Here is a 72,089-nt window from a genome sequence, read left to right as displayed (position 1 = left end):
CACTACTTGCCACTAAGCCACAAGGCTTTTTGTGTCACAATTTCTCCAACAATATTCTTAAGGCCTACCTACTACACCCAGGGTTTGATTCACCTTAAACCAAAATTTTTGCTAGAGTCCAGGTTTGAACCCAGGACTTCACCAACACTTCTCAGCACACTTAACCACTAAAACAAGCCTTCAACTACGAAATTTTCACGCACAACAAAATATTATAAGCTGCCTTCAACCACTCCCATGCTCAAGGCCCAAAACTTCTAGGCCCAAATTCAGGGTGTTACACTCAATTTATTATTTTTGCAATTTAGCCCTAATTACTCAAATTCATCAAAAACTCCAATACAAAAATATTAATCCAAAACATATCTTTCATAATTTATCATCAAACATCACAAAACACAAATATTCATCAATGGCATAACTCAAAATATTCATCAAAATCAGAAATTCTAGCATGGGTCGGATAGTATTCGAAGCAAAGATATCAAAAACGTAAAAATTATAAAAAATCGAGCTAGTTACATACCTTGATCAAGCTTTGTTTTGGCCGAACCCTTGAAGGTTACAAAACATATTAATCCAAAACATATCTTTCATAATTTATCATCAAACATCACAATACACAAATATTCATCAATGGCATAACTCAAAATATTCATCAAAATCAGAAATTCTTGCATAGGTCGATAGTATTCGAAGCAACGATATCAAAAACATAAAAATTATAAAAAAATCGAGCTAGTTACATACCTTGATCAATCTTAGTTTTGGCCGAACCCTTGAAGGTTTTGTTTCTTAACCCTTGGAGGTTTTGTTTCTTTTCTTTCTTTTTATTTTTGGCAAGAACAAAACAATATGAAACCTTATTTTATTTTTTTATGTTTTAATATAACATATGTATTATTTCATAAATTACCTTATTAACCTTTGTTAATTAATACAAAACCAATATATATTAAGGTCATGACCGTCCATCACTAACTCCAATGGTCAATTTGCAACATAAATACCTCAATTGAAAAAGATAACAACAATTATGCCCTTTTACAATTAACCATCAAATTTTCATTTTACGCGATTAAGCCCTTTTATTAAATTAAGCACACAAACGATCAATTTTTCATACGAAACTTTCACACATGCATATTCACATATAATAAACACAAAAAATAATATTTAAATATTATTCTGACTCAAATTCGTGGTCTTAAAACCACCGTTTCGACTAGGGTCTAAATCGGGTTGTTACATGGTCGAATACTCCAAGGTCTAAAAATGGTGGTTTGATGATGGTAAGAAGAAAAAGATGAAAATTGGAAAATTTCCTTTTGTTTATGTTTTAATCCAATTTAAATAAATGTTTTAACTTAATTATAACTTCAAAATTAACATATAAATTGTTAATTATCATGCTTTAACCATCCACTAGAGTTTGAAATGGCTTAGTTGCCATTTTGGCCTTCGAACAAATACAAGATAAACATTTTAGTTAACAAAAATCAATAGCGATAAAGTTTACAATTTTTACTATTTAGTCCTTGTACCTTAATTAATCATTCAAATCATCAAAATTTTTGGACCAAACCTCAATTCTCCTATATAGTAGATCCATAATTATTTAATAGAAATATTTATGAGCTCAATTTACAAGAATGAGATCCTAATACTTCATTTTCCAAAACCACTGATTGTCGATACAAACCACTTGTATAATAACTAATCATTCTACAAGTAAAAATTATGAGATCAAGATTCACTATATCATTAGGTTTGACTCGTAAATATTAATCAATAATATTTACGGACTCACCGATCAGAATTGTTGTCCCAAAACCACTATTTTTGACACCACTGAAAATCAGGCTACTACAACTCTCCCTTCCTTAGGAAATTTCATCCTCAAAATATCTTACCAAAGAATAGGTTCAGATATTGAAATTTCATAGATTCTTTTGTTTCATGGATCAAATCAATCTTGACAAGTTGTCTTTTACTTAGTTCAAGCTAGTATAACGGGGTTTTACATTTCCGACCATACAAAGCTTTAAACGATGTCATTTTTATACTCGAATGATAGTCATTATTGTAAACAAATTCTATCAATGGCAAATATTTTTCCCAGTTACTTTCAAACTCTAATACACAACATCATAACATACCTTCGAGTATATGTATTACTCACTCGGATTGTACAATTTTCTGAGGATGAAAAGTTGTATTGAATTGTAGTTTTGTTCCCAAAGCCTTGTATACCTTACCCCAAAATATGGAAGTAAATCTCGAATCTCTATTAGAAATTATAGATAGTGGCACGCCATGTAATCAAACCACCTTTGAAATATATAATTCATTTAACCTCTCGACTGAGTAATCATTTCTAAGCGGAATAAAGTGTGCAGACTTCGTTCATATATGAACAATCACCTAGCTAGCATCTCTCTTTTTTGGAGTCAATCACAATCCCAATATGAAATCCATCGTAACTTGCTCCCACTTCCATTTAGAATCATCACAATTTTTAGTAATCTCGACAGAACTTGATGCTCAGCATTTACTTACTATCACACGAAACATTTAATTACAAATTTAGAGATTTCTCGTTTCATACCTAGCCACCAGTACATCTGTTTCAAATCACAATACACTTTGTTACTGTCTGGATGTATCGTATAAAAAATTATTATGAACTTCACTCAAAATGTCTGGTTTCAACTTTGAATCATCAAATACACACAATTGGTTACAAAAATATAAGTTTTCATCTCCATTAATACTGAACTTTGTAGTTTGTGAATTCTCAAATAGACTTCGTTCTAATTGCAACAGCGAATCATGCTTTTAGAGATAATGAATTCTTTGTAAAAATAATGGTCTTACTTTTAGTTCAGCCAAAATAGAACCTGTAACACCCCTAACCCGCCTCCATTGTTGGATTAGGGTTACAGAGTATTACGACACATGTCATAACAATTACTAACATTTAACCATTCAAATATCAAATTAAATAACAAAATATCAAAATCAAATGTCATTCTTAGCATAATTACAATTATTGACCTTAAACCAAGCCTACTAGGCTCTAAAAATAGCTCAGGGACATTCAGCGATCAATTTGAAACAAAATAGAAAATTTTGAAAATAAGGGTCACATGGTTGTGTGGTCAGGCCGTGTGACACAAGGACATGGCCATGTGGCCAACCGTGTGGCAGGCCGAGTAGCTTTCGAAATAATTTCACATGGCTGTGTCATAGGCTATGTGCCAGATCGTGTGAAACTTGCACCTAAAAACAAAAAAGATGCACAACCGTGTGGGTTAGCCACGACCATCTGACTACCCGTATCCCATGCCATGTGTGTTGGGAAATCTGCTCATATTGTAAAAAATATATAACTATTTTCTATTTATTTGAATGATGAATAAATAAATAAAAGTTAATTTCATATTTCACTATTATATCTTTTTTATTTTGTTTTTCGTATTTTGCATGCATAACAAAATTATTGTAACAGTCCGATTTTGGGCCTAGTAGGAACAGTGGTTTTGAGACAACAAATCCGACTAGGAAAATTTTATTTTTATTATATCTTTATGGCCTACAGTTTTACGAAATTATTTCGTGAAAATCTCGTTCGAAAATTTTGATGTTCGAGTACTCAAATTAGTAAAAAGGACTAAATCGTAAAAAATGCAAAACTTGAGTTCTAGAAACTAGAGGTATTAAATAGCTATAGAATTTTTAGTAGAAGTTCTTATGTGATAATTAGCCCAGTAATAAGTTAGTGGAAGATATTTCTTTGGTATTTTTGAAATTTGTTTGAAAAGAAAAGGGCAAATTGGTAATTAATTTAATAAAGGCATAATAAGACAAAAATTTAAAAGCTATCATCTTTCTTCTTTCTTCTTCAACCTTTGATGAAGAAAATGGGCAGCCATGGATGAGTAAACATTCAGCCAAGCTTTTATGGCTCATCTAAGTAAGGTTTTTGTCCCGTTTTTAATTATTTCTACATTTTTGGAGTCGTGGTAACTCAATTTAGCTATCTCGTACCTTCGTTTTCAAAACTGTTAAAGTTTGTAAATTTTTTCATTGATGAATATATGTGTATTTTGATGCTTGATGATGGAAAATGCATCCTTGTTGTTAAATAAATGACTTTAACTAAGTGATTTTTGGTGAAAACGTCTAAAACGACCATTTTGTAAAAGTTGTAAAAATGGTATAAAAGTGTGTTTTAATGAGAATTTTAGTTTGCTATAGTTATGAAAATGGTTCGGCTAGGCTTAAAGTACAAAGAAATTGAGTGCATTTCATTTTACGAGTCTAGGGAAAAAGTGTAATTATGATAAAGTTTAGGGGCAAAAATGTAATTTTTCCAAAATATGATTTTCGGATCACATTGAATAATGTGACTAATAATTAGACAAAATGTGATATTTTAGATCAAGAAAAACAAGATTTGGACTTAGAACGAGGGAAATCAAAGAATATGACGGTTATGTCCAATTGCTGATTTTGTGTCAAGGTAAGTTCGTGTGATTATAATAATGCAATGTTATAATTTAATATTAAATACTTTGTTGTTATTATTATATAAATTGTATGATTTGATTATACGAATATTCTTAATGAAGATCCGACAAGTAAGTACATAAGCAAATAATGTGATGTTGTAGCATATTTTAATGCTTTGATACACTACAGCAAAATAGGGTTTTAGCGGCGTTTTTAGCGGCGCGAGGACCAAAACCACAGCTATAGATCGAGCATTAGTGGCGCTTTTTGAAAAACACCACTATAGGTCGACCATTAGCTGCTCTTTCTGAAAAACACTACAAAAAAATTAAGCACAACGCCATCGTTTTATGTGAGCTTTAATGGCATTAGCGGTACTTTTTAAAAAATGCCATTATAGGTCGAGCATTAGCATCGCTTTCTGAAAAACGCCGCAAAAAAATTAAACACAACGTCGTCGTTTTCTGTGAGCTTTAGTGGCATTAGCGGCGCTTTTTGAAAAACACCGTATAGACCAAGCATTAGCAGCGCTTTTTGAAAAACCCCGTAAAAAATTAATTTAGTTTATGGGTTATGGTTTAGTATTTAGGGCTTATAATTTAGGTTTTTTGGTTTATGGTCTAGGATTTATGGTTTATGGTTTAAGGTTTGGGGGTAAATATGGTGAACTACTTAACTTGTGTATCTTGTATTTTTTTATAATATAAATCTAAATAAGATAAATATAAATTATTATTTTTAAAAACTATATATATCAAAATGGGTTAAATCCCAAAAGCATACATGAACAATGGTTTAGTGCGCAATGGGTTAAATCCCAAAAGCATAAATTATGAACACAATTATTGATATAACATCATTTTATATTTATATATTGCATACATAATTAAATATTTATATTTATTCATATAAAATATATTGATGTATTTATTTTTAAAATGTGTATGATTAAATCAAAATTCAACTATATATTTAAACCACAATTAGAATTTCATGTCTACAATTACACATTAAACCGAAATTCATATATAATTCGAGATGTATCTCTATCAAAATTTAGGTGTATACATATAATTAAATATTTAATTATGGTTTAAGGGTTGGGGTTAAAGGTTTATGGTTTAGGGTTTAGGTTTAGGGGTAGGGGTTATGATGTAATCTTTATTGTTTTGGGGTTTAGGGTTTATGATTTAAGATTTAAGGTTTAATGTCCATGGTTTAAGGTTTAGGGTTTATGATATAATGTTTACTATTTTCGGTTTAGAGTTTTTGGTTTGGGGTTTATGGTTTAGAGTTTATGGTTTTTTGTTTTATAGTTAAGGTCGTAGTACTGTTCATGGTTTTAGGGGTTAGGCTATTAAGGTTTAAAGGTTAGGGTTTTTGATAAAATAACAAAAAATTAAATTATTTTAGGGTTTAGGTAAGCAATAAGATTCTTTTTTAATTACTTTTATCCATTGTAATATATATATTTAGGGTGTAGGTTTATGGTCTATGGTTTGAGGTTTAAGGTTTAGAGTTTACTATTGGAAAATTGAAGCAACATTTGGATTTGGTGAGAAAAATTTTGAAAGTAAAACATAGAAAATACATGTCAAAAATGAAAAAAATAAAATACTATTAATTAAAAAAATTTAAAGTTTTTTTGGTATATGATTTGCTTTTTTAATTTATATATTAATTAATTTCTTATATAATTGTAAAGAAGATAATATTTATTTTAATATATTAAAATTATCAATATTGTTTAAATTATTTAAGAAATAATGATAAAGTTTATATATATTAAAACAAAATAAGTGATTTTTAGCGGAGCAAAACGACATCATTTTGTGTAAAGGAAAATGACTTTTTGTGGCGTTTTTATTAAAAACACGGCAAAAGGTAAGCAATAGAGGCGTTTTTATAAAAACGCTGCAAAAAGCGTTACACAAAACGGTGCCATTTTGTTACCCAAAATACCTTATACTTTTTCCCAAAATCGGTTCCCCCCTTCCCCCCGAAACCCCAAACTTTGACATGAAATCTTTCTTTTTTCCCTCCTTTCTTTTTGCCAAAATCGGTTCCTCCCCACTCCCCAAAGAAATCCTAAAATTTCACTTGAAATTAGTAGAAGCAATGAAGTTTATGTTACCTTCTCTATTTCACTTCTCCAATAGAAAGAGAAAAAACCCTAGCGGCTACACTCTTCCCTCACTTTCTAAACTAACAAAAGAAAACAATCACGGAAATGGAGTTTTCTCAAGCTGACTTCGATCGCCTTTTAGTCTCCGAACACACTCGTAAAATCTCTGAAGTTAACTACGCCAAGGACCCTCTTGATGCTGAGGTTCCTTCTTTATTTCTTTTCCTTTCAATTTTTTTATAATTCGTTTCTTTTTTTGCAGTTACTTTCCTCTGTTAATCGATTTTAATAGTAATAAGGTTATAATTCTTTTATTCTTATTTTCTTCTTTGGTTTGAGGTTTTTTTTAAAAGAAATTGTTTTACGTTTCCTATTATCGGTTAAAAATGTTGCAAAATTTAACCAAATGGGGAGGGGCTTTACTCGAATTAGCTCAATTTCAGACTGTTTCAGATGCAAAGCAGATGATAAATGGTACTCTACCATGTTCTTGAGTTTATTCCTATTATTAGTCATCCATTAACATATATACTTAAAATTTGAAACAGTGTAGTATTCTACTAAAATTTGCTCACCAAGGATGATTCTAAAATGAAGTGAAATGAGGAAGCGTCATCCAATTCCAAGATTGGATAAGTATTGAAGAAAATCCAAATATCGTAGGAGACTAACGTGGCGGTTACTTGGTTAGCAACCTAGCCCAGTTGGAGGAGAAATGCCCCCAAACTAAAACAAATCTTATATAAACACCTATTTTTATCATCTTCTCATTCATATTAATCTTCAAGACAACAACACCTCATCCATCGTTAGTTGATTTCTTCATCATCTCATCTCTTTGTTTCAATTCAATCCTTACAGCCTTTTCTATATCTGCTGAGCTAAAAAAAAAGAAATCTTGAATTCTTCTTCTTTTGGTTTCTCAATATCAAATATGATTTGGGTTTCTTCTTCTTCTTCTTCTTCTTTTTTACTGTCTTGAATTTATGATGATCAGATTCTTATTTCTTATTTCTTTTTTATTTAATTTGGAATTAAAGGATATCTTAAATTGAATTTGAATTGTTGTCCTCCTTTAAAGTTTGTGGTTTTTGTCTATGGTAAGGTCTAAAAATAGGGTATTAGCTGACTTTACATTATGATGGTTCTATAGTGATATATCAGCAGATATGACTAAAAGCAGCTTCAAGATTGAGCATGATTTTGGTATGTTACTGCTGATCATGTATTAGCTATTCTTTGGTTGCTTTTCATTAATTTATGGATTTTTAATATCCAGAGAAAAGGCGTGCTGAGGCTACCAGAATCAGGGGAAAATACCCTGACAGAATTCCAGTAAGAATTCATCCTTACCCTTGTCTTTTTCCACCCTTTTGACTTTTTTTTCCTCTCTTCTTTGCTGATGTTACAGAATAATTATGATTGTTCCACCACTTGTCTACTCTTTGTGCATTCTGTTGCTTCTTGATTTTTTTCTAGGTATCCATTTTAATATTTATAATTGATTTTTGTACAAATGAAGGGTCAAATGATTCAATTGGCTAATTTACTGAAAAGTCTTGTTTTTGTTGTGTTGTAAGTTCTTCTCTCGTCTACAAGCTTTAGAGTTTTGAGCCTAAATCAAGGCTTTGCACTACCTTCACCTATTTGCTTGTCTAACTTTTGCTTTAAGTGTATATGTTAATGGATGACTTTTTTCTTAAGACTTGTCGTGGTGTCTTTGCGGCATTTTGATATATATATATATATATATATATATATGATTATATTGGCACTTGTTCAGTTCCTATCCAGATAAACTTGCTTATTTGTTTTTACCATCATATGTCATCCGGACACATGGAATAAAACAACAACGTAAAATTGTTAAAAGAACTCCAAGGAAGCAATTAGAGCTTGTTTTTGAGGTTTGAAATCGTTGAGATTTATATTTATATCTCTATGTTCTACACTTCCAAGTGTCTGCTTATTTCATTTAATTTAATATGTAATTACATATTTTATTCATTTTATGAATATTTATTAAATATTATATTATTATTTTTATATAAGATTGTTGTTTTAATTATATAATTGTATAAATGTATAAATTTGAGCTTAAAAAAGAGAACAGTTCTGATAAATTATTGTTACTCACCAACTTTATATCACTATTCAGTATAGCCTCTTGTTACAATGATTCTATTATTTCTCATGCATCAGGCCCTGGATACACTGGGAAACACCAAATGGAGGATAAATAGAAGGATTCTTGGAGTAGTAGACAGATTATGGGTTAATGGAGGCCGTCTTGCAGACTTGGTTGAGCGTGAAGATGTTGGTACATGCCAAATATTTGAATTTGTCCGCTGCTATAAGATTTGATGCGGGCTTATTTAGTTTTTTTTTTTACTTTAGCCCATACACTTGGACTATCATATTCCCATATCTATGCCTGAAAATGTGTTCAGCATGGATGTCAAACACCGACCAAAGAGTCCCAACAACTTAGCTATAAAAATTAAATTACTAACTTTGTACTGCATGTTTCAGTCAAGTGTGTTTCATTCCCAACCCAAATCTACCATAGGAGCCCCAGTGTACATTGCACCAGAGGTCTTGTCTAGGAAACAATATGATGGGAAGATAATTCTTATTCGTACTTTTTGGTCTATAAGACATACTATTCCGAGTTGAGCTGAGTAGAACTTCATATGAATGAAAACTTAGAGACTTTTTGGAAATATCTAGATTGTAGATATTTGGTCTTGTGGGGATACTTAGATAACTTTTTGTGATTTTTTGTTGTTAGTTTTGTGTTATAATTTGTTCTAAAGTTAGATTTCAAATCCTTAGATTTATAATTAGGGCTTATTGGATTTATTGGTATTTTTAGTCAAATCTAACTGCTCATCGGACACGATATTGCCTTTTGTGCTTGTAATTTTAGATATTAGAACTAAAGAATAATTTCTATATAACGTTAAACAACAGTAGTGCAGCATGTTTCTGTTCTACTTTTTGCAAATTAATACTATTGTTCCTTGTTAAATAACAGAAGCATTCCATTGTATTGTGAAACCTCTAGTTTTTCTTGATATGAGTTAACTATGGAATATTATTTTTATTTTCTCATATATATGTATTTGGTGATGCATTTATTGCATACAATTGAAATTCTTTCAACAAAAGGATATTCTTAGATATGGAGGTTAGTTCATTTAATTCCCTCTTGCTCCTGAGCCTGTGCAATTATGCTGTTCAGTTTTTTTGTTCTATCCGGTTATCAGCAACAATGTTTTATTTCTTTTGTTGAAACAAATTCTGATTCTTGCTTTATGGTGGCATTATTAAAAATTTATCTTTCCATATCATAATTCAAAGAGATCAGTTAATGTGCTTTGACATATGAGGCTTTGAGGGTTGACTAAGTGATTTCATTGCTAGCCTGACTTTGGCTTTCTGTTCCGGTGTTTTGGATTCTCTGGCGGTTGAAATGAAAGCATCAAAGGAACTCTCTAAGTCATATGCAGGCATTGCAATACTTTGGCTTCATCTAAGCTTGAACCAGCCCTCTGTTGTATATTGTTTCTTCTTCTTTTCTGATCTTTTTCCTTTGATTAATGAGAGGTGATGATGATTTGGCATTCTTTTCTCACCAGGATGAATTTTGTTTTAGAAATAGTAATACTTTGTGAGTGCCTATGCGCGTGTGTGTGTGTGTTTTATGTATTAAATTACATATTGAATCAATGTTTATGTATTAAATTTAAATTCATTAATTTTATATTTAGTTTTAAAGTTAAAATTTTAATAGAAAATTTAATTTAATTTAATTAATATTTTTATTTATCCTTAAAAGTATATAGTTTAAAGTTCAAATTTTAAAATTAAACATAATATAATTTATCATAGAAATAAATATTATTTAATTAAAATAATTTTTTAAAGGTCATGTTCTTTAGCGGCGTTTATGAGAAAAGCACCGCTAAAGGTTTGTTCTATAGCGGCGTTTGTGGGAAAGCGTCGCTAAAGGTCATGTTTTTAGCGGCGTTCCTAGGAAAAGCGCAGCTAAAGGTCATGTTCTTTAGCGACGTTTCTAGGAAAAGCGTCGCTAAAGGTTATGTTCTTTAGCGGCGTTTGTGGGAATGCGCCACTAAAGGTCATGTGCTTTAGCGGGGTTTGTAGGAAAGTCATGTTCTTTAGCGGCATTTGTAAGAAAAGCGCCACTAAAAATCATGTTCTCTAGCGGCGTTTTTTTCATAAACACCACAAAATGTTAGCGATGTTGTCTTTAGCGGCGTTTAGCGATGTTGTCTTTAGCGGCATTTTTTGCGACTCTAGTAAAAGCGCTACAAATAGTTTTAGCGGCGCTTATAAGCACTGCCATAGGCCCAAAAAGATGCCACTAAAAAACTATTTTGTTGTAGTGATAATATGTGCATTTAAATGTTTTATTATTATCATGAAAGTATGAAATGTATGATGGAATAACAAATGACATTATGAGCAAGTGTGACGACTTTGAGCTAGAAAAGAAATCCAGTTTGAACCTCATGAATAGTATAGGATACATGAGATATGTCATGAGAAATAATGTGGTCTAAACTCATGAGTTGTATCTGAGTTCATGAGATAAGTGATATATGTAATGTGGGTCCGGGCACTAACTTTGTGTATAAATTCGTGAGTAGCTCAATGAGCGGGCATTACATGATAATGCTTTGGGGCCCGGGTGCTGACTTTGTTTACAGACCCGTGAGTAGCTCAAATGCGAGCATTACAAAATATGTGGTAGCTTTAGCTATATACGTTATGCGCTTTGAGTTGGTTTTAGATGCATATATGGCACTATGTGCAAGTTTTTGTGTATCCATTAGTATTCTGAGTGTTCAACGGGTAATTCAAGGAAGGATTTGATGATGGTCCCAATGAGGTATGTCATTGATGAGAACGAATGTGAGTTACGTTACGAATGAGTACAGGTATGTACAGAAACTCAATTGAATATGAAATCCATGAATGGTAAGTACATGAATAGTGTGAAATGATGTTGTATTAATTTGGTGGACTATGATATATGTTTATAAATGCATAGATTTCTAATTTAAAAGAAATGAAGGTGTGATGAACTTAGTTATCATCATTTTTGTACTAAAACTGTTTTGGACAGTAGCTATTGTCCAACTTTGAAAATTCACCAAAAATTGAGTAAATTGAATTTGAGGCTGAATAAAATATGAAATTAAAGCTTATTGAGCCTAGTTTCACATAAAAAAAATGGTGTAATATTTGAATTTTCTTGAGACAGAGTCAGAATGTTTTCGGCATCCCCTATTCTGATTTGGGAAAATCATCAAAAATTGTAAAAAAAAAATTATGGGTTATAATTTATATTCCTATAATCCTTAATGAGTCTAGTTTCAATAGAAACAAATGGGAACATCATCCAGATCCTGTATGAGAAGTTAATTAATTTTTAGTGAAGAAGGGTCGGAACTGTCAAACAGCATAATAGGGGTGACTTTGAAGAATAAACTGTTCTAATTGGATAAACCAAAAATTTTAAAAATTTTATAGTGAGGAGATATGTAAGTCTAGTTTCAGGAAAAATTTTCGGAACTTAATTTGGAGTTCTGTAGCTTAAGATATAAATAATTTTAGTGACTGCGACTCAAGTAGATAGCTTAACTAGGATTTGAGCAAATAGTGGAATAATGTGGAAATATGATTGTGATACCTTGATAAAATGTTATAAGAATTTGGAAAAAGCATGTAAATAAATTGCTTATTGTTTTCATATGAACTTACTAAGCTTTAAGCTTACTCCCCTTCCTTTCCATCTCTTATAGGTTTATTTAGCTAGCTCGGGTTGGAATCACCGGAGATGCTATCACACTATCAAGCTACCATCTGGGGTATAAGTATTCAAGTACTCGATTTTATGGCATGTATAGGAATTATGTCTTTTTTTATATTAGTCATTACTATTAGGCCAAGTGTGTTGGCCTATAATGAGCTGTGATTCAATTTGAATATGCAAAGCCATAAATGATGGCTTATGATAATCATATGCTTAATCATATGTAAATGACATGTTATTGCATGAATGTGGTTAGTTTAAATTGCATTTATATGCTTGATAATGTGCCATGTGATGTGATATGAAATTGTGCAAGTAAGGGTGACAAAATGGCTTGGAAAATAGCCTTGCAATCATCCAAACGAGTAGACCCACGGGCGTGTGTCTAGGCCATGTGTGACGCATGGTCCGCCCCCACAAGCGTGTGTCTTAGCCGTGTACCCCTAAATGAAAGAAGACATCATAAATAGAGAGTTACACAGGCTGAGGACATGGGCGTGTCCCAAGCCACATGGGCGTGTGTAACCACACGGCCTACTCCACTCAGGCGTGTGACTCTCTGAAAATGGAAAATTTCTTAAGTGTTGTAAAATTTCTGAAAATTCTTGGTTTAGTCTCAAATCATATCCTATGTATGTTTTGGGCCTTGTAGGCCTGTATAAGGGACGATATGCATGTGTATGAATGGTTTTAAATTGAATGAAATTCTATGGCTCTATTTTGTACGAATGTTTATGTTTAAGTCCAGTAGTGCCTCGAACCCTATCTCAGCATCGGATGCAGGTAAGGAGTGTTACAATTGTGACAAGAAAATATTAGCTCATAGATTGTCTAAATTCAAACTGAAGATAAGTGGCATTGTAAGAATGTTTAAATTGGAAAAAAGACAATTTACTTTAGTAGATAATCTGAATGAGTCTGTAATCCCGGAAAAGAATCAAAGTGAGCATTTGATTTAAACGCTGAGAAGGATTATTATGTCGTCTACAATTCCAATTGAGGAGATGACTAGTAATTGACTCCACAGGCAGAGACAGATGTATTCATTGGTATAATGATACATTAGGCTAGACCCAAGATGAATTAATTCTGAACCTTTTTGAGAATTAATTCACTTGTGACGGTCATGGTGTGATTTACCTAAATCCTGAGTTAGTCACTGACCATACGTATGCAACTCATGTGCTATGATATAAGTGGAGGCTTATGATCTAAAGATAATTGAGCCCATATCCTGTATGTTGGGTACATGACTTGTGTATGGCATGGCTTTACTAGAAACAGTGGAATTCATAGCTCAATTAAAGAGTTAATGATATCCTCTCATTGGTGTTGTATGGATTGATAAATATGGAACATGGTCACTGGTTGCTAGTTCTCGAACGAGCAATTTATCACAATCATTTTTTGACAGTGATTATATTAATAATTAAGAAAACACAATGGTGACAATGAAATAAAATAGGATTGTATTGCGTGAACAGATTTAACTAAAAGGAATTAAGGATATCATACGAGAGTAACACACACATGACGAGGTTATTGGACAAAGCAATTGGATGAATTGCTTTCGTAATAAAGAGTCTTCAACCATGGTACTTCTTGTGGGCTAGCTCCATGATTAAGTAATTGTAAATTATCGAAACGATGCTTCTAGACATAATTGCAATTACTAGATCCTAATTGAATATGTTTGATTGGTGTCTCTGCAAGCTCGATCGGACTGCATTTGAATCAAAAAAAATTTCTAGGACTGTGGAAATAATTTAATTGAGTCGATTTATTCGATGTGGAATTAAATTAGGTGATCGTGTGAATTGTTCAACTAGAGAATTTAATTAAAGAATTTTCTTGAAAAATTAATTTCAAAAATCTAAGTGATTTTTTTTGGAAAAATTAATTTTAATCAAGTAAAATTAAATTAATCAAATTAATTAAAATTAATTTGATATTTTTTGAAATTAATTTTCAAGTCAGATAATTCGTCCAATGGATAATTGAACTTGAAAATTGGACCTGAGATCATAAATTGGACCCGGGAGCCTAAAACTGAGACCAAGACCAAAAAACTGATCGAACCGGGCTTGGTATATGAAATCGGGTCGACGGTCCAACCGATGGCTAGACTGGACCAGTCGAGTCGTCACTGACCCAAACCAAACCGGCAATAGCCGAGCTAGCTCGAGGTGTCGTAAAGGTTTCACATTGACATCACCGGACACGACAATGCCGGTGACGTTTCGGTGGCCTACGACTATTGGTCTTTGGTGGTTGCACAGTAGAAGAGTTAAACTCCTACTAGGACTCCAGCAAAGAATTTGATTTCAGATTAACTATTCCAAAAATAATATTATTTTAATAGTTTAATATTAAATTTAATTGAATACTTATTTTAATAATATTTTATTAATTTAATATTAAAGTGATTATCTTATTATTAAATTTAATTTAATATTTATCTTGTAAATAAATATTCTATTATTTTAATAAGATTTAATATTAAATTTAATCTAATATTTATCTTAATAAATATTATATTAATTTAATATTAAAGTGATTAAGTTTAATATAATTGAACTCTTTCAACTCTCCCTATATAAAGAGAGTCTTGGGTTAATATTTTACACACACTTGAATTTAATAGAAAGTTGTGGAGAGAAAATTCTCTGAAGAGATTATTTAAGAAAATTTCTAGATATATTTTTTTAATTTACAACTTGACCCAAAACTTTAGAGAAATTATGAAATTACCACATTGGTAATTTTTGTGAAAAATTTTCTGATTCAAAGTGAGTCCAAACATGAGCTTGAGGATAGTAAAGAAGACTACTCAATCAAAGCGCTCATCCTAGACGAATTGAAAAGGAACAATTTTGGTTAATTGTTTATTACTTTAGATATCACAACCAAGATCTTGTTTTGGAAAAAGTTTTAAAACTTTGTTTTCCCTAAGTTTATTTTTCACTGCGTTTTCCAAACCTGTTTTTCCAACAGTGTGTGCCTAAAATAGCTTTAAAATAAGTCAAAACATAACCTATTTCTTAGGTACCAAGACAACCCAAATACACATGTTTACAAGCCTTCAAAGCACTTTCAAATAGACCAAAATTATTCAACTTATGTGCCTAACCAATGTGCTCTCATTAACACCATAACTCAAATATCCAAACAAGTTGCATTTCAAGGTTTACATGATCACGTTTTAACACAAGCCAAATATACCATTCATCCACAACATTCAAATTCATTTTACTATAGGATAGTCCTTTACTACTAGCATAGAACAATATGAAACATCACATACTTATGAACATTTACCCAACAAACATCAAAAACCTATTCACATGTACTAAAATCCATCCAAAGACAATCATTCAAGTTTAACAAACTCCATAAGTCACAAGTAACCAACATATTTACAAAACACCTTTTACAAGTGATATAACCAAAAAGGAACATTCAAAAACTACCAAAAGGTTTCTGGATATTGTGATTTCTACAAGTTGATTCGATCACCTGATTTCCACGAAATGCTATCTACAAGGAAATAAGATAAACAACATGAGTAAGCTTTTATAAAGCTTAGTAAATTTGATGGTTAAAACAATAAAGCTTACTGAAATAACACAAAAATTTTAACAACAAGATTAATAGTCAAAGTTTCCTATCAACCACAATCTATAACAGGTAAGTTTATACACAAATTAGTACAAGATACATTCGAATATAATTATGTGAAATCATTTAATGTCAAGTCACAAGGATATTAGGGATTCAAAAACATTCTTCCAACAAATTCAATAATAAGTCATTTAACACTAGAAACATTGTTCGATGAACGATATATGGATATGAGCACACAATTATCCATCTGAAACATGCCAAACGCTAAAACAAGCTAATCCAATCGAAAACACGCCTTGGCACCAAGTGCCTAGCCCTTGGGCTAACTTCCCTCCAAAAACACGCCTGGGCACTGAGTGTCAAGCCCGAAGGCTTTACATCTGCCCCCAGTAACACGCCAGAATCACTTGAATATATCACGATAGTTCACAACTGTAACAACCCAATTTAGACCCTAATCGAAACGGTGGTTTTGAGACCACGAATTTGAGTCAAAAAAATATTTAAAAATTATTTTCTGTGCTTATTATGTGTTAATTTATATTTATGAAATTTTCGTGATTTAATTTTGTCGTTTGAGTGTCTGATTAAATAAAATGACTTAATCGCATAAAATGTAAAATTTGCATGCTAATTATTGAAGTGTCTAATTGTTGTGTTCTTTCAATATGGAGTATTTATAATGCAATTATACCTTTGAATCTTTGGATGGACACATTCGGCCATTAGTAGGTGGAATATAAATAATTTAAACTAAGGTTAAAAAGGTAAACCATGTGATAATAAGTATATAATAAAAATAAAATTAAAATATGCTTTCATATTAACATGTTCTTGCCGTAATAACAAAGTAAGAAAGAAAAGAAAAAGAAACTAGGGTTCGGCACTTTGTAAAGCTCAATCAAGGTAAGTTTTAGCTCGGTTTTTGATAATTTTTATGCTTTTGAGATTTGCTTCGAGTATTACAAAACCCATGCTAAAATTTTTTATTTTGGTGAATATTTTGAGTTATTTCATTGTTGAGATCTTGTGATTTTTGTTGTTTGATGATGAAATATGAAAGATATGTTTTAGATTAACATGTTTTGTATTGGAGTTTTTGATGATTTTGAGTAATTAGGACTAAATTGCAAAAATAATAATTTGAGGGACTAAAATGTGAAATAAATGAAACATATGGAATTTTATGAACACTAGGAATATTCGGCCAAACATGGGTATAGGGAAATTTTGCATATTTTGTGTTTTGTGCAATAGGGACTAAATTGTAAAAAAGTGTAAATGTTAGGGGTAAAATGGTAATTTGGCCATTTATGTGTTTTTGGACTAAATTGAATGAAAATATGTTTAAATGGGCTTAATTTGAATATGTTTAGATCAAGAACCAAAGAAATCGAATTTGGATCGGGGGAAAATGAAAGTTGTCGACTAGTTGTCCCGTTTCGTTTTACATTGTCCGAGGTAAGTTTATAAGAAAATAGTCATACTCAATTTTAAATAAATGCAAAGTATATATGCTAAATTGATATGTATGAATTATTATATGCTATAGCCGAATGTGAATAAGCTTGATTACTATGTTTCTGAATTCGTTTTGACCGAGTTACGAAGTCCAAAAGCCCCGTATGAACCTTAGGAATAGCTAGGATACATATGTCATGACATAGGATTTCGATTTATGTGTGCGAGTAAGACCATGGTGTCGATATGTGTTTCCGATATTTGTATACGAGTAAGACCCTGTCTGGGACAGTGGCATCGATATGTGATTACATGTAAGACCACGTCTGGGACGTTGGCATGGTACAACTTATGTGTGATCATTCGAGTGTCCTATCCAATTTAGATCGGTTCATCGGGCAAAGACAAGTTGTGTTTGAATGTGTAAGATAAGCTAAATGGCCAGGTATGAATTGGCTTGTTGTAGATTTAAAATAAGGTAAGTGAGTAATTTGGTACTTATTTCAAATTATGCATAATGCAATTGAAGGTTACATGTGAATTATGTAAGTGTACTCAGCCTTGTGAATAGTATTAAAATGAGTTTAAATTATATGTATGTATGAATACATGTATTCGGCTACATAACTAAAATACATATGAAATTATATGATGACACATGAGTTTGTGTATTTGTGTGCATGTGAACTAGGTTGATATTACTTATTTTTGGAAGTTAATTAAAAATATGATAACATGGCTATATAAGCATACGGTCAAAGTGACAAATATGAATGAATATATATATAATATATAGATTTTAAATGTTTAAATCTAAATGTTTATAATAATGTGCTTTGGCTTAGTTTAATTAATTGATGATATTTTTGGGTTATTCATTTGTTTATGACTTACTAAGCTATAAATAGCTTACTCTATGTTATGTGTATTTCTGTTTTATAGATTTTGGAGTCAAGCTACGAGCTCGGCGATTGTCAGCAAAGTTTCATCACACTATCAGCTATTTTGGTACCTTTATAAGTCAAATCTGAATTATGGCATGTATAGGCTGGGTTGCGTTTTGAAATGATGGATTTTAGTTTTGTATAATTTGAGCCATGCGAAAATGGCTTAATTCCCCATAGATGATTTCGATTATGTTTACTTTTGGTTGAGTTTGTTGTAGTTATGGTATTTGCTAAGGATGATTATTAAGTGTGATATGTGCTTTGTTGTGCATTGAAGTTGATTGATGATTCAGATATGGTAGGAATAAGTTGGTCAATATAAATATATATATATAAGCATGTTTGTTCAATTTGAATGCGGTTTATATTAAGTAAAATATTATATGTAATTTAGTTAATCTATTAGATTAAGGTGATATAATTGATTTGGTAATAAAAGATGTATTGTAATGACCTAATATGAATGAAGATATTTTGTATAGTTTTTCATATGGTTCGTGAAAATTGGTGTCTTGAATGTGTATATATGTTTATAATCGGTGAATGTTTTACCTTTGGAAAGTACATTTTATATTATGATTTGGTACTAAGAAGTATTCACTATATTTTAATGTGATTAGGGTTATTATGGTGTATGTATTATATGAAATGTTTGTGTTTGAAAATGGCACATTAATTTCGGTTAGCATTGATATGAAATGAATATAAAATGTATATAATTGTGATCAGGTATTACCTGTTGTAATTCGGTTATAAAAGCAAAGTATGAGTATATATATATACATAGGTCATAATTACTAATGTTGTGATTTGGCTAAGTGAAGACAAGTTGGGTATATTAGCTCGACTTATTTATGCATTACTTAAAAGGTTCGGTTAATGTGATAAGATTTGGTCACTAAATATTTGTTTATATGCTCATATTACAATTATGCATTATAATAATTGTGGTTAAATAAGGTATGTTATAATGTTAGGTAATATTTGGTAAATGAAATGGACATTGAGATATATGTGCTATTTTATATAGCATTATGATATGTGATATTATTAGTTTAAGCTAGTGAGTTGAAATTGCAAGTTGACATATACATTCATATATGTAAACCATTTGTATGTTTTGCATGTCAAGTTTGTACATTTCATTCGGATATGAAATGAATTGTATTGGGTTATAAGTTAAGCATTAGATTCCTATGTTTATTTGTTTGAATTGAATTAACAAATTCGAATAATTAGTTAAATAGTGTATCAAATCAGGTGGTTTGGTTTTCTTCTTTTTTTTAAAAAAAAATTATGATTTACTTTGTTATGAAAGTTGTTACGAAATGTAATATGAATGGTAATACCTTGTGACCCTATTCCGGTGACGATTACGGGTTAGGGGTGTTATATCAACAAATGTTGAACCTCGGTATACTCACTGTATAAACACAAGTCAGATGTCATCACCTCATCAAACATCAATCCCATATAGTGCACATTATAAACTATTGGCATGCGAATCGTACTCTATCCTACATTCATCCGGCTCAAAAGATATCATCACTAAACAATTTCCAACAATTTTCTTCTTCAATTCACTCTAATTTAACATCAAACATTCAATTAAACATTCAGCAACCAATTTCTCAATCAAATTTACTTTAAAATAAATTAAACTAAATCGAACGAACTTACCAGGGTTAAACTGCAGTAATGACAAAAGTTCAAGGACTATTCTGTAACTTTCCTTTTTCTTCGATTATCAACTTTATCTTGATCTATAATATAAATTATTTCAATTATTAGCCTCAGTTTCATATACTACTCAATTTAACAAATATAACTTCTTATTTGCAATTTTGCACATTTGCCCCTAACAATTACATTTTATACAATTTAATCCTTAAACCCAAAAATTACAAAATTAACCTTATTTAAACACATCTCATGTCAGCCGAATTTCTACGATCTCAAATACAACTCTCTATTTAACATAATTTTACAACAATATCTTGAAATTTCACTATTTACACAGTTTAATCCCTTAACATTAAAATCAACAAAAACTACTTTACAAAATAGTCTAATTTAACAATCAAGTTTAACAATTTATCATAAAGTCCCACAAACTCCTCATACTCATCCATGGCATAATCCAAAATATTTAACAATTTTACAAATTAACCCTCGGTTAGTCAGACTAAGTTAAGACGATTACAAAAACATAAAAATTACTAAAAACAAAACTAAAAATCAGTTACATGCATAGACAATAGGTGCCAAATATTCAAGCTACAATCATGACTTCTCTCATCTACAATTTTGGCAAAGAACAAAAGAAAGATGATGATTTGTTTATTTCTTTTAATTTTTTTTAATGTTTAATTGTCTAATTACTAATTTACCCTTTAATTAACCATCCAACTTAATTAAAAATCTAACCTTAACCGTCTACTACAATTAAAATAGGTATTTTTACCATTTAAGGCCACCATTTCGTAGCTATTTAATACTTTTAATTAATAGATTTTAACTTTCATAGCTTTTAAAATTTTGCCTTTTTAACCTAATTAACTACCTAAACGATAAAATTTCTTAGCCAAAATTTAATACAACACTAATGACTTCATAAATATTAAATAGCTAATTTTTACGAATTGTTATGTCAGAATTGTTGTCCTAAAATCGTTGTTTCTAACACCACTAAAAAAAAAGGTTGTTATAGAACCATCTTGTTCTAAAGTCAGATTTCATTCATAGCTCTCAAAGCAAACAAAAATTTCCAACTTAAAGTATCAGCTACTACATTAGCTTTCCTCAGATGATAATCAATCACTAGATCAAAATCTTTTAGTATTTCTAACCATATTCATTGTCACAAGTTCAACTCTTTCTGAGTCATCAAGCATTTCAAACTTTTATGATCAATATAAACGTGACATTTTTCACTGTAAAGATAGTGACGCCAAATTTTCAAGGAAAACATAACAACTGCTAACTCAAGATTGTGAGTCAGACAATTCCTTTAGTGTAGTTTTAACTGTCGGGAGGCATAAGCAATTACTTTACCTTCTTGCATTAGAACACAACCCAAACAACACAATGAAGCATCATTGTTTAATAAACTCTTTTCCAAACTCAGGCTATGCCAAAAATGAAGCTTCTGTAAACAAAACTTTCAGTCGATCAAAACTCTATTGACACTTCTTTGACCAAACAAATTCAACGTTTTTTTTTTTTTTGTAAAAACCTAGTTAATGATAGTGTAATCATTGAGAAATTCTTCACAAAGCGTTGGTAATAACCAACTAAATCCAAGAAGCTACATATCTCAGAAACATTTCTTGAAGCTTTCCAATTCACAATTGCATATATTTTAGTAAATCAACACGAATATCTTTAGCAACAATCACATGCCTAAGAAAACTGACTTCTTGAAGCCAGAACTCATATTTCCTATACTTTGCATACAATTATTTCTCACGCAAAGAATATAATACAGTTCTCAAGTGTTGAGTATGCTCGAACTCATTCTTCAAATATATTAGAATGTCGCCAATGAATACAACAACAAACCTTTCTAGATACGACTAAAATATTTGATTCATTAAATCCATAAATGCAGCATGGGCATTGGTCAAACCAAACGACATCACAAGAAACTCATAATGATTGTAATGAGTTCTGAAAGTTATTTTTGATTCATCTGGCTCTTTAACTTTCAACTGATAATAACCAGATCTTAAGTCTATCTTCGAGAACATTGTGGCTCCTTTCAACTGATCAAACAAATCGTCAATTCAGGGTAGTGGGTATTTATTCTTTATAGTAACTCTATTCAACTGTTGATATTCTATACGCAATCTCATCAAGCCATCTTTCTTTCTCACAAATAATACTGGTGCACCCTATGGTGACATACTCGGCCAATTAAAACCACAATCTAGCAGTTCTTGCAACTGTGCTTTCAACTCAATAGGAGTCATTCTATACAGGGAAATCAAAATTGGAGTTGTTCCAAGGATAACTTCAATTACAAATTCAACTTCTTTGTCTGGTGATAACCTTGGTGATTCTTCTGAAAATACATTAGTAAACTCATTAACTATCGGTACCTGATCAATCTTAGGCTCTAACACACGAGTATCTAAGATATATGCTAAGAATGTGTCACAACCCTTTCTGATAACTTCTGAGCAAATATTGCTGATATGACAGTAGCAAAACAATTAGATCTATTGACTCAATAGTAACTATTTCACCATTTTGACATTTTAATGAAATTTGTTTGTCTATAATTAACCACTGTGTCATGTTCAGTTAACCAATCCATACCCAGGATAATGTCAAACTTATAAAATGGTAACAACACTAAATCAATAGAAAAATCACAACCTCAAAATTTCAGTGAACGCTGATTACAAATCTGGTTAATAAATACACACTGACCCAATGAATTTGTTACTCTAACAATGTAATCAGTGGACTCTATCGGTATGTTCTTCTTGTTTATTAATGTAGTGCATAAATAAGATTGAGTTGACCCAGGGTCGACCAATGCATAGAATTTAACATGAAAAAGGTAGCTGTAAGACCCCTCACCCGTATCCAACGTCAGGAGAGGGTTCGAGGCATTAATGGACTTAAACATTCACAACAACACATAACATATTACCAACCATGCGTGGCAAACAAGCATATGCACATAATCAATATCAAACATAACATAAATAGCTAGATTTATAAGTCAGAATCATTAGCTCACTAAAGACCAATATATTTGGCCAAATTATAATAACACATGTTATAAAACTAGGTCCCTATAAATGCCACTCACTTGATAATTCTAGCATATGTGTTTATACTGTCAAGGTGTTGGCTTGATAGTGTGATGCTGCCTCCGACGATCTCCAACCCTGAGCTAACCTGAAAACACTAAAAGAAATGGAAAGGAGGGGGTAAGCTTACATGAAATAATAATAAGCAATTTACTAACGTGCTTTCCATAGTAAAACTAACCCAATTGTACATTTACACATGTTCTGGTTAAGCTGCTTTCTTGAGTCACAGTCACTAAATCATTTATATCTGGAGTTACAGAGCTCCAAAATAAGATTCGTAAATTTTCCCAGAAACTAGACTCATATATCTTTCCACCATACAATTTTCAAAATTTTTTCTTTAGCCAATAAGTACAGTTTATTATTCAAAGTCTCCCCCTTTTTGCTGTTTGACAGCTTCAACCTTTCTTCACTAAAATTTATTTATCTCATAGTACGAGACTCAGATAATGTTCACGTTTGTTTATATTAAAAGTAGACTCATCAAATATTCTAAAAATATAAATTATAACCCATAATTGTTTTTCTACTATTTTTAACAATTTTTCCAAGTCAGAATTAGGGATCTCAAATTTATTCTAACACTGTCTCAAAAAAATTAGAATATCACATAATATACAACTCTTTTGCTCCCCCTGTTTCTTTTATATGAAAATAGACTCATTAAAATTTAATTCCATAATTCATTTGAAATTTAATTCAACTTACAAAATTTTTGGTAAATTTTCAAAGTCACACAACTGCTGCTGTCCAACATTGTTTTACTACTAAAATTCACTCTTACATAATTTCACTTAATCCATTTTGTCTTATCAAAGTTCACTCAAATATCGAGCATATTGCTCAAAATTTTCTTAAACATATACCTGCACTTATTCATCATATAATCATGTTCACATGTATTTTTACTTAATCGATTTTCCCGTTAAACTCTTCGGAATAATAACTGATACTCAGTTGCCTGCACATATTTTCACACTTGTAGCCAAACCTATCTAGTACGCATAGTAGCCTGCACTTAGTACTACACATGCGACCAATTATCCGGTACACATAGTAGCTTGCACTTAGTACTACACACGTGATCGAAGTTATCGGGTATGCATAGTAGCCTGCACTTAGTACTGCACATGCGACCAATTATCCGGTACACGTAGTAGCCTGCACTTAGTACTACACACGTGACCTCACAATAGATCATTCGTATCGTTTCTATTCCAAAGGCTCAACCGGGAAATTCCTCACTTTCCAACATGTTACAATTTTTTCATAGTCCTTTTTCAATTTGCAATTTACAACAAATAATCATTCTATAGGCAACCACGTTTCATATGATAACAAAATATAATAAAATAAAAAGAAGCGATAAATTATTTATGTACAAACTTACCTCGGATCCAGAAATGGCAATTTACCATTCTAGTCCATAACCTTGTATTTTCTCGATTTCAGCCCAAATCTCAATTTCCTTGATCTATAATATCACATTTAGCCTAATAATTAGTCACACTATTCATATGGATCTAAAAAACATATTTTTTTTACAAATTTTCATTTTGACCCCTAAACTTTTGCATATTTGCACTTTTTTCCAAAGGTTCAAAAATTAAACTTCTTCCTATTTTCTTATGTTTTATGACATGCTGATCAATTTTCCCTTCTATGGAAACATCAAATTCTCACTCTAACATGTACTTATGAACATTAGGTATTTTTACCGATTATACTGTTTTACTCATTTTCACGTAAAATCGCTTAGCAAAAGTTATTTAACACAATTTCAAGCTTCATATTCTACCGTTAAACATCAAAATACATGCATATCATTCATGGGTAAATTTTTAAACATAAATCCTAGCTCAAAATAATGGTAGAAATGAGTAGATCATGTTACCAAGATTTCAAAAATACATAGAACATTAAAAACAGAGCTCGGAATCACTTACTCTTCAGCTTGGAAGCTTGGCCAAACCCTAACCATGGCTTCTCTTGGTACATTCTGTTGTAGCAAGAAGAAAGGGACACATTTGGAGTTTAAAATTTGTCTTTTAATTCATTTTACCCCTAAATAACCAAAATGCCCTTTTTACTATTCTTTCAAATTTTACCCATCCAACGCCATTTTTGTCCAACAAGTTAACAATGGTTTAATTATCATTTAAGGACCTCCCATTTAAAATTTCATGACAATTAGACACCTCTAACATATAAAACTCAATTTTTGCACTTTTTACAATTTAGTCCTTTTTACTAAATTGAGAGCCCAAACGTCAAAATTTTCGAGCGAAATTTTCAAGAAATCATTTCATGAAATCGTAGACCATAAAATATAATAAAAATGAAATTTTTCTCATCAGATTTGTGGTCCCGAAACCATTGTTCCGACTAAGCCCAAAATCAGGATGTTACAGTGGGAAAGTACCAGCAATAATGTCAAGAGCAAAATTCTCTTCACGAGCTTAGATAGCAGAAGTTCTGGCAGGTTCTCTACCTTCTGATCACTCTGACATATCAACATATTTACCTCAACTAATACCAACTTTTCTACCATTTCTAGGTCATCTTCCTCTCTACGGAGTTACATCAAGTCCAGCATTTTGATCTACTAAAACATCAAGTTTCATCAAGCAATCCTTCAGAAAATGATCTTTTAATAGCCCGTTTTTGGGTCAAATCAAAACGTGGTTTTGAGACTACAAATCTAAAGTAGAAACATTAATTTTATTATTATTTTAAGGTTACAGTATGATTGAATAATTGTGTGAAAAATTCTTTAAGAAATTTTATCGATAGAGTGTCCAATTTGACTAATAGGACTAAATTGCAATATGTGCAAAATATGTGTTCTAGAATCTAGATGATGTATGCGTGATAAGTTTTATATTTATGATTGATCGTACTTGAAAACTAACTATTATCACGATGAAGGCAAGCGCACCTATCGAACAGTAGTATAGTTTATAGGAAGACTGAAATGTGGACCCCACAGGAACTAAAAGTACTAGTATTAACTTTCTTTTTATTATCTAGCCTAAAACTAAGGGGACTTACTTTATCTAAACTAATTAACTAAACTAAGAATGCACAGGAAGAAAATTGGGGAAATACTTTTGGGAAAACTGATTGATTTGGACAATACCCAAGGAAAAATCCACCTAGACTTCACTTGTTACTTAACTCTGAACCAGACGATTTATTCACTTGAATCGATCTGTAGAAATCCCTAAGTTATATTATTATCTCTCTCAAGACTAACAACGTCTAACCCTAGGTTGATTAATTGAAATCTCTTTCTAATTAAAACCCCTAGTGTTGCATTAACTCGATCTATGGATTCCCTTATTAGGTTTGACCCTAATCCGGCAGATTTATGTCGCCCTATGTCTAGGGGTGCAATCAACTCCGCTTAATTATGCTAGATCTACTCTTAGACAGGGAATTTTTCTCCTCTGAATAAGCACATCAAAACTTGAATCAATATCCTGGAATATTAAAACAAGAATTAAGAACACATAATTAAGAACAAATCAAGTATTTATTATATAATTCAGAAAATAATAACAAGATTTGTCTTAGGTTTCATTCCCCTTAGGTATTTATTGGACTTAGTTCATAAGTGTAAAAGGAAACATCTCAGAAGAATAGTAATAACAAAACATAAAGAAAACCCAAAAACCCCTGAAGGAAATTAAAAGGAGATCTTCAGTTTTGAAGGAGAATCCGGCTTCTAAGATGGATCAATAGGCTTTCTTCGAGAAACTCCTTGCCTCCTACTCCGTGTATCTTTTCTAGGTACCTCATGGGGTGTTTATATAGGCTTTAGAATGCTTCAAAACCCTCAAGAGTGGCCTTTTCTGAATAAGACTAGACTTTGGCTCGACAGGGACATGCCCGTGTGTCATGCCCGTGTGAGGTGGCTTAGGCTATGTTTAGAGTCTGCTAAATAGACACGGCCGTATGGTCTATCCGTGTGAGGAAGTCCAAACCGTGTTGATTTCCCACGTTGACCTATTTTCTTCGTTTTTGGCCCATTTCTCGCCCTTTTTACTCTCCTATGCTCACCTAAGTATAAAACATGAAATTAAAGGATTAGGAGCATCGAATTCCACAAATCTAATGATAATTCATCCAAAAATATGCTAAGCATGGGATAAAAATATGTATAAATTACGACTTATCAAATACCCCCACACTTAAGCGTTTGCTTGTCTTCAAGCAAAATCCTCAACTTACAAACAAAATAAACTCTTCTCAACTTATAATTCTCATCAATAGTATCTCAAAATAATCCATAAGTAACCATACATTGAAAATTCAACTTGAAGAACATCAAAGTTTCAAACATTCCAAGTTGAGCATTTTATCACAAAAACATAGGTGTCTCCCCTCATCTAAGTAATCTCCTTTGATTCAAAATATCACAGAGTTTCACATCCTTACTAAAGATTCACTCAAATCACTCGAGGTGTTTAAGGACAAGAAATTTAGCACTCAACAGTCAAAATGAAAAGCTATTACCATAGGCTTGTGTGAAAATCAAATCTCCACCACTATATATTGAGATGATACATTAATCAAAAGGTCTTTCGAGGGTTGTAACGTGGCTTTGGTTAGGGGGTGTGGTCACAAGCAGAAAGAAAAGGTTAGAATCAAGATTGAATTGAAAAATTACCTAACTAGAAAAATACTAAAACTGACAAATTACATTCCTAATTAGAAGATCCTAGAATTGAGTTTTTCTTCATGGAATATGGAATTAAATACTTAAGCTCAAAAATAAAGAATTACTACTAATATGTATGTATGTGTATATATATATATATTAAGAACAAATCAAAGTAACATAGAACTTTGCTAACTATCAAAAATAAAACATAGCTAAGTAATTTATTCAAATCAAATCTCGACAAAAATAGGGATCAAATAAGGGGATTTCAACAATAATGGGTTATGGGTTAATATTGAGGGTAAATCAATGAATGGCTTGTTAGGCTCAAGGGGGTTCACTAAGGGTTAATTATGGGGGTAGACTTTTATGGAGTAAGTGGGTTAAACCTAAGTGCCTTTATCATCTCGACATATCAAATCAAATGGTGTGGTCTTGACATGCATAATCGAAGCAAGTTCTAGAATAACAAATCCATATTGACGCACTCATAGCAACAATAAAAGTGAGCATGAAAGAAATAATATATGCTCTAAAGGCTTAAGATCTCACAAAAATTATGGCTTTTTGATGTTAAAATTGTGAATTTCAACTCAAGATGATACCTAAACTTGGGGAAACAACCTAAAAATTTTTAATTCTCAAAAATTAACTTATCATGTTTGATTCTTTAATTCCTTAAAGTTTAAACAATCAATGCATAAATGCCTATTTTTTAATTCAAGACATATCAATAAAAATCATAAATTAATCAAAATTCATTTTAATAGTGATATGAGTGAGTCACGTGAGAATAAGTCAAAATTCAGGGATTTTTCTGATAATGATATAAATAACCCCCCTAGACACACTTAAGATGTACATTGTCCTCAATGTACAAAGATAGACTTACTGAAAAATATAGATATAAGATCATAAGATAGGGAGAGAAGTGAAACTTCCTGAATGTTAGATGGAATCCTTGAATTGGAGTTATGGAAAGTAATCGGCTAAGGCAAGGGTGAGATTGGAAGAGGATACCCCGATGGTGGTAGAGGTTGTTAGTCCACAAGTCCTACGCCAAAAGAATATTATAGCTAGTGGTAGCTATGGTCGTGGTCGAGCAGGGCATGGCAGTCTTGGAGAACCTTTTCTAGTGGAGTTGCAAATTCGTAAGTAATAGGGAGTTTTGGAGCTCTTTATAACTGCGTTAGAATCATTAACTCTTTAGGAAATATAAAGTAGCATGATTACTCGTAAAGAAATGGCCGAAAACATAAATTACATAATATAAATTGTAAAACCTAAAGATGAAATAAAAATAGTTTTAAAGAGAAATAAAATGAAAATTAATTGAAAAAGATAAATAAAGATAAAAGTAAAAATAAAAACAAAAATAATAAATAAAAGTCTTCAAAAATCCTCATCGTCGATGGTTTGCGAGGTAGGGGTGGCGATGAGATGTGAAAGTGCTAACAAATCTGATGTAAGGTGGCATCAATGTGATTGAAGCGCTAAAAACATTACTGCTTGAATCAAGTGAGATGCTCAGAGATGTCAGAGAGTGAAACAGCCACATGAACTGGACGATGAATAGGTGGTGGTTGAAATGGTGGATCCTCGTGAGGTGAGGGGACATCATCAGTAATGTCCTCTGGGTCCTCCTGCTCGGCTGACTAGATGAGGCGGTACTGAGGAGGATCAAATCCATGTCATCGCTCGATCATCCTCATATGGAGCATAGTCGAGATGCCCTGTGGGGACATCTGACCGATGAGGCTGAGAGAAGATGCTTGCGCCGCCGTGTTGAGGAGACCGAAGTATCTCACTAGATAGGTCACATAAGGGCCAATGGAAATGACTCACTTCCTATGCCACTTTTTTTGATGGCGAATTGTGAGGGTGATGAAATAAGCGAAGTTGAATACGTGCCCATGCGCCATGCTCCATAAAAAATAGGCGTCGTTAGTGTTGACGACGTCGGTACTCTCTCGCCGCCCTGTCAAGGTGTGGGCTAGGATGGCGTGTAAGTATCATAGTGATGGGGCGAAAGCTGATGCCATGGAGCGGATAGGGTCATAAGTGGCCGAAGTAAGGACTAGGGCCTTGTAACACCCCTTACCCGAGACCGTCGCCGGAGTCGAGCACGAGGCGTTACCTGACTTAGCTTACTAATTTGGGGCATAAAAATTTGATTTTAAAATTAATTTAGTTTCATTCAATCAATATGTCCTTAAAAAGGGTCCTCGAGACCCTAAAACATGAAATTGAAATAGTTCGGGAACAAACCAGAATCAATAAAATTTTTTTGATCACTTAAACAAATCAAAACAATTTATTTCATCTTTTATAAATAAATTGTCCATCTGCGTCATAGTCACTAAATAAATCATAACTCGAGTTACGAAACTCAAAATTAAAATCCATAAATTTTCTCTGAAACTAGACTCATATATCTTCTTACTATATTTTTTTCAAAATTTTTGGTCCAGCCAATTAGTACAGTTTATTAGTTAAAGTTTCCCCTATTTCAGTGTTTGGCTGCTCTGACCTCTGTTCACTACGAATTAATTTTCTCCCTGTAAAGAATTCAAATAACCATACCGTTTATTTTATTTAAAATTAGACTCAATAAGGAATCTATACATATAAATTATAACTCTTAATTATTGTTTTACAATTTTTAGTGAATTTCTAAATTCAAAATAGGGGATTCAGAAATCACTCTGACCCTGTCTCACAAAAATTTAAATATCTCGTAAAATACAACTCCTTTGCTTACTCTGTTTCTTTCATATGAAAATGGACTCAATAATATTTAATTTTATATCTCATTCACTATCTAAATCCATTTGTACTATTTTTAGTGATTTTCCAAATTCACGTCATTATTGCTATCCGATACTATTTTAAAGCTAATTTCACCTTTTTCATGATTCTCATGGAATAACTAGCATTTAGGCATACATAACACCACACATGTCCTTGATTAGCCATTCCAACAGTTAATAATTATGAAGCATTTACATACCATTCATCAGCCATGTCATAAGATCATACACACAAAATGGCTACAATGCTATACATGCCATACTCAAAATGAAACGTCTAGGTATACCAAAATAATCCTTGTGATAGTGTGCCCGGACCTCCTACGTACTTTACGATCCCCGAGTTAGCTTGAAAAAACGATAAAAATAAGGAAAATAAAGGGGATAAGCATTAAGCTTAGTAAATTTGCATGCAAATAAATAACAACATTCATAAGAATTATCTTACTACTTGGCATGATACTACTTAATGCAACTTCATTAATTGTTATAGACATATTTTAAACTTCTTCACTTACTCACTTACTTAAATACTTATTTACTTAATCAAATTTATTAAAACATTTTACTTACCTTTTTCCTTATCAAGCATGCATGAACATTATATACTTACCTTTGCTCTTCTAGCATGAACTTGACTTACCTTTTTAGCATAACTCGTCGTACCTTACCTTACCTTGATATTCTCTTTAAATTTTCCCGTTGAACCACTTGGAATACTAAGGATACACGGGTACCTTACCATTTCCATGACTTGCCATGGTCTTACGTGGTATCCTTTTGAAACTTACCATTGCCATGTCTTGACATGGTCTTACATGGTATCCTGGCCTCATGAACTCACCAATGCCATGCCTTGGCATGGTCTTACATGGGACCTTTGCCTTATAGCAAATTATCAATGTCGTGTCTTAACATGGTCTTACATGATTTCCTTGCCTTAGAAACCTTACCAATTCCCATGCCTTAGCATGGTCTTACATGGTATCCTTAAACCCTAATGTCATGACATTTGTATCCTACACATTCCTAATGTTCAACCAGGAGTTTCTGAAATTACTTCTCCGTCAATTCATGCTTGAGTCTTCTATGAATAATTTCATAAAATAAATATACACATGCTGGAAATTAACAACATTAACATAAAATAATAGAATATTGCATTTATTTACCACAAACTTACCTCGAAACAAAATACGATCAACTATATCAATTTAGTCCACTATCTTTTTCTTTCCACAGTCTAACTCCGGATTTCGTTCTTCTTGATCTATAATAAAAAAATTTAGCTTATTTAATACTCACATTTATTAAAACAGTCCTTGACTCAAACTTTGGCAAAATTATATTTTTGCCCCTAAACTTTTACATATTTACACTTTTTTCCCAATGCTCGGAAATTAAACTTCATCCTATTTTCTTATGTTTTATGACATGCTGATCATTTTTCCCTTCTATGACAACATCAAATTCTCACTCTAACATGTACTTATCAACATTAGGTATTTTTACTGATTATGTCGTTTTACTTGTTTTCACGTAAAATCGCTTAGCAAAAGTTGTTTAACACAATTTCAAGCTTCATATTCTACCATAAAACATCAAAATAAACACATTTCACCTATGGGTATTTTTCCAAATATAAACCCTAGGTTAAATTATTGCTAGAATAAGCTTAATCAAGTTACCGGGACTCCAAAAACATAAAGAACATTAAAAACGGGGCTAAAACGAACTTACAATCGAGATTGGAAGCTTGAAAAACCCTAGCTATGTCTTCCTTAAGTGAAATTCGGCCAAGGGGTTGAAGATGGACAAAAATTGGCTTTTAATTTTGTTGTTAATTCATTTTAATAACTAAATAACCAAACTGTCCTTAATTAAAAACTATGGTGTTTTATCTTCCTTTAGGCATTTTTGTCCAAACTAGTATAATGGTCTAATTACTATCCAAGGACCTCCACTTTAAAAACCCATTACTCAGAAGTACTTAGTACCTTTGTGAACTAGGACACACATTTTACAACTTTTGCAATTTAGTCCTAAATATCAAAATGGACTCTCTATCGATAAAATTTCTAAACGAAATTTTCACACAATCATGCAATCTTGCCATAGACCTTAAAATGATAATAAAATAAATTTTTCTACCTCAAATTTGTGGTTTTGCAACCATTGTTCCGTTTAGGCCCTATTTCAGGATGTTACAAGCCTTCCAGCAATTTGAAGGAGAATAGTGGATGTGACGATAGAGACTGTCGAAGTCATCATCGTCCATGAACTCCTCCGTATGGAGTCCTAATGCGACACCAAACTCAGGCACGCTCAACTGGCAAACTAAACCACCGAGACGGAACTAGACCGTTCCGGGATCATTAAACTCTATCATAACGACTTGAAGGTGGAAGGTCGAACAGAGTTCTAATGTGAGCTCGAGATATGTTGGCTCGACGATCTCGAAGAAAAGCCCCTGTGGGTCAGTAGTCAGGAGAGACCGGACTGCGTGAGCGAGTTGATCTGCTCTAAGGCGGTCCAATCAATGCAACGGCCCATACCTAGGGGTCGGCCTCGTAGTATCTGGAATAGTTCTTCCTAGGGTCCCAAGGGAACCTGGAGGAAGGGGTGGCGCACTTTAGCAGATGTGCTTTCTGATGTGGCTTAGGGTCCCTTCTGCTTTTTCGAAGCAGGGACAGCGGTTTTCTTACCACATGGATTTGACATGGTATGCCTGCGAAATAATAGAAGATAAATATTTTCTAATATTGAACCATGAGTCAAAAAAGAAATAGAATCTAAAAAACTAAAGTCCTAAAGAGAATTCCCTAATATTAAACATAACAAAGACTCAAATAAAGCAAACAAAATAGATAATTAGAATAAAGTAGGGATAATAAAAAATATGAAAATTAATAAAAGTAATGCTAACACATAAAATGAAAAAGACAATAATAATGAAGGTTAGAAGGAACTAATTAAAGAAAAATAAACTAAAATTAAAATGGAAAAACGACCAAGAAATAACAAAGAAGTAAATAAAAATGAAAATAAATAAAATGGTTGAGGGTAAAAGAAGACGCCATAAACAGTGGTTGGCGATGGACGGGGTCGCTGGTTGGAGGCGGTGCGGTCGCCGATGATGGTGATGTGGATCAACTACGGGCGTGGGTAGTAAGGCTGTGTGATTCGCAGTGGGGGCGCGCAAGGGTGAGAAGAGGGAAGAAAATGGAAAAGAAAGGGGAAAGGGGGTACGGGGAGGAGGAAAAGAGAAGAAGAAAGGAAGGCTAAGGGTGATTGGTCGGTGGGGGGAGAAATTGCGGCGGCTAGGGTTAGGGTATTGGGGAATGGGGATGAATAGTGGGGCTTTATATAGATATTGGGTCACACGGCCGTAGGGCACGCCCGTCTGCCCTTATTTTAGCCCATGTGTTTTGCGATTTTCAAATTTCGGTACGTCTGAAGTTCAGCCCACGCCCGTGTTCTTTGGGTGTGTTGGTGCCCACGGCCTTGTCGTATAGCCATGTCCTGCTTCATTTGCTTCTCCCACACCCGTGTATACGCCCATGTTATTTTGACAGGTTCGACCACGGGTGGTGTGCACGGGCGTGTCACACGCTCGTGTTAATTTCTCAGTTTCTACCACGGCTTATAGACACGGGCGTGCCGCACGCCCGTGTTGTTTTGGCAGGACTACCCACGGCCATGTCGTATGGCCGTGGCAACGTATCGAATCTCGTGTTTTGGGAAAAATTTCTTCTGTTTTCACACAGCCGTATCTCACAGCCATGTCGCCACCCGTGGTATGAGCACGGCCTAAAGCACGCCCGTGTGCCTAGCCGTGTGGATTTGGAAAACCTATGTTCAAGGACTCAGTTAGTAATTTAGATGTTAAAAACTAAAATTTAAAGAAATCGACACCGCTAATGCTCGGGTTGCCTCCTGAGAAGCGCTTATTTATAGTCTAAGCTAGACTTACCTCTCTGTTGCGTGATCTTGGTGGTGTGAGGAGTTTACACTCCTCTTCATGCTATCAATTTTATCAAAATAAGGTTTAGACGAGTACTATTTACCTTAAACATGCTGAATTTGGAATGAGTGACCTCGACTGTACCGTATGGGATAATGTTAAGTACCGTAAAAGGGATTGCTCCATTAGGTTCAGAAGTGGTAATGTGAGGGTCTGCTGCATCTAATAGTACTTTGTCTCCAACCTTAAGTTGATTTGGTGAAACATTGAGTCCGTCATGGCGTGGTTTTGGTTTATCGTGGGTTCTTGGTTTCTGTGCACACCATTCATCTAGTTCTTTGATTTGTAGCCTTCACTCTTCATAGATGGGTCCTTTGTTATTACTTGAACATGGCTCATGTATGCTCCTCAAACGTGTTTCCTGCAAAGAAGGTTGCACCAGATGATCAATACTAGTAGCATGATTTATACAACCACCCTCGATATTCGATGTGTTACTCGAATTATGAGCTTGAAGAGTGATTGTTTCATCACCCACACGAAGTGTGAGTTCACCTATACCAACATCAATACTAGTTCTAGCAGTTGCTAAAAAGGGTCTTCCTAAAATTAAAGGCACGTCATCATCCTCTTCTATGTCTAGAACAACAAAATCAATGGGAAATATAAATTTGTCAATTTTAACAAGTACATCTTCAATAATACCCTTAGGAAATCTGATTGTTTTATCTGCCAATTGAATGCTTATCCTAGTTTGTTTGGGTTTCTTAAGACCTAGTTGTTTAAACATTTTATAGGGCATGACATTAATACTAGCCACTAAATCAGCCAAAGCATTGTTAACGTTTAAACTACCAATTAAACAAGGAATCATAAAACTCCCTGGATCTTTCAGCTTATTGGGTAGCTTATTCTGTAGAATGGCTGAGCAAACTGCATTCAACTCTACATGCGGCGCCTCATCCAACTTCTACTTATTTGCTAAAATCTCCTGTAAAAATTTAATTGCATTCGGCATTTACAAAAGAGCTTCAATAAACAGTAAGTTAATATGTAATTTCTTTAATAATTTAAGGAATTTACCAAATTGTTCATTCGTGTGGTCTTCCCTTGTCGCACTAGGGTATGGCACACGAGGTTTGTACTCTCTACTTACTGGTTTTTGCTCCTTGTGGTCCACCTCACCTTTACCTTTACTTACCACAATTTCTTGCCTCAGTTCTGGTTCTGGTTAAGGTTCAACTAACCCTTCCTCATCTCGAATGGTAATCGCATTGAGTTGTTCCCTTGGGTTTGATTCAGTATTACTCGGCAAGCTACCTTGTGGTCGTTCAGAGACCACTTCTGCAAGTTGGCCTATCTGGGTTTCGAGCCCTTAGATCGACACTTTTTAATTCTTAAGTGCTTTCTCAGTATTCTGAAAATGATTTGTTGACACCGAGATAAATTTTGTTAGCATCTCCTCAAGGTTCAGTTTCTTTTCCTACTGGTAAGGTGGGTGTTAAAAGCTTGGGGGATGTTGTGGCCTTTGATTTCCTTGGCCACCCTACGAGAAGTTGGGATGGTTCCTCCAACTTGCATTATAAGTGTTACTGTATGGGTTATTTTGAGGTCTAGAATTATTATTACCCATATATTGAACTTGTTCCTCCTCAGTGCTAGGGTTGAAAGATTGATATTCTTTGTGCACTCCTCCTCCATTTGCATCACACCTCATCATTGGATGTACCTGATTAGAACCATATAAACCGTCAATCTTTTTATTTAAAAGTTCTGCCTGGTTAAATAGCATAGTGACCGCATCGAGGTTGAAAAAACTGGCTGCTTTTGTTGGCTTTGTTCTCATGACTTGCCACTGATAGTTATTTAGTGACATCTCTTCAATAAATTTGTAAGCCTCTTCAGGTGTTTTGTTGTTTAAAGTACCACCGGCGGCTGCGTCGATAAGTTGACTTGTTGAGGGGTTCACACCGTTGTAAAAAGTCTGAACCTGCAATGATAGAGGTAACCCATGGTGAGGGCACCTTCTTAATAGATCCTTGTATCTCTCCCATGCATCATAGAGTGTTTCTAGATCCATCTGCACAAAATAAGAGATATCATTCCTCAACTTAGCCATTTTAGTCGGGCGGAAAATATTTAAGTAAGAATTTTTCGGTCTTTTGTTCCCAGGTAGTGATTGAACCTCGTGGTAACGAGTTCAACCACTGTTTAGCTTTGTTCCTCAACAAAAAAGGAAACAACCGAAGGCAAATGTCATCGTCAGAAATACCATTGATCTTAAAAGTGTCACAAAACTCCAGAAAATTTGCCAAATGAGTGTTTGGATCCTCGTCCTTCAAACCATCAAACTGAACAAACTATGGTATCATTTGAATTGTGTTAGGTTTCAGTGCAAAATTATTTGAAGCAATAGCAGGTCTAACTATACTCGATTCAGCTCCTGTTAAAGTAGGTTTAGCATAATCATACATAGTACGAGGAGCAGGATTGTGATTTATTAGATCTGCAGCAACTATAGGAGGAAGCTGATTATTTTGATTTTCAGCCATCTCCTCGGTTGTATTATGGATATTGTCCTCTTGCCCTTCCTCTATGTTTCTTAGGTTTCACCTTATTTCTCTTCAATTTTTACGAGCTTCGCTTTCAATCTCACTGTCAAAAAGTAATGGTCCTGACGGGTTTCTTCTAGTCATAAACTATAAAAACCTGTCAGAAGAAAACAAAAGAAAATTTAGTAAAATTAACAAAACTAAGATAAAATTTAAATTGCAATAAAATAAATGGCTAAAGTAATAAAAATTAAGCGTTCCTAATATTTTAGTTCCCCGAAAATGGTGCCAAAAACTTGATGTATGCGTGATAAGTTTTATATTTATGATTGATCGTACTTGAAAACTAACTATTATCACGATGAAGGCAAGCACACCTATTGAACAGTAGTATAGTTTATAGCAAGACCAGAATGTCGAACCTACAGGAACTAAAAGTACTAGTATTAACTTTCTTTTTATTATCTAGCCTAAAAATAAGGGGACTTCCTTTATCTAAACTAATTAACTAAACTAAGAATGAATAGGAAGAAAATTGGGGAAATACTTTTGGGAAAACTGATTGATTTAGACAATACCCAAGGAAAAATCCACCTAGACTTCACTTGTTACTTGACTCTGAACCAGACGATTTATTCGCTTGACTCGACCCGTAGAAATCCCTAAGTTATATTATTATCTCTCTCGAGACTAACAACGTCTAACCTTAGGTTGATTAATTGAAATCTCTTTCTAATTAAAACCCCTAGTGTTGCATTAACTCGATCTATGGATTCCTTTATTAGGTTTGACCCTAATTTGGCAAATTTATGCCGCCCTATGTCTAGGGGTGCAATCAAATCCGCTTAATTATGCTAGATCTACTCTTAGACAGGGACTTTTGCTCCTCTGAATAAGCACGTCAAAACTTGAATCAATATCCCGAAATATTAAAACAAGAATTAAGAACACATAATTAAGAACAAATCAAGTATTTATCATATAATTCAGAAAATAATAACAAGATCCGTCTTAGGTTTCATTCCCCTTAGGTATTTAGGGGACTTAGTTCATAAGTGTAAAAGGAAACATCTCAGAAGAATAATAATAACAAAACATAAAGAGAACCCAAAAACCTCTGAAGGAAATTCAAGGGAGATCTTCAGTCTTGAAGGAGAATCCGGCTTCTGAGATGGATCAATCTGCTTTCTTCGAGTAACTCCTTGCCTCCTACTCCATGTGTCTTTTCTAGGTACCTCCTGGGATGTTTATATAGGCTTTAGAATGCTTCAAAGCCCTCAAGAGTGGCCTTTTCCAAATAGGACTAGACTTTGACTCGACAGGGACACGTCCGTGTGACATGCCTGTATGAGGTGGCTTAGCCCATGTCTAGAGTCTGCTAAATAGACATGGTCGTGTGGTGTGGCTTAGGCTGTGCTACAATCTGTTAAATAGACACGGGCGTGTGGTTTACCCATATGAGGATGTCCAGGCCGTGTTGATTTCCCACGTTAACCCCTTTTCTCCGTTTTTGGCCTGTTTCTCGCTCTTTTTACTCTCCTGTGCTCACCTAAGTATAAAACATGAAATTAAAGGATTAGGAGCATCAAATTTCACAAATCTAATGATAATGCATCCAAAAATATGCTAAGCATAGGATAAAAATACGTATAAATTACGACTTATCACTAGAAGTGTCTAATTGTTATGAAATTTTAAATTGGAGGTCCTTAGATGGTAATTAGACCATTATCCTTTAAGTTGGACAAAAATGGATATGGTTAGGTGAATTTCAAAGTTTGGCATTAAGGGTATTTTGGTAAAGTAGTAAATAAATAATTAAATAGACCAAAATAAAGTAAAAATTTGTTATTCATCTTCCTCCTTGTGCCAAAATTTCAAGGGTCTCCATACCTAGGGTTTGGCCAACATCCAAGCTCGATTGTAAGTCCATCTTCGTCCCGTTTTTAATGATTTTTATGTTTTTGAAGTTGTCCCAGCCTAATCTAGCTATTTCAAGGGCTAATTTGAAAGAAAATCAAAGTCTAAAATTTTACTCATGTTGAATATTTGTGTATTTTGATGTTTAATGGTAGAAAATACATGTTTGGTGTTAGATAAACAACATTTACCAAGTGATTTTTAATGAAAATGTCAAATAGGGACCTATTTGTAAAAGCTATAAAATGTGTGTTAAATGTGAATAAATGAAAAATGTTGGTTGTTATGAGCAAGGAATAGGTTCGGCTAGGCTTGGGTGTGATGAAATTAAATGAAAATCATCTTACAAGCCTAAGGACTAAAATGTAAAAAGTTAAAAAGTTATGGGCAAAAATGTAAATTTTTTCCATAAGGTGTTTTTGGGATTAAATTGAATAATGTGATGATTGAATGAGGTAAATTTGATATTGTAGATCAAGAAAGAAGAGGTTCTGACCTAGACCGGGGAATGAACAAAGTTGTGGACTAAATCGAATATTAGCCATTTTGTACCGAGATAAGTTTATATGTTAAAAATAAGCTTTAGAATAATTATATTTAAATGCTTTAATATTCCATAAATTGTATGTTTGATTATGTGAATGAGTATAATTCTACTAACGAGTTCGACAACGATTCGACAAGTGAGAAGTCCCGTTGAACCTTAGGAATAGATTAGGATACTAGTGACATGTCACTAGGGTCATTATGTGTTATGTGATTATGTGATCCGGGTGCTGGTCTTGTACGTCCTACCGATGGCTGAGTATACTGGCATATGTTGTGGATACTTGACAGCTTGTGTGAGCAGCACCGCGTAGCTACGTCTTGTCTAACAGCTTGTGTAAGTAGGCCCGTCGATAGCTCGAGGGCGAGCGATTATGTGATATAAGACTTAGGTAGCTTTGGCTACATATGTGGCACTTAGTGTACAAATTTCCTGAGTATCCGAAATTGTTATTCCAAGGGGTTCATTGGTATGTCAAAGATGAGAATATGTGTAAGTTCATTTCGAGATGTTTCGGGTATGTACGTAAAGCTCATGTTTATTAAATGCTTGAAATGATGAAAATGTAGTAAGCTTGGTGTTGGAATGAATTATGATCATGATACTATGGTAAATTTACATTTAATTATGTTGTCTTCTTTGAATGTTATATGCATAGTAAGATTGCTTATTTCTTGCATACGAGCTTACTAAGCAATATAGCTTACTCTATTTATTTTCCATGTTTTATAGTATCACCAAGCTAGCTCGGGATCAGAAATCGTCGGAGATTCAAATCACACTATCAAACTCTCATTTTAGGTATTAATGATATTAGTATTTGAAAGTATGGCATGTATAGGGACTTGGTCATTTTGTTATATGTGTCATTTGATTTGGCCAAATGTATTGGCTTATATTTGTTTAAGGTATTTAGTATTTAGCCATGTAATTGGCTTATTTTGGCTAAAATGGTTGTAAGCCTAAGTATACTTATATATGTGCCAATGTCTTTAGTGATATGATCATGGTATGCTTGGTGAATGATGGAATGTGATTCATAGCATGAATGTGAAATGTTTGAAAATGTGATCTATTGATGAGATGATAAATTTGTGCACAATTAGGTGTCTTGAAAGTAGTCAATTGTAAAATTGGCATGATTGATTTAGGGCATAATAAATGTTGTGAGTATGATAGATGTTGCTATTGTATTGGCATGTGTTGGTCATATTTGTGGATGTTTTTCTTGCCTAATTATATTATGTTTTGAGCCATTGAATTGGTGTATGTGTATATGTGAATAAATGTGGAAAATAGCTTAGTAAATAGCCTTCATTTTTTCCACACGGATAGACACACGGGCGTGTGTCTAGGCCGTGTGTCCTCTGCACCTTAATTTTGAGAAACAGAATGCTCAGAATTAAGCACACGGGTAGAGACAAGGGAGTGTGTCTTAGCCGTGTGGATGACACGGCCTCAGGCACGGGCGTGTGTCTTGGGCGTGTTAATTCTGCACCTATTTTGTGAAAATTTAATTATCCATACTGCCCAGCACACAGGCGTGTGACCTGGCCGTGTGGCATCAATTTGTTCATGCATTGTAAAACAGAGAGTTACATGGGTTAGGGACATGGGCGTGTGTGACCACACGGCCTGCCCACATGGGCGTGTGACCCTTGTTTAGTGGAAAATTTTCTAAATTTTGTAAAAATTTCTAAAGTTCTCGATTTAGTCCCGGACCACTTCCAACGCATGTTTTGGCCTCATAGGCTTGTATTAGGGACTTTATGTTTAAATGTGAATTGTTTTAATTTGGCCGCAAATTTATGACTCGAAATTGTGTGGATGTTTGTGTTGTAAGTCTGGTAATGCCTCGTACCCTGTTCCTGCCTAGAATACGGGTAAGGGGTGTTACAGATCTATTGAACCACATTGGAAACAAGCTCTAACTTTCAATTGACATTCACCACTTTGGTATTTACCAAAATGATCACAAATAGGTTTTTCAACATTGCGGGTACTACCAACACTAGCAACAAGAACAAAATGGAATCTCTATTCACCTGGTTTTGCCCTATTTCTTCCTGTAAACCTTGATGGAGTGGTTTGGTGACTAAAAGTTTCCTTCAAGTTCTTTGATGGAGAAGTTGTGAATAGTCTGGATGTACTTTGCTTGTCAAAGTCCCGAGCTCTCATTTCATTATGTTTCTTTTTATTACAAATTTCTTCCCATTTCTATATTCGATCAGACAAGGCCACAAATTCTCGTATTTCCATTTCCCCAACCAACATTTTTATCTCATCATTTAGCCCATCTTCAAAATAGATACACATCTCTTTTGCTGTTGGCACAACCTCGCAAGCATATTTACTGAACTGTACAATGGCACAACCTCGCAAGCATATTTACTGAACTGTACAAACACTCACTCGTATTCAACAACTGATTTATTTTCCTATTTTAACTCAAAAAATTCTTTTTCCTTCTTTCCTAAATATCGTTTACTAACATATTTCTCTCAAAATTTGATTCTTAAAGATTCCCAATTAAACCTTCTTCCAGTACAACCACTATCATTGTATACCACCACTGATATGTCTCATCTTTCAACAAAGACACGACACATCTCAAGCATTCGTCAGGTGTACAAGCCAACTCATCAAACACCCTCTGATTACTTTCTAACCAATACTCAACTCTAGCTAGACCATCATTTGTATTACCTCTGAATTCTTCAACCCAACATTTCCAAAATTTTTCAATCGGAGGCCTATGTACATTTACGGGTGTAGAACTTTGAGGACCAGGAGATGCCGAGGAAGGCATATTAAGGGGTAGAGGTCGCAGAGCCGTAGGGTTGGCTCCAATGAACTTAGTGAACCACTAACCTATCACACCAAAGAATTAGCATACTAGGTTTGCTCCATGATCGAAAGCTGGAACGTTACTATCAACTTCATCAGTGACAGCACAATTTGATTCAATAAACATCTTTAAATCTACAAGAAAATAAGATCAGATCAAATCAAAAGCATCACACTATCATATTTTATATGTGGCATGTATTTTTTAGACTCCAAACAGGTTATATTCTGTCCTAGAATCGAATAAATCATAATACTGATACAACTAAATCTAACAACCCTTACTTGGTTTGGTCACTAGACCCAAGCCATAGGATGTCACTACAGTACACAAAGATCATCACATACAATTCAAACTTAAAAATTAGTTTTTCATTTCATAATCCATGTAAAACATGATTAAGAAAATAATTCGGGTCTTAGTCAAGCTTTCGAAAGCTCTAAGCAGGTTCGAGATTAAACGATGATCAAATTAAAACTTTTGCAATGGAATAGGACAACAAGAAAACAAGGGTCACACGGCTGTGTGAAAGGTTGTGCCTGTGTGTGCATATATCACATGACCGTGTGCCCAGGCAGTGTAACTAACTGTGACCGTGTGATCCAAATATTACTAAACCTGCAGTATCCACATGTGCATGTAACCAGCCTATGTAAGGCACACATCTATATGCTAGGCCATGCTGGACAATTATGTAACATTTTACAAGTTTTCATGAACCAAACAAGCCTATGCTTCAATTAATACCTAAATAACCAAATAGTGTAACACCCCTTACTAGAGTTCGACACCGGAACAGGATACGAGGTGTTACCAGACTTGAAAACATACATACAAACATTTTCGGGTCATAAAATTTTGCGCTATTTTAAAACATTCAAACTTTCTGTTAAAGACCCTAATATAGACCTACAAGGCCCAAAACGCGCTTTGGAAATAGTTCGGGAATAAACTAATCACTTTAGAAAGCTTTGTACAATTTCAAAGCAGAAAGGGGCATACGCCCGTGTGTCTTCTTAAGATGGCCATGTTGAAGGCCCGTGTGGCTCACACGGCTTGCACTTAACGGGACACGCCTGTGTTCCTAGCCCATGTGAATTTATTTCTTGATTCGAACCTACAGGGGTTTTTACACGGCTTGGCACACACCCGTGTCCATGACCCGTGTCCCTCACATGTCCATGACACACCCATATCTCAGCCAATGTACAAAAACCTTAACATTCTATTTCTGACATCAGCAAACATTTATGGGTAAACGACCATGGTACACACCCGTGTACTAGGTCGTGTCCTTCACACGGTTGGGACACATGGTTGTGTCTCCACCCGTGTGGTTACAACTAGGCATTATGATTTACCAAATTTAGGTGCAAGGGACACACGGCCTGACTACACGGCCATGGGGCAGATCGTGTGTCACACACGACCTAGACACACGCCTGTGTGTCTGCCCATATGGACAAAAACAAGGCTATCTACCAAGCCTTTTTGCCACCCTTACCTACACAACCAAACATCTCCAATCCAAGCATAAACACACATAACCAAAACTGCCACGACCAAACATCCACATCCATGAGAATTTTTATCAAATGCATTTAATAGTAATCAATATTAGCCAACATCAATGGCCTATACAAAATGAATACCACATCCATATGAGCCAACAGTTGTGGCCAAACTAACATGACATTAAACAAAAAGAACAACTCCCTATACATGCCACCCTCAAAACAATTAAACTAGCTATACCAAAAGCTTCAGGTGATAGTGTGATCGATGTTTCTGACGTCCCTTGATTCCCGATGCTAGCTTGGAAACACTATAAGAAAATGGAAAAGAGATGGAGTAAGCATAAAGCTTAGTAAGTTACAAGTAAATAGTTAACATTTCTTTACCAAGTAACATCATACACTTGCACAAGTTTCATGAATAACTATAGACATAACTTACTCATTTCATCCTTACTATTTATATACATAACCCGAGCTCATTCTCATGAGTTTCATGTAGCTACCTGTACCACTTGCAACTTAATCATACTTTTCTCAATCATAATATAATCTTTAAATTATCCATTGAACCGGCTAGAATAGTAAATGGATACTCGATAAGCCTCATACAAAGGGTAAGATGAAGATGCCATGTCTCAGACATGGGCTTACACTAGCTTTAATATTAATGCCGATGTCATGTTCCAAACATGGTCTTACACTGGCTCACATATCGAGGCCAATGCATGTCCCAGACATGGTCTTACACTAGCTCTCATATTAACGCCGATGCCATGTTCCAAACATGGTCTTACACTGGCCTATATAACCCTAATATCACGGCATAGATATCCGATTTATTCCTTCGGTTCAATAAGGAGTCTCACCACAAAAAATTTCATCATGCATATTCGTAAAAAAATCGAGCATTTCATGCAATATCAATAATTTAATGCATAATAACAATAGAGTTGTAATATTTACGTGCAACTTCCTTCGGTATACAAAAAGTAGGCGACTAGTTGTATTTAGTCTACTAGCTTGGCCTTCCCCCAGTCTAAGCCCGAATTTTGTATTTCTTGATCCAAAATGATAAATTCACTGATTTAATCATCATATTAATCAATGCATTTCATAATTCATATTTTGGCAAAATGACAATTTTGCCCCTAAGCTTTCAAAAAATTATGATTTTACCCCTAGGCTCGTAAATCGATTTTTATCAAATTTCCTATTTAGCCAAACCTAGCCGAACCTTTATTTCACTGATGGCATCTCCCAATTTCGATTATTTCAGACAATTACTACCTGTTTTATAACATTTACAAAAAGGTCCATTTTAGGTGTTTTTCATGAACACCACTTCACAAGAGTTATTTATTTCACAACTATAACTCATTTTCTTCCATAAAGTTTCAGCTCATAACATAAATTTTTTCATGTAAAAACCTTAAAGTCTCAACCATATTACAAAATAGTCCCTCCATTAGCTAAATTAAGCTACAAATGTCCCAAAAGTACAAAAAGTATCAAGAAAAGTCATCAAAATCACTTACTTATGAGAGGACTTAATGGCTGAAAGTTTCAAGCTTCAAAAACCCCTTTCTTGCTGATATTTTCGGTGGAGAAGATGATGGTAAAAAGATGAAGCCCTTTTGTTTTATTTTATCTTATTTCTAGTCAAAATAAGCTACCAACTTCACCTAATTTTAAATTTTCTATTCTTCTTTGTCCCTATGGTCGGCCACCCCAATTGAAATGGGTCTATTTGTCCTTTAAAGACCCCTAACTATGGTTCTCTAGTTATTTAACACCATTTTTTTGAAAAACAAAACTTTTTCCCTTTATGCGATTTAGTCCTTTTTCACAATTAAGCTTACAATCGCTAAAATTAATTCATCAAAATTTTCATGCATCCATGTAAACGTGCTATAACACATAAAATACTGTTAAAAATAATTTCTCTGGTCTCAGATTAGTGGTTCTGAAACCATTGTTCCGACTAGGCCCAAAATTGGGTTGTTACAAATAGCTTACACAAGAATCAATTATTATTCAAACCATTCATATTACCATTTATCCATATTAGGTAAATTTTACCCATTTCTAAGTTTAACAACTTAAACAATCCACATCTATAAACAATTCACTAACTTCATTATATACTTTCTAACTCATCTCAAAACATACCATACATATACATTCCTAGTCTTTTAACCAATATGTCTCAGTTACACCTTTCCACAACAAGATAATATACATATAACATATTACATCCAATCATTTCATCACCAATATGAATATATTTCAAAACATTCATCTCAACCTTGATGAAACTTACCAACTTTCAAAAAATCACACCTAGCACAAGTGGTCAACAAGAGTTCTTTATCCAGCATTTTTATACACATCCCAAATCAAATATATATATATATATATATATATATATATATATGTATTTACAAACCATGGAAACTAAACAAGAGTTCACATTATTTCCTTCCAAGATAACACATATACACTTAAACAATTCATGCCACATAACCATAAAAGATCATTCAAAAGAACTACATTATCTAAAGCTGGATAATGTGAGCTGTGAAGAGATCCAATAGTCGTGTTCCATAAAGCGTCAACTACAAAATACAGGAAACAAAATCGAGTAAGCTTTAAGAAAGCTTAATAAGTTCATATAAAAATATATACGTTAACTTACCTTATTAATCATAAATATTGTTATAACTAAGTATTCATGACATATTCAATCCTGACATTTCATTTCATAAGAAATAGGTAAGTATTTCATATATTCATGTAACAGGACAATCAATAGTAAATTACAATCAATTCAGTCCAAGTATTTCATGCTTATTCAAGTCAAGAACTCATTCAATTCTCTTATTTAATCAAGACAACCCAATGAACAATAGTAAAAGGATTTGGGTACATGGGTTACAGTATCAAGGAGCACTGAGATGCTAAACAAGGCACAAATGTGCATACAGGAGCACCAAAGTGCAAACAGGGCACCAAAGTGCATAACAGGGCATAGATCAGGGGCACTGTAGTGAAAATAGGAGCTCCGTAATGCTAACAGAATAAGCGCGCATCTACCCTATTGGATTGTCAATCGTATCCTAATCGTTTACTAAGTTCAAACGGACACTTATATAGTATTCAAGACATTCATATAACCAAAACATTTCTAAAAACTCAAATCATGTAAAAAAATCATATCAGATTCATATGTTACTCTACACAGGATATAATGATTACATTCATTCGTTACTCAACATAGAATAAATTTATCACATAAGTAACACTTTTCAGTTTAATCCTAAACTCACTTGGTACCTTTTTCATGAAATTCAAGTCATGTTTCACAATATATATATATATATATATATATATATATATACACACATTTAGATTACAAGCAAATAGATTTCAGACGTACGTACACTATATGAACTTAGTTATGACAAGTAGGGAACGAGTTTAAACGCAAGGACTATTCTACAATTTTCCCTTTTTCCCGAGTATCAATAACTTGATCTATATAATAGTTAAAACTCAAATTATCAAATCCAAATGCATCATTAAACTCAAATACATGCATATGACCTTTTAATTTCATTTTACACAATTTCCTTGAACTTTTATATTTTATTCATTTTAGTCCCTAAAATTGAAACAAGTATAGCTTTCACAATTGAACTTTGTTTTTCATTCTGATTTCAATTATGTCCTTCTATAGCCCCCTAAAAACTAAATTCACAGAAATTTCATGTCAATTTCCTCAATTTCTCATTTTAGTCCCTAAATACAAAATTAACAAAATTTACTTAACAAAACAATCCTAAAATGTTTCCAAGCTTCAAAATCTTCCATTAATCATCCATCCAAAAAGCTTTAAAAACACCAATGGAAATTTTAAAAATCTTTAACAAATTTAAAAACAAAAATACGATATAACTTAATCAAGTTGCAACAATATCAAAAACATAAAAATTACGAAATACAAATGAAAAATGACTTGCCATATAAATATTCAGAGCTTTGCTGAATACTCCAAAGTCAAAAAATGGTGGTTTCGGTGATTGTAAGAAAAAAAAAAGATGAAAAATAGCCTTTTTCCTTTTGTTATGTTTTAATCCACTTTAACTATTTTTTCTAACTTAATTATAACTTTAAAATTAGGATATAAATTATTAATTATTATGCTTTAGCTGTCCACTAGAGTTTGCAATGGCCTAATTGCCTTTCTGACCTTTAAACAAATACTAGATAAACATTTTAGTTAACAGAAATCAACAACGATAAAGTTTTATTGTTTTTACAATTTAACCTTGTACCTTATTTAACCATTCAAATCATCAAAATTTCTGGACCCAACCTTAATTCACCTATACAGTAGCTCCATAAAAATTCGATAGAAATATTTACGAGCTCATTTTATAAGAATGAGGTCCCGATACCTCATTTTCTAAAATCACTGACTTTCGATACAAACCACTTATACCCTAATTAAATGTTCTACAAGTAAATTTTACTAGATCAAGATTCACTATGTCATTAGGTTTGACTCCAAATATTAATCAATAATATTTACGGACTCACTCGTTGAAATTGTGGTCCCGAAACCACTATTTCTGACACCACTGAAAAATAAGATGTTACATAGGGTACTTTGTATTATAAATTAAAAGAAAAAAGGGTCAAATTTAAAAAAAAAAATTAAAACTTACCAAAAAAAACAAACAATGCAATAGAACATTTTGCTCTTCGCTCATCACGAAAATCCCACAACAATTAGCCTGATAATGGAATATGAATCTTGCTTGAAATGTATGTTTTACTAGGGATTTTAGAGATTTGAAAAATAAAATAAAATTTGCAAAGCAATTTCTTAATAAAACAACATGAAGTTGATGTGATTGAAGGTGTTAATCAACGATGAAAAATAAAAAGAATTTAGTTTAAAAGATTTATGATTTTTTTGCAAGAAATGTTAGTTTAAAAAATTTTAATTTTAAGAATTTTTAGATTTATACACATTTAATTAATTTTATATTTTTAAAAAAATTATTATTTTTAATTATTGTTATAAATTTCCTAAGAATTTTAGTCTAAGATTTTTTTTATTTTTACAATTATTGTTAATAAATTTTAAAAATATCAAAATAATTTTTTTAACCATAACTTAGGACTAAATTAACTATAAACTATTTGAATTAATGTGCAACTTTATTTTTTTTAAAGTTTACTACTAAGTGGCTAAAATATAATAGTTTAATAACTTTAGTGATTATTATATGTGACTATTATATATAACTTTTGAAAGTAGAATAATTGAAATGTAATTTTAAACAAAGTTTAAAAACAATTCATGTAATTTACCCAAAAAATTATCAAAAAGAAATTATTATTCTAATTACTTATCATTTTGATTAATATTTATTTTCTTTAAATAATGAAATAAAAAATATTTTAGTTACAATTTCAAAAGAGTTCAATATTATTAAAAATTATGAATATATTACTTTACACAAATTACAAAAATTAATAATACATTATTTAAAAACTGCTTAAAAAATAAACGTGTAAATAATATGCAATGCATTAGAAATTAATTTATTTTAAATCTGACAATATTAAACACCATGGAATTACACCATATATAAATTCTATGAAAATGCATTTTCCACAAATAAAGGCCCGAGTGTAGAAAATCGAGGGCTTGCACAAAGACGCATCCTTCCATTGGTATAGGGCTAACTGACTTCAGAACCCCTTGTGTCATGTATATGCGCGTTCCGCTCCTCTATATAATTGCAATGTATGGTCAGAAATTAGATCTCAACAACCAATTTTGGGTAAACAGTAGAGTTCAAACTTGTTCATCCAATTTAGCCCATCAATGCAGTCGAGCCCGACCCGGATTAAGAAGCGAGTCCGACATCCTCCAACCCTGCCAGACATGTCAAAAGGAGCATAAAGACATGCAGAAACGCAAATTATAAACATGCAATGAGGAAAGAAATCTATACATATGATCATCAGCAAGGATCAACAACAATACAGGGTCGCAAACAAAATCATACTTTTAGAGGTGTCAGACAAGCATCAGGCTCAGACCATTTAGGATATAGCTCCTTTTCCGCCTGGGTTATACTGGTGTTCAAACTAATTTTTAGATTTTGTGGAAGATATAGGATTTCGGCTTTTTGGATTGGGTTCATTTTACCACCTCCACATAATCTCACATAAAATTGTCCGCTACTAGCATTCGCAGCTCCAAGTAAATTTACAGCCGACAACAATCCCAGAAGTAATAACCCCATTAAATTCTTCCTGAAATATACACTACTGCTGCTTCATCTCTGAAGCATAATTAACCAATCAAAAAGTTGCAGCGAACAACTCTACTAAATAAGTTCTACATTTAATAGGTATTTTCATCTTCGGGGATTATGTAATTTATAGTCAAATGAAAAATATTAGGTAAATTGCAAATCACCCTTTGCACTATAGAGCACAATGCAAACATGCAACAACACTTCTAATTCTAGCAGCACCATGCTTTTAAAATTAAGCAAATGAACCCAATTCATTGGTCACTGAACATGCAGTACATACAAGCAATCCATTCTTTTGCATTAACATGAGGCTAATAAACAAAACTGCAGGAACTCCAATTGTTTTGCTTATTGTTTCAAGTGATTAAACTCATCATAATGAACAGTTAGATATATATAGAACCATCTCCACATTTGTTTTAATCAAATGGTATTTTGCCCCTTTATATGCTAGTCACTAGTAATATAACATATTTTATGTAGGCCATTCAACCTAAGAGATTAAGATCAATAAAAGAGTCCAAATTTCTAATATTTTAAAAAGTGAAATGGGATATTACACAATAAGGTGTGTTAGCATTATGGATCATTTCTAAGCATATGAGTTCTTGCCCCCACCCAAAAAACACCCAAAACATTACATAAAAAATGGGAAATCTGAAAAAGAATAGTCAACTGTCTTTATATTTGCACATATGACAAGCTGAAGAGAAAGCTGGTAACACAGAAGGAGAAATTACATAGCATAGAGTATGAAAATAGAATGGCATATTTCTGACAAGAACGGCTGACCTGTTCTGCAGCATTGTTCTTGAAATGTCTATATGATGTTGAAACCATCTTACATGATTCAGCAATATGAAGCTCAAAATCAGTAGCTGCTGGCATGAGATGTTCTTGCTGGCTTCTAGATGATAGACTATTATTGGCAGAATGAATGAAATGCAAGAGCACATGTGCCTGTAATACAAGGTGGAACTACTGCTAAACACAAAAAATGAAAGCAAAGCTTGGTAAGAAATATAACTAGTATATAAGGCCAAGAGGATTATCTGACATGGAATGCTGCTTTTAGAATGTCATCTGACTTCGCTTGATCCTTGAGCAGTGCATATACTTTTCCCTTTGAAGGATTGTAAGTCACTATATATCTTTCTTTCTGCCATATAATTCAACAATCCATGTAAGTTTATGCATGTTTTATGTGGGTACATGCTTTATGGGGAAGAAATTTAATCAACTTCGTTTCCAAGGAAGCATACTTCAAAGAGAGGTTCTATCGCAAGAAAGGCACCAGGATCTTGGAAAGCATCCCTAAATCTTGAGCCTGCAAACAATGGGAGAGCTTTCAGATTGAACTCAAACAATATTAGCACCTAGAGCCTTTTTTTTCTGGCCAAGGGAAAAACTGTCAGTTTAATACACACCAAGAACAACAGGTCTGTCCTTCAACCATGGAAAACTAAACATTTTTTCCTGCATATTTCCCTCCTGCAATGAGGGAACTTGTCCTGCATCGTGAAGAAACACAATGAAGTCATTCTATGTCTGAAGAATTCTTCAAATAGTTTTGATTCATTGAGAATGTCATTGACAATAACAGAAAGAATAAAGGGTCTAAATGCAGTGAAGTTCTGTTACAGTTTGACTAACCAGTCTTTAAGAAGGACTCTACAGCCACACTGAATCTTGCTCTATTTAATGTGTGCAGCACAACAGATCTAACCTGGAAAGGAAATTATTATAAGCTATTATTAGCAGAACATGTTCCGAATACGAAATTAGGCAGACAGTTTAACAAAAAATAACAGAAGTGCTAGTGTAACCTCTCTATAAGAACTGAAAACATATCCACATGACAGGAGAGAAAATGTGGTAACCAAGGATGGGTTTTTTTTTGAGATCAGAATGCTCAGTCCAGTTCCTAACTGCAAACAACATTAAGCAGTTTGGTTGATAAACCTCAAATTTCTAAACAAAATAAAATACGGACAGACAGACAAAACATAACATGCATGACAATTTATATTATGAATAATTAACAAATATATTGAATACAAGAAGATAGGATTGATGCGAGACATGTATTAACTGCAAAAACACAAAATCCATACATATAACTTCTGTATGACAAAAGATTTCCAACATGCATAAGATACAAGTAAAAAGATCAAAGGTGACTTGTTAACAGTTCATTAGTAATTTTTTAACAACAGTAACCCTTCTACAGTAGACCACTGGCCTGAACCTGACATCCACAGTGCCTTCTAATGCAAAGAATCCACTGTTGTAACTGGAGAACCTAACTACACATGTCATTAATAACCAAAAATAGCAACTTAACTATTTTAAGAATGCTAAGATTAGAAACAAAGATAAGATTAAAAAAAAATAGAAAGAAGATATTAGAAAAGAGAGGTTGGAGAAGGAAGTCTCCTACAAAGTAATATTGCAAGAAGCAGGAGGAAGGAAGTTCTTGTTCATATCTTGGGAGGTATGACTTCTTTATCACAGAGGAAGTTAGAAAAAAGATGTTAATATTTTTTAGATTGGCCTTTTTTCCCAAAGGAATATTGTCCTAGGGTTTTCATAAAGGTGTGTCCAGACAAAGACATGACTATCATATATGTAGACAATATTCTAAACCAAAACTTGTATCCTTTCCATGAAAGTTGTGCAGAGATTTTAAAATAAGATAGGTATGGTGTGCCAGTATGAGTTTCTTTAGTGGGTCTACTCATAGCTGATATTGAAAAGATCCATTTTGTTATGTGTTGCTAGGGGCCACTAGGTTGAGAATTTTCTTTCACAATCTAGATGGAGCCGATCAATATATCTCATAAGGTACTTTTTGATTGTTTGGCTGTTATCCTAAAAGAAGATTTTTCAATAAATGGGTTTTCTTTTAGCTTATAAAGCAGTTCTTGAAGTGCATTGCATTGGTCAAGGTAGTTATATAATATATCATATAGAGAATGTAGCTTATGCATTGTGGAAAGAAAGTGATGAAGTTACTAACAGAAATAGAGGGCCAGCAGAACTAGACCACATGAGCATCGCAGTCTAGTCAAGCATGGGCCTATGTGATTGGAACAATGGCAAAGCCTTGGTAATTTTCTCTAGGAGGTGATTGGTTCGAATCAAGTAGGGAACTTTTCAAGACATCATGATTTGAGTATAAAATAATAGAGGAGGCTTTCTTGTGGACAACCACCTTGAAATGGTAAGCTTGGAATTCAATGGCTATTATGAGTAGGGCAGAGATACTATAAAAATCCATATAGTTATTTGGTTATAGATAGTTTTGGCTACTAAAATATATATTGAAGTTACAACTAACTACATCAACAATTCTGTGAAAAACAGGATATTTTCTATTATATTTTCCACAAGAGATTACATACATATTTATACACATAGTTAGCCTAACTAAGGTAACTTTACGCTAGGAAACAGAATAATTGTAGGGATACTATACAGCCTTAAAGTTAGGGATAGAATATTTTTAGAATCATATTTGATATACTCAAATATTGTGAAATCTAACACTCCCTCTCAAGCTGGGAAGTGGATATCATCCATTCTCAGCTTGCTTACTAATTTCTGAAACAACTTCCCAGACAATCCTTTGGTAAGTATATCTGCTAGTTGTTCATCATTGGACACAAATGGAGTGCAAATTAAGACACTGTCCAGTTTTTCCTTTATGAAATGTCTGTCCACCTCAACGTGCTTCTTTCGATCATGTTGAACTGGATTATGTGCGATATTGATAGCAGACTTATTATCGCAATACAACTTCATTGGACCTTCCCACTTGATCTTCAAGTCTTCCAATATAATCTTTAGTCATAACAACTCACAAACTCCAAGAGCCATTGCCCTAATCACGTTGAGGTGGATTATGTGTGATATTGATAGCAGACTTATTATCGCAATACAACTTCATTGGACCTTCCCACTTGATCTTCAAGTCTTCCAATATAATCTTTAGCCATAACAACTCACAAACTCCAAGAGCCATTGCCCTAAATTCACACGCACTAGATCTAGCCACAACGTTTTGTTTTTACTCCTCCAAGTCACAAGGTTGCCTCCTAGGAAAGTGCAAGAACAGAGGTTGATCTTCTATCAACCATAGATCCCGCATAATCTGCATCGGTATAGGCTTCAAGGGTTAAATTTTCTCCTTTTTAAATAAGATTCCTTTGCTGGCGTGCCTTTTAAGTCTTGTAGAATCGATATACAGCACTAAGATGTGATTCCTTAGGATTGTGCATAAACCGACTTACAACACCTCTTGCATAGGCAATATCCGTCCGGTATGGGACAAGTAAATAAGCTTCCCACAAGTTTTTGATATGACCTTCTATCAACTGCTATATCTTCTAATACATCTTGAGTCTGTGGTTCACCTCTGTGGGTGTCTCTGCTAGTTTATAGCCCAACTTGCTGTTTCGTCAACAAATCAACTATGTATTTTTTTTGAGATATGAATATTCCTTCCGAGAGTGTGCCACTTCAATACCAAGGAAATATTTTAACTTACCTAGCTCTTTGACTTGAATTCTTTTACTAGGCATTTTTTAACTTCTCCATTCCTTCTAGATCATCACCAATCACAATAATATCATCAACATAGACTAATAAAGCAGTCACTCCCTTGAAGATGAATGTTTTACTGAGCAGTATGATCTCCTTGACTCTGTTTATACCCCAACTTGAGCATCACTTTGGTAAATCTTCCAAACCAAGCCCTCGGGGACTATTTTAGTCCATATAAAGCCTTTTTTAGTCTGCAAACTGCCTGTCCTGTATTTGGACCGAATCCTAGAGGAACATCCATATAGACTTCCTCCGAGCTCACCGTGTAAAAAGGCATTTTTGATGTCAAATTGTTGTAATTTCCAGCCTCGGTTGGCAGCTAGTGACAACAACACTCTTACAGTGTTCATCTTTGCAACAGAGGCAAATGTCTCAAGATAGTCTATCCCATACATTTGAGTGTACCCTTTAGCAACCAACTTTGCTTTGTACCTCTCCAAAGAACCATCGACTTATATTTCACTTGTGTACACCCAATGACATCCCACCGGTTTCTTTCCTTCCGTAATTTCACTAAGTCCCATGTCTTATTTTTTCAAGAGCTTCCATTTCAACCTTCATGGCATTTCTCCAATTCTCATCTTCTAATGCCTCGAATACGCTTTTAGGAATGGAAATAGAATTTAGGCTAGTAAGAAAGGCTTTGTGGTTATAGGACAAGTTTTTGTAAGACATGAATAGGTGCAAGGGATGTTTTGTACAAGCTCTAGTCCCTTTCTAATCGCAATGGGAAAATCATCTAAATCAGAGTATTAGAATTCAAAGTAGGTTCAAGATTACCTCGTGTCGTATAGGAGAAGATGATTGAACTTGCACTGGTGCCTTCTTCCTTGAGTAAACCAAGAATTGACGAGTAGTGTCCTGAATTCCTCTTGGTGATTTGGGCGTACTAAGCTCGATTTCAGGTTGTATAGGGTCATTGTTTCAAGTTAGGCGGGTTGGGTATCGTGCAAGGTCCGAGTGAGAGTGTTTGATTCTTTGGACAGAGCCGGAATGGGAGTGTTTAGAGCTGGAATGAGAGTGTTTGGTTGCTGGACAGAGCTGGAATGTCAAGAAGAAAGAATTCTTTGTCCTTATCTTACGTGAATAAGATCTCCCTTGAAGATAAGGACGAGTGAAAAAATTTTCTTGTTCAGCAAAAGTAACATCAACTGTTACAAAAAAAATTTTTGTGGCTGGATGATAGCACTTGTACCCCTTTTGAGTGGAAGAATATCCAAGAAAGACACACTTGACAGCCCGTGGATCAAATTTCCTCTATTTTGAGAATGAACATGGACAAAGGCGACCTGACCAAATACTTTGGGAGTAAGATTACTGGAGGTATTGAAATCGGAAAAATTTGGCTAGAACTTGCATAGGACTTTGAGATTCAAGGACCTTTGTAGGCAATCTATTTAACAAATGAGTAGCAGTTAGAACAGCCTCCCCAGTATTGTTTAGGGACTTTTTTGGAACAATAGGGCTCTTGTAATGGCTAAAATGTGACCATTCTTTCTTTCGGCTACACCATTTTGTTGGGGTGTACTAACACAAGATGACTCATGTATAATGCCTCTTTCTTGAAAATATGTTGAGAGGAATTGATTGAAATAATCCTTGGCATTGTCGACCTAAACCTTTTATTTACCCCAAATTGTGTTTTGATCATGTTGTAAAAATTGGAAAGACAGACCTAACATCGATTTTTGTTTTAAAAGAAAAATCCAAGACACACCAAGACAATCATCAATAAAGGATACAAACCACCGAGCTCCGAAATATTTGAAATAGTGAATGGCCCCCAAACATCACTATGAACAAGAGTAAAAGGAGTGGAAGTTCTTTTATTGCTTATTGGAAAAGAGGTACGTTTATGTTTTGCAAGTTCACGATATCACAATGAAATTGTTCAACAGCTTAATCCTTTGAATAGTGAAGGAAACATAATTTTAAGGACTCTAAACGATGGGTGACCAAGGCGAAGGTGATAGAGCCAAATTTGGTCTTTCTTGGTTTTAATAGACTCGGATATGAGAGATAAAGGTGAGGAATTGAACACTAACTTCTTCATTGGATTCTTCAAGATAGTATAGGCCATTTATTTCCTTAACATGTCCAATCATCCTCCTCAGATTCATTCTGAAAAAGACACCGATTGTGATAGAAAACCACTTTACGCTTAGTCTTTGGTAATTTTTTAATGGATTAAAGATTGGTAAATAATTTTGGAACATGAAGGACATTTTTAAGAGTAAGGTTTTGTTTATAACAATATCACCTTGACTGCCACTTGTGATCACAGAACCATCACCATCGTTATTTTTCTACTACTAGAACAAGGTGTATATGAAACAAATTTTTGTGAGGAGTGGGTCATGTGGTCAGTAGCTCTGAGTCAATGACCTAAGAACTTTTGGTATCTCAGATTTGAGACTTTAGAACTTTGAGGAGAGGATATACCGAAAAGGCCAAACTACAAGTACATTGAAGAAGTTTTTCCAATAATCCCAAAGAAATTTTTAGCTTCTCAATTTCTTCTTTATTGAATTCAATAGGTAATTCACGAGAATTGTTTTTTTATCTAGTCTGTCTATTGTATTTGCTCGTCCTTGTCCCTTTGATTGTCCACCTTTTTCGAAAAATTTTTGTTTGTTGTCTATGGCTTCCCATGGAGTTTCCAAGATCTGTCTTTAGTGTGACGAGCCTTTTTGCAGAGGGTGCACCATACGGAATCCTTGTTAAAAGACTTTGTATGTTCTATCTGTCTATTATCTTCACTAGTTGGCTACTCTGTGCCAAATCTCCTCTCATTTACAGCATTAGTAACCAAGGTGAACTATCCACTTGATTGTTCTCCACCATAACTCCTCTTCTTCTTTCTTCAAAGACGAACAATTGCAATTGTTTCATTTAGTGATGGTAGTTCCTCTTTCCAAGTATTTGAACTCTTCTTGCATCAAACTCAACATTCATCCAAAGAAGAAAATCATAAATTCGATCCTTTTCAACAAACCTTTTCAGAGTAATCGCATCTTCACCGCACTTCATCCGAATGCACTGGTAATGATCCATCTCTTGCCACAAACTTTGCAACAGATTGGAATACTCCGTGATTGATCGACTTCCTTGCTTGGTGGATGAAATCTTAGTCTTGATTTCATAGATTTGAGCAGAGATCTCGAACTTTAGAATAAGTCGCTTCACGACTTCCCATATTTCTTTGGATGTGCTAAGAAACATGCATGTATCACTAATTTACGGCATCATAGAGTTCCATAACCAAGACATTACCATAAAGTCTTGTTCATCCCAAGCATCAAACTTAGGGTCCCTTCTTTAGGTCCAGTTCGAGTAAGTGACTCACTTTCCTCTTCCTTTCAAGAAGGTACGAACCAGTTGGGACCATTTTAGATAATTTTTCCATTTAGCTTCAGAGGCTACTTGGATATTCTGAAACTCACTCATTGGATTTGAGTTGTTTACGAAATTTCGAGCCCTCCCAGTGTTACAGTTTCGGTCATGTTGTGTCTCGAACAAGTTCTATAGACTTGAGGACCTGGTTGGGAGTCAAAAAAAAAAAGCTAAAAATCCCAAAAATCCGGCTAAATAATGTGCTCGATACCATGTAAAAACAGGATATTTTCTATTATATTTTCCACAAGAGATTACATACATATTTATACACATAGTTAGCCTAACTAAGGTAACTTTACGCTAGGAAACAGAATAATTGTAGGGATATTGTACAGCCTTAAAGTTAGGGATAGAATATTTTTAGAATCATATTTGATATACTCAAATATTCTGAAATCTGACAAATTTTAATCAAAATCAATCATTACAAGCACTGAACTAAATAATTTTAAATCAATAACTAACTCAACTCTAACTAACTAACTAACAAACCCACACATAATTTTTTACATGGTGTAACTTCAACCTAAACACTCAATGTCCCAAGGCCTCAAGCTTGCCAACACTAGCAACACCTTATTGGCTTTAGCTATTACAATTCTTTTTATTCTAAAAGATAAATAAGCTCACTTTATAGGAAACGGCACTTCCTATGTTAAGAAAATTGACTTGAAACGATTACTAACACTGCTATATCTAATATCTCCTCTACAAGAACAACTTTTGTTTAGAATAGTTGTTTAAGATAACCTTGGTTTGAGAATAGCTACAATTCAGAATAGTTGCCATTCAAGAACAACTCTTGTTAGAAACGTATATTGTTCAAGAACAACAATGTTGAGAACACATACCTTTCAGAATAGCTCTTACTCAGGACAAATGTTGTTCAAGAATAGATGTTGTTCAGAATAACCTCTACCAAGAATAGCTATGTTCAGACCAATGGTTGTTCAACATACCTTTAGTTGACAAGCTTCTGCCAAAAACAACACCATCACAAAACATTTTTATAGAACAACCCATTTGTAGAACAAGATTATCCTTAAAGACACATTCTCCAAGATGTATTCCATAGAAGATGTTTCATACCATATTACTTCATCGAAACAAAAGAAATGAAGATAATCCCATAATATGGTAGGATTCTTGGGTTAGCTTCACTCTTGAGATGTTCTAAAGAGCTTAGCTTGATGGATCATATATAGAGGTAGTTATAAGGTTTTCTCTTAACCTTTCCATATAATATTGAGTGTTCCCATTTTCTTTCAAAAATCATCACTATCAAAAACTTAAAACTCTTTTAAATAAACCATTATCAATAACCAAAAATCCCCCACATTACTCCTATATGCCTAATTTTGCAACTCTCATTCTCTACTCACAACTCATTTGGGGACTTTTGAAACTTTTCACATTGGGGGCAAAACTTTCTCTCAAACTCTCTCTATAATCCTTTATCTTAATTCTCTTCTTAGAATTAGTTTCCACCTTACTACCCCTTGCTTCGCCACTCTAGCCACCAAATGCAACTACGCTCAATACTTCCAAGGTCTATTCTAATCTTCCTTTCTGCCATCTCAAGGCACATCCTGTTTCACTTGTTTGCAACACTTACTCTCCTTGCCAAAGAAACCTCTACATTGGTCATCATAGAAGGAATGGGATTTGAGAAAGATTGATGAAAAGATGTTCGAAACTTAGACCATTGACCAAAATGTTCCATCTCTGCAATTGCTTCACGAAGCGATTTGACAATACAAGTGTTTAACCAATTTTATCAATACAAATCACTTCAAAAGTTGCTTTGCAAACTAAACAAACCCCCATTTCCTAAAAGTGGTCCCTCTTTATGAAGGCCAAACATGGGAGTAGTGAAATATATTGATTACAAACATCAAGACAAAATATTATTATGAAAGCAAAAGCTCAAGTCATTAGCCCGAAAGAGCACAACCTAGGCGAATCTACCTTTTGAGTAGACCCATTACCAAGTAACCCTTATTAGCAAATTAAACTTGACACATGTAGATCACCACACAACAAGACCTTTGTGAAACAATTTTATAACTATAGTGTAGTTGACCATTTTTATCAATACATATCACTTCAAAAGTTGCTTTGCAAACTAACAATCCCTATTTCTTGAACAATGGTCCTCTTAATGATGGCCAAACATGGGAATAGTACTCCTTAGAATATATTGATCACCAATATCAAACCGAAATATTATTATGAAAGCAAATACTCAAATTATTAACCCCAAAGGGCACAACCTATGCAAATCTTTTAATATCAAACACTTTTTAAGTAGACCCACTACCAAGAAACCCTTACTAGAAACTTTAACTTGGCACATATGTGGAAGATCGTGGCACAAAATCTAAAGAAAAGGACCTACTCCAATGGATTGGACTCGAGAATTAACTTCTAATCATTGTGATGTTTTTGTTTAAATATAACGTCAAACAAAACTGGAGGAAGGAAACCCTCAAGAAAAGGGCAGTCTACGTCAAGATGCTTTGTGTTGTTATTTGTAGTTCGTCCATATACGGAAGCCCTACCTCCTAGGCAAGAAGAAACTTCCACTCACCATGCTTTGTAAATTAACTTTGAGAATTCATTCTATTACCTCTCTTTTGTAATAAAATCTTGTAGTATTCCCTTATGCCTTTCCAAATTTCTTCTATATTTTTTCTCTATCACTAGCCTAATTGTTTTCAATGATTAAGTTGCTATTCTAGTAATTAATGATGTGAAAAATGGTATTCAGTGGTGTTTATCTCAGCTCTTGTACTCTTATACTCAAGTTGAGTCTCTACCTATTTTCAATGTATTTTATGTCGGATTAAAACAAAGAACTAAGTAGTATTTTGAGCCAATTAGATTATGCTAGAAATGATAATTAATATATTTACTATCATGCATCCAAACAATTCTATTTTTAACCCCTTTTTGCCTACTATTATGGGCAAGACCAAATGGTTCTTGTGGCCATTGTTGTAAACAACATCTGAAGTTATCAAACCATCATGCAGAAGCAGCAAACAGCAAATTAATACATATAGGTTGCTTTTTCTCAACAAAAGATGTTGACAAGAAAACCCTGACCATTGTGGTCATTACAATGTCATTGCTGCAAAGGGAAATCTCAATATGTTTTTGAAATTTAAAGAGTGTAACACCAAATTCTCATTCCAATCAAACAACATACCTACTTCCATAGTACAGCATCTAAAGCAACCTTCCCTTAAAATCCAGCCAGTCTATTTCTTCCATGCTGTGTTATAAAGATTGTTTGAGGGGTTTTTTTTTTTTTTGGGGGGGGGGGGGTTTCATGGATATGCGTTTGGCACAGGAACATACAATTTTTTCACAAGTTTCTCCATATATCTGAAGGGTCAGATCTCAAAACTAGTGTCCATTGGACGTGTGTCACCTGGGTGCGACAGCTAAAATAGAGTAGAAACAACACAGCTTCAATGCAATTTGTCCTCTTTTATGTCCTAATTATTCCAATGTTTACAAGTTTGTTAATGCATCTACAACACTCATCTCTGATACACTTTGCTGTATCATGTTTTCAATTGGCACATCTTTCTCTTGCTAATGGATAAATCAATTCTTACTCTTTCTTCCTATTTCCACTCATATCACTGGTAATTTAGAAATTTGTCTGCAAATAACACTACTTCAGACTATCAAGATATTTTTAAGGCATACCAGATCTGCAATATTTCCAACACATTCTCCTTTTGCAGTGACATCTCCAATGTTTTCTCCTTTAGCAAAGGCTTTGTAAATTGGTGTGCGAGTCGATGTTGATGTTACAGCAGCAACGTTCTATAAGTAAGTTGCAAAGAATAAGACTGCAATACTTAAAAGACCATAAAGACACAAGTTGTACTGGTAAAAAAAAAATCACCTTCAACACATTTGCCGCACAAGCCAAAGGAAGAAAGAGATGAGGCACAGATGCAGTTGCCAACTCTACCCCAGCACCCAGCTCCATAAGTAGGTCACCAGCAAACCGCAGCTAAACACATTGGATGTAACAATATCTTGTGAAGATAAACTAACAGTTCTACAACCTCCATCACAAAATATATATAATAATTAAAATTAAAAAAAAAGAAAAAAAACCTGTTTTAGATCATAATCAAATTTATTTCCTTGTCGGGAAAAAAGCATTTTACCAACCCGACCGGCACCATCCTGCAAGCATAGTTAAATTTTAGCTTGCTAAACAGCCAGTTTCAACAAACTTCCTTTTTTTTTCTATAACACAACATTCGATATAAAAAGACAAACCAAATAGGCGATAATATAAAAGGATAAAGACTAATAAGTTATAAACCAAAAGTTGGTGAAACGATAGCAGCTTGACTATTTAATGAATTCTATGAAATTACTTCTTGAATGCTTTACAGATGCCAATAAGGAGTAAAATCGAGCAATAAGACATTTCCTTTTAGATGGATATAAGTAGATGTTTTAATTTTTGAAACAGTAATTGGAAACTCAATCAAGAAAAATACTAAACTGTAATTATGACAAAAAGTCATTTAAATCTTACACTCACATTTTCTTAATCAAGAAAAATATTAAACTGTAATTTTGGCAAAAAGCCATACAAATCTTACACACATTTTCTTTCTGCAAGCAGTATGCTAAGAAAAAAATAGAAGCAACTTTGCAATAAGTTAGGTGTATAACAAAGGCTTTTTTGTTTTTAAGTACAACATAGTCTGAATTTATAACTTTATCCTCTAGCCTGGTGAAAAACAAGTCACCAGCTTTGCATCTAGTATCAAACATGTAAAAAGCGGCTAAACTCCAAGACAAGCTTCCAACATGAACAAGATGTCATAAGCACTTACTAGCCAGTTTTGCACGAAGAGAAAATCATCCGGTCAAACGACACAGTAGCTTTAGGAAAAAATTTTAAGAATACCTTGTTAGCATTGCTAACATATTTACTTTTGAAGAGCAGGTTTCTCCTAATAATTTAACATGAAAAGAAATTGAACAAATGAAGACAGCCATAGAAAATTACATTATGCATTTGCAACATATTATTTCAAAGTGTATTGGTGCAGCAGAGTATGAAAACAGCAAAGATGATCTAAGGTGAACATCCAAATATTGACAGGTCAGAAATCAGAAATGGACCACTAAATTTCGGGGCTACATAGAAACTCAACATAATAAGGATATCTAGAACTTCCCAAGTCAATCAATCAGTTAATGAAAATGACATCTACATAACAAATAAAGGAGAAACCCCAATGTTGAGATGGAGCCTGGTATAGATATGGAGGAACATTTTCATACGCAGAACCTCTCATAACTTACTGAGCACAAGTTTCAAATAACAATTAACACCCTTGAAAACTTCACTGTCAGATCAAAAATGGCAATTCTTCATACATTTTAAACCTCAACCAAAGGAAATACTAATATGAGAAACAAAATTTCAGCAAAAGAAAATACCAGTCCAAGAAAATTCAAGATGTGCTAAGACAAACAGCCTTCATGATTGCAAAGTAGACTCAGTGGCTCTCTATATCCTAAAATAACTGTTAATATCAGAATATTGACAAAACTTACAAACTAGACAACCAGAAGAGCTAAGACAGTTGTAAAGTAACAATTGCGAAGCAAATGTAAGCTGATATTTTTGAGCCCCTAAACTTAAAGAAGGACGTATGTTGTTAACTTCAAACATCTTACGTCTTCCCTACCTTGAGAATCCAATTAATTGCAACAGCACCAGGTGTAGCACTATTTCTAGAGATTCCAACCGAGTTCAAAAGGGTTTGCGTGGTGAAAACACCCATTGCTCCACCAAAAAAATGCTGCATTGAACAAGATGGCATTCAGTATGGTATTTAGCGATGCTAAAATTCTAAATCGAGAGGCAAGGGCGAGACTTGAGTCCTACAATGCCCTCCATTTTCCAATATACTTAGAAAACCACCTTCAACGCTCTCCAAGTCATGTATGGCACGTATGAAGGAGTAACACTCTCAGGGAAGCCCTCCGGCACCACATATGATCGTATGAATGACATCAATTCCTACATAATCAAATGAAAAACAGTCCAAGTCACCCACAAGTAAAATAAAAATGTTCTAAAATCTAAATAGAAGCAAATCCAACAGTAAGTAAAAGATCTTGCGGCTTCACTTGGAATATTAAGTATACTTTTACAGCGAGAATAGTCATTATTAGAAATGGAAAATAGCGCAACTATTTATTCTTTATCTTCCAATTTGTTTGATATAAATTATCTCTATACTAGTATGAAAAATTCGAAACGAAGTAGAAAACTGACATCAAGAGGTGCCTGTGGGGTGTGCAAACTGACAGTGCGAATGGAATTGTTCTTGAAATTTCCGAAGGAATCTTTCTCGGCCACGTACTTCCATCTCCTTCCGTCAATTTCCTCACAACAAATCAATTTCAAACTTGAATCTCGAAATTCGTCCCCCACCAGTCCCATCCTCCGGTTTTCATCCATCAATGGTATCGCGGCTCCTTCGTGTATGCCGGTGCTGCTACTTAAACCGGCATTTGAGGCCAGGCTGGCGCTGATACGCAGCGTTTCGCGGACGAGGAGGCGAGACTCCTGGGAGGTCAGGGTTTGGGCGGCGGAGGTGGATGTAGAGTTGGTGGATTGCTTCATGTTGGTCTGTGTTTGTTAGCCGATATCAGCAAAAGAAATTGCGAGTATTTTCTTAAATGTTTGACTTGAAGCATGAAAAGAAGGTGCCTTTATGCTGCGATTTGGCACACTTCGGTATTAACGACATCAACATTGGCCATTTAGCTGTGGAAGGTGGCCGTGGCTACAATTACAATTCAATTAAAACACCTTTTTTTTCTTTTTTTTCTTTTTTTTCTTTTTCTCTTTTTTTTTTCTTAGGGAATGGGGACTGTTTGTTTCGTTTTTATTCCAAAATTCCAACATTATAAAACTAAAAATTGTTTTTCATTTGTAAAACTTTTTCTTAATTCACTTTTTTGGAAAAATAAAAGGGTTTTCATAAAAGGTCCAATTCTGCATTCAATCCCTATACTTTTTGTATATTTAAAAGTTAGTATTTTTATTTTTATTCAAAAGAATTTAATCCCTCTACTCTTTTGATTTAATAATTAAAGTTTAATTGATAACTTTTAACACCTTCCACCCAACTTGGTTGCTGAATTCGACTGTGAGATGTCACATTACGTTGCCAGAGTAATGCAAACTATCTCGACTCACTTTATCGGCTAAAATGACAAATGTGGCATAATTACATATTTTTCTTTTACTATATTAATGTTACGCGTTTAATCATGATCAATTGGGCCCACATATAGTGACCCAAGGTAGTAATAGGTCAAGCATGGAGTCAAGGTTCAAATCCAAACTCAATTTATCAAAACTCAACAATGTGTCTCGAGATAGTGAAGTACTGTCTCAAGACATGTTTCCCCTGTTTTCAACCTCTAGCTTCGAAGTTACTTGTCTCAAGACATTAAGGTTTATGTCTTAAGACAATGACCCTTGTGTCTCGAGACAGGTCTCGAGACTTAGCTCCCTTATTTTGGACCCTTAGCTTTGATGCTTCCTGTCTCAAGACAATGAACCTCATGTCTCGAGACCAAGCAATCTACGTTTTAAGACATGTTCTTACTGTCTCCGGACACTAATGCAATTTTTTTTCCTACAATATATATTTTATATCCAAAAGTACTTATAATCAAGCTTAACTATAACTAACATAAGACAATTCCAAGTGCACCTATTTTACATACATGTATGCAATCAAAACATTCAAAATCTTTGAATCCATACACCATCCTTTAACACAAATGAACAAGTGATGAAACATATAAACACATGCATATATTTAATAATTTCAAGATCCAAAATATCAACTGTAAGACCCTTATGAGTCTAAAACATATCATACCATATCAAAATGACCAAAATGGCATATGAAGCACTAGATTCATCCTAGGTGCATGCCATTAAAAACCTATAGACAAAAGAGTACAAACATTGTCCAAGCTAAGTTATAAAGCTTTGGATGCGTTCAAAATCCCATAATATAACAAATACCTGATCAGCACTTGCATATAGAAACAAACAAATCTGCACACTAAGCATTGCGAGCTCAATGGTGCTAATATAATTTGGCTTCAATACATAATAATATTAAACAATGAACACATAATTTAAACATTCGACATGTCATCAATTAAGTACCATACTATCTACAATAACATATATTAACGACCACTATATCATGCCACCCTCAAGGTATTCCAGCAAACAATTTTTACAAGTTTTTACATCATGAACATCATATCTCATTTTCATTAAATCATTTCATTATATAAATCACAAAGTAATAATGCATTCTCAGGGAATCCGCATCTTATTTTCATATATCGAATAACCAAATTTATGACAGTATGATTAAATAACAATTAAATATACAATCACATAACACTTCATATTATAATTACATGTCATTTTCATTCTTTTTCCCCTATTAATCGATTTCTAATTCAAGGACAAGTATGCAAATCAATATAGCAATATACAATCATGACCTTTTAAGAATTGGAGCAGATAACATGTACTTGACCCTCTAGGAATTAAAGTATTGTTTACAACCCTTAGTAAATTAGATAACTCTCCTACCCTCTGGAATATAAGAGTAAATCAAAGTGTGCTCTCTGCTAATAAACTCAAATATATCTAACTCTATGACTGCCTCCGGACGTACTAACATCCAGAGTAGAAATCCTGCACAAAATATGTCAAATAGGAGGTGTCCACATGTATACGGGTCAGGTTATAATATGGTTACAACGATGTAGGTGATCAAACATGCACTATCCAAATATTATGTCTACTAATTACCATTCGATTATGATTAAATAACTAGTTCATGTAACACCCCAAATCCGTGACCGTCACCGGATTTGATCACGAGGTGTTACCGGGCTTACTTTACTTATTCCTCTCTTGGAATTTTTTTTTTTGTTTTCCTTTTTCTGTTCCAGGCAGGCTAGTTAACTGCGTCACTGTCACCTTAAAAATCATATCTCGAGTTCCAGAACTCGAAAATGAGTTCCGTCAATTTTCCCTGAAACTAGACTCATATATCCATCCATGGATTTATTTCTAGAATTTTGGTCAGGCCAATTGGTACAGTTTATTAGTTAAAGTCACCCCTGTTTCAGGGTTCGACTACACTGACCTTTACGCATTACGACCTGGATATCATCTCGTACAGAGCTCTAATGCTCATGCCGTTTGTTTCTAATGAAACTAGACTCAAAGGGAATCTATGCATATAAGGCATGACTTCTAATTGTTTCTGGATAATTTATGGTAAATTTTCCAAGTCGGAGCAGGGATCCAGAAACCGTTCTGGCCCTGTTTCATGAAAACCTGAATATCTCTTAAAATACAGCTCATACGGTCGTTTCGTTTCGTCCATATGAAAATAGATTCATCAAGGTTCAATTTCATAATTTATTCACTATTTAATTCTACTTCTACTATTTTTAGTGATTTTTCCATCTCACCTCACTGCTGCTGGCAGCATCTGGTACTAAAGCAAACAATGACTATTTCATAATTCTTCCATGGCCAACTATTTCATCATACATAATACAAACTATGGCCACCTTATCAAAATTAAGGTTTCTAAGGCTCGTGCCTATAGGTTTTAGATTCACACTCAACCGACCACATAGGCCATCTTCGCATGGCTTAAAGTTTACAACCCGAGATTCAACAAAACAAAATAGCCTATACATGCCAAATGTTCTCCTAGTTCAACTACGAAGACAATACCAAAAGATTTCCAGCCGGTGTGATGACTTCAACGACGGTTCCGAGCACGCAAACGACACGAGTCCAAGAGACCTAAAATGGGTGACAAGAAAACACCGAGTGAGTTTATAACTCAGTAAGTCATAAGCATTTCACAACCATCCGTTACTAAAATTATCATAAAATGAAATAATGAAACAAGGCCCACGTTCAAACCATACCGAACTATACCATAGTTCCTTAGACCTTCGGATCAATCTCATACCAAGTCATACATTTACATTTCATATACTATTCAATAGGATATTTGAAGCAATTTCCATACATCATTTCATTTCCGCAACAATCATGCAATTGAAATCATCACATAGATTTAAAACTTACCGACTCAACTCCGAGCATGAACATAGTATCTATTAGCCACGAACTCAAGGTACTTACTCTTTCCGCTGTCCATACTCAACTCGATGAAGACACACCTCCATATAATTGTTCGATCAGAGATATATATATAGAGTACGCACACACGATTGCTTAATACTCGATTTCGCACACTTAGTGCCATGTGATTTAAGCCCGCACACATAGTGCCATACCCTTCGAGCTCGCACACCCAAAGGTCAGTATATTTCCAGCATGCACACTTAGTGCCATATATTTCCAGCATGCACACTTAGTGCCATATATTTCCAGCATGCACACTTAGTGCCATATATTTCCAAAGCATGCACACTTAGTGCCATATATTTCCAAAGATGCACACTTAGTGCCAATCTCGTCACCGTACACACGTATTGCCCGACACTTAGTGCCAAAGCAAACTTTCTACACATTTCACTATTTCTTTTACATTCAACAATGTCATCATTCCATACACATACATTTTCATTTACATATCATCTCATTAAACACAATTGCATAGATATTATGATCATTTAAAACAATGCCAAATATATGCTTAATGACTTACCTTGTGTTGGATAAAATGGTTCCAACTCGGCTATTCGATGTTCTTTCCTTTGCTTTTGCTTGATTCTCCCCCTCTAGCTTCTTGAGCTAATCAATAAATTAACTAGTTTAACCGTCTTGCCAAATATTTATACATATATACATGACATCAACAATACTATCATCATTAATTCATCAATTCACAAAGTTTTATTTCACGAACATTTGACCCATTTTTACCCCATATGGCCGAATGCTACATTCATTACCCAACTAGCCATTCAACAATTTTCAGCCTCATTACCACCCTTTTTATGTCTAATCGTCTAAATGAGATCATAAACATGCCTAACTATAGCCGAATGTGCAACATTAATCTAGCATTTCCATTGCATTTAACACTTAACATTTACCCCATCTAGGCCAAATTTTGCTAGCACACAAGCCTTTGGCCGAATGTCCTTGACCTCTAGTCACCCAAAATTTCTTTGTTCTTTAAAATTCATCCAAGACTACATTCGCACTTCCAACTAATAATTTAGGTGCTCTCAAGCTCATTCACAAGTACTATTATATATCACATTAAGCATTAAATCATTTTGCAACATAAATTTTATAGCATGGCCGAATACTCATGCACATACACACATAACAACAAGAACTCAATGGCACAAAATCTCCTTTTGTTAAACATTCGAACTCACTCATCTCCATGCTTTCATCACAACAACATCAAAACACTAATTAGGAAATACAACATTCTTGGACGAAATTTAACTCACCTAACAACTTAGTTTTGATCCAAGATTCAAGGAAAAATTTGAACCAATCCTCCAAACTATGCATGCATTTTCAAGAGTGGCATAAAACATACCTTCTTGTATCAAAACACCTTAGTCTAGTAAGCTCCCATGGCTGATTTTCTCAAGCTTCCCCCCCTTTCTTCTTAGTACATTCGGCCATGCAAAGAAAAATGAGAGAATGGACACTTTTTTTTTCTTCTTCTCAAGTCATGGCAATTGTAACAAAATAAGAAAGGATGAACAACAAAATTTTTCTCCTTTCTTTTTCCTCAACTCACGGCAACAAGGGGGGCATCCACAATCTTTTTTTTTCATCATTTTCTTTTTTTTTTTTCATTTCTTTATTTTCCTTCCATAATGCACTAGGCCAACATGTCTAGGACATGTTTTCTTTGCCCATCATCATGTCATGGCCAGCCACTAACCTTAGGAAATGGGTTATTTGACATGCAACTCCACCCTTGTGTTAACATGCACTAATAAGCTATTTAAAATTAGCCTATCATATTTCACCATGTTTCACATTGATCCCTATTTAATAATTTCTCATAAAATTAGTAAAATTAGAGAATGAAACTTCCACATATGCATGCACACACATAGTAAGCATAGAATATAACAATTAATTATTTTTATGACTCGGTTTAGTGGTCTCGAAACCACTTTCCGACTAGGGTCAATTTAGGGCTGTCACAGTTCAGATGTGATCAAACATTTATTATGTATGAGCAACATGTCTATGATTTATTTGAATGAATAAACAATTGAGGCACAAAAAATTATAAATATATATTATAAACAACATAAGTCAAGAATTTGCAATCATTTAGCATAAACAAAACTAAGTCGTCACTATTAAATCAAAAGCAATATAATAAATTGCAATCATGTTTTTCAACTTAGAACGAAAATGAAGATTAAAGGGAAGAAAAAAATCCAAGTAGAATTCAATGGTTCTCTATAACATTGCTCGTGGTTGTTTCCTCCTTTCTTCTCCTTTGTTCTGATGCAAATTTACTCCTTAGATGGATGGCCTTGAGAGCTTAACACTTTAGATTTACTCACTCAGCTTTCTCTCAAAGGTAGAGAGAATGAAGAAATGGAAATGAGAGATTAGAGGATGAAATGAGAGAAGAGATATGCTTGAATAATTGAGGCATGAGAGATCCTTAAATAGAGAGCAAAGGCTTTTATTTATACTAGTTTAGCCCCCAACATCCATTGTTAAATATAGCATGAAAATCCCTTGCTTTTCTCCTTTTTGTGGTCAACTTTTACTTTGTGGAAGAGAAGCGGACAGTTTACTATTTTTGGAGGAAGAAGTGATGTTTTCCCCTTGATTCTCTCTTTGTGTTTCCTTAATTCAAGGAAAATGGTTGAAGAAAGGGTCTTGGGGACAATTTTGCCTTTGGTGGACCATTTGGGCCTTTATCTCCCTTAATGATGGCTTGGGTCTAGTTTTTACGCAGTAGGTTGCCTAGCTTCAGTGACCCAATTAAGAACCAGGTTAAGATGAAATTAGAAGTCCAATAGTATTTATTCGAGGCATCCCAAGTTGGTAATTTATTAGCCTAACAAATAAGTCCCTTCGTTGTGGAAATGCTGCAGCATTAAGCCTTAACAAGTAAGCTTCAAACCCTAATTTCCTTCCAGTGCACAAAACTGATTCAAATTTAAAAAAATATGTATAATTAGCATGTAATTAAGTAAAAATATAAAATTTTCCTTAACTTTATTCAAATTGACAAATTTTCAATAAAAACTACAAAATTTGTTGTCAACTACTTAGAATTTGCATGAATTACTAGGTAAAAAGTACAGTAGATAACTTTATATTTTAGAGTTGTCATTTGGTTCATTTACTAGTTAAAAAGTACCGTAGATAACTCTATATTTTAGAGTTATCATTTGGTTCATGTTGTTCAAGCCCATATTCGATGCAATTCAAGGTATGAGGGTAGCGGATGAGGTCGTTCAATTCAAAGCCAGAATCCACT

The 72,089-nt window shown here is 33.8% G+C and overlaps 2 protein-coding genes and 1 non-coding gene across 7 annotated transcripts; 2 read left to right on the top strand and 1 right to left on the bottom strand.

The window, feature by feature from the left end:
- The first annotated feature begins 7,088 nt into the window (after positions 1–7,088).
- LOC108465043 (DNA-directed RNA polymerase 1B, mitochondrial-like) lies at positions 7,089–12,765 on the top strand. Of its 4 annotated transcripts, XM_053025758.1 has the most exons (5): positions 7,089–7,448; positions 7,794–7,846; positions 7,920–7,975; positions 8,843–8,960; positions 12,472–12,765. In XM_053025758.1, the coding sequence occupies exons 2-5, from the start codon at positions 7,810–7,812 to the stop codon at positions 12,483–12,485; spliced, it is 225 nt and encodes a 74-aa protein (XP_052881718.1). In that variant the 5' UTR covers positions 7,089–7,448; positions 7,794–7,809; the 3' UTR covers positions 12,486–12,765. The 4 variants fall into 4 exon arrangements, 2 of the variants coding, with proteins under 2 accessions (XP_052881718.1, XP_017620835.1); XR_008280132.1 differs by lacking the exons at positions 7,794–7,846; positions 12,472–12,765 and adding an exon at positions 10,067–10,427 and having other exon boundaries at positions 7,153–7,448; XM_017765346.2 differs by lacking the exon at positions 12,472–12,765 and having other exon boundaries at positions 7,161–7,448; positions 8,843–10,397.
- A 24,021-nt stretch (positions 12,766–36,786) lies between these two features.
- Positions 36,787–36,893, top strand: LOC128290730 (small nucleolar RNA R71). Its single transcript, XR_008280518.1, has one exon. It is a non-coding gene; the product is annotated as a small nucleolar RNA R71 (small nucleolar RNA).
- Positions 36,894–49,631: 12,738 nt separating this feature from the next.
- Positions 49,632–65,545, bottom strand: LOC108465044 (protein root UVB sensitive 6). 2 transcript variants are annotated; one of them, XM_053025757.1, is made up of 13 exons: positions 64,838–65,545; positions 64,481–64,579; positions 64,245–64,358; positions 62,644–62,715; positions 62,426–62,536; positions 62,224–62,343; positions 52,329–52,430; positions 52,156–52,228; positions 51,930–52,013; positions 51,765–51,829; positions 51,560–51,661; positions 51,348–51,462; positions 49,632–50,114 (listed from the first exon to the last, which is right to left on the bottom strand). In XM_053025757.1, exons 1-13 carry the CDS (start codon positions 65,186–65,188, stop codon positions 50,086–50,088), a joined length of 1,437 nt encoding a protein of 478 aa, XP_052881717.1. In that variant the 5' UTR covers positions 65,189–65,545; the 3' UTR covers positions 49,632–50,085. The 2 variants fall into 2 exon arrangements, with proteins under 2 accessions (XP_052881717.1, XP_017620837.1); XM_017765348.2 differs by having other exon boundaries at positions 51,295–51,462; positions 64,838–65,544.
- Positions 65,546–72,089: the final 6,544 nt, after the last annotated feature.

The sequence above is a fragment of the Gossypium arboreum genome, chromosome 3 (assembly GCF_025698485.1).
Source record: "Gossypium arboreum isolate Shixiya-1 chromosome 3, ASM2569848v2, whole genome shotgun sequence".
Lineage (NCBI taxonomy): Eukaryota > Viridiplantae > Streptophyta > Magnoliopsida > Malvales > Malvaceae > Gossypium > Gossypium arboreum.
Note: the sequence above shows the minus strand (reverse complement) of the source record. Positions and strands in the feature narration are given on the sequence as shown.

What these genes read in the sequence shown, in the direction of transcription:
- LOC108465043 (XM_017765346.2), top strand. Translation starts at nt 7,810, where the DNA reads ATGACTAAAAGCAGCTTCAAGATTGAGCATGATTTTG. An exon ending in CAAGATTGAGCATGATTTTG is followed by an intron (nt 7,847 to 7,919) that starts GTATGTTACTGC and finishes TTTAATATCCAG; the next exon opens with AGAAAAGGCGTGCTGAGGCT. An exon ending in AATACCCTGACAGAATTCCA is followed by an intron (nt 7,976 to 8,842) that starts GTAAGAATTCAT and finishes CTCATGCATCAG; the next exon opens with GCCCTGGATACACTGGGAAA.
- LOC108465044 (XM_017765348.2), bottom strand. Translation starts at nt 65,188, where the DNA reads ATGAAGCAATCCACCAACTCTACATCCACCTCCGCCGCCCAAACCCTG. An exon ending in GGACAGACCTGTTGTTCTTG is followed by an intron (nt 51,830 to 51,929) that starts GTGTGTATTAAA and finishes CATTGTTTGCAG; the next exon opens with GCTCAAGATTTAGGGATGCT. An exon ending in CGATAGAACCTCTCTTTGAA is followed by an intron (nt 51,662 to 51,764) that starts GTATGCTTCCTT and finishes ATTATATGGCAG; the next exon opens with AAAGAAAGATATATAGTGAC.